The sequence below is a fragment of the Papaver somniferum genome, chromosome 2 (genome assembly GCF_003573695.1).
Source record: "Papaver somniferum cultivar HN1 chromosome 2, ASM357369v1, whole genome shotgun sequence".
In the NCBI taxonomy this organism is placed as follows: domain Eukaryota; kingdom Viridiplantae; phylum Streptophyta; class Magnoliopsida; order Ranunculales; family Papaveraceae; genus Papaver; species Papaver somniferum.
The window spans coordinates 51295044-51367132 of NC_039359.1; the positions used below are offsets into that span (position 1 = coordinate 51295044).

At 36.6% G+C, this 72089-nt stretch overlaps 4 protein-coding genes and 1 pseudogene across 4 annotated transcripts; all 5 read right to left on the reverse strand.

Annotated features, from left to right (window-relative positions):
• Nucleotides 1-6176: 6176 nt before the first annotated feature.
• On the reverse strand, nt 6177-7169 carry LOC113353252 (germin-like protein subfamily 1 member 13). The gene is made up of 2 exons (XM_026596916.1): nt 6979-7169; nt 6177-6880 (listed from the first exon to the last, which is right to left on the reverse strand). The coding sequence occupies exons 1-2, from the start codon at nt 7103-7105 to the stop codon at nt 6327-6329; spliced, it is 681 nt and encodes a 226-aa protein (XP_026452701.1). The 5' UTR covers nt 7106-7169; the 3' UTR covers nt 6177-6326.
• Nucleotides 7170-23128: 15959 nt separating this feature from the next.
• On the reverse strand, nt 23129-24316 carry LOC113347627 (putative germin-like protein 2-1). The gene is made up of 2 exons (XM_026591306.1): nt 24122-24316; nt 23129-23894 (listed from the first exon to the last, which is right to left on the reverse strand). Exons 1-2 carry the CDS (start codon nt 24246-24248, stop codon nt 23347-23349), a joined length of 675 nt encoding a protein of 224 aa, XP_026447091.1. The 5' UTR covers nt 24249-24316; the 3' UTR covers nt 23129-23346.
• Nucleotides 24317-28833: 4517 nt separating this feature from the next.
• On the reverse strand, nt 28834-43576 carry LOC113350990 (putative germin-like protein 2-1). The gene is made up of 3 exons (XM_026595078.1): nt 43453-43576; nt 40534-40626; nt 28834-29381 (listed from the first exon to the last, which is right to left on the reverse strand). The coding sequence occupies exons 1-3, from the start codon at nt 43574-43576 to the stop codon at nt 28834-28836; spliced, it is 765 nt and encodes a 254-aa protein (XP_026450863.1).
• A 13397-nt stretch (nt 43577-56973) lies between these two features.
• LOC113347628 (putative germin-like protein 2-1) lies at nt 56974-58058 on the reverse strand. The gene is made up of 2 exons (XM_026591307.1): nt 57825-58058; nt 56974-57695 (listed from the first exon to the last, which is right to left on the reverse strand). The coding sequence occupies exons 1-2, from the start codon at nt 57946-57948 to the stop codon at nt 57148-57150; spliced, it is 672 nt and encodes a 223-aa protein (XP_026447092.1). The 5' UTR covers nt 57949-58058; the 3' UTR covers nt 56974-57147.
• Nucleotides 58059-66336: 8278 nt separating this feature from the next.
• On the reverse strand, nt 66337-67091 carry LOC113350991 (annotated as a pseudogene).
• Between the last annotated feature and the right edge of the window lie 4998 nt (nt 67092-72089).

The window sequence follows — 72089 nt, forward strand, 5'->3', positions numbered from 1 at the left end:
CCTCTTTATTCATTATAGATTCACCACTGAGAATTACACAACTGATTGACTAAATCAGTCCATCGACTCACCACAACGTGACCGAACATAATAACTCTCACAAGCACCCTATAAGATCCAAAGTAGCATCTTCACCCATACGAGATAATGTTTACCACATTATCTACCACAACGAGACGATCTTCTCTGCACACCCTGATATAGATTATCATGGACGCCTTCAACTCAACACCAATAATCTAATCCAGCACCACCAAGATGATATTCTCCTCAACAAGATGTCTTACCAACATCTCCACATGAATACTCCATAACGACATATCTTCCAACATCGATAAGTATCCCATAAACACCATAATGATGTACTCATTCCACCATTAGGTCTCTCCCATAACCACCTCAATAGGTGGGATGAATCCCTCACATCTCTACGAGATTTACATTGAGGATTGCATGACTAAGACACTTAGCCTAGACCTCCTAATATAGGAGTCAAAAACTTGGTTCCCATGTATTAGCCTCATTAGTTTAGAAAACCAACTCATACTAGGAAACCATGGTCCATTAGGCAACCCATATTATATATGGAAGTTGACCCAATTTAGGAAACCCACTGTTTCCTTACAATTCTACACCTCGGATCATGCATTCATGCATGAGACGATCAACTGTTATCCCTCTATCTTCTGAACATCGATTGCACCATCACTGGTTTCCTACATATCCTCAATAGGAATCAAACCGAAATGTAGTTCATCCAAATTGTTCCATAGAACCTCCACCAGAAGAGAGCAAACCAAACTTGAACGTGACCAACTCAGACTTAACAATCCAACCTACCGGTGATTATACAAATGTCCACCACGGTGAGAAATCTGACCATCTCAACAACTATCATCATATGATCATCCTTTATGCAACATCTTGAGAAACACCTTACTCCTTTATGTTCACAACTCCACATTGATTGGCACCATTCTAGGTGTATTGCATGCCAACTCAATCAAACCATACACGATCGTTATCCATATGCTACCAATCGAACTTAGTTACAGTCATTATGAGCCTTTGAGCCTTCGCTACCTCTTGAAACTTTCTCCACCATGAGTGCATATCCATCTCGGCCTACCTTGCTCCACCTAAGTTAATGTTCCGCTCTTCTAATCCACTAACTCCAAGTTGCGCACCACATACATTAGGGTTGACATCCATAACTACTCGATTACTAAATAAAACTACCATAGTAACCTTCATGCGTCTGCCTAAGCATTACCTAGCAGAACCACAATGTTCAATTTTGTCTCTAAACTCCAGCCAAGTCAATTGCTTCTTCAAACAACTGATCACACACTTGCTCCTTTCCACGAGCATGTCCAAGAAAGCGAGTTAACGAGATACTTCAGGTTAGTTTATAATAAACCAGCCTCCATGTTAGCTTCCAAGAAACTAACTATCTTGTATGTACCAAAGCATATTGACCATTACTCTAACTGACACCAAATACAACCAATCCACGGATCATTGCCACTGCGTGCCAATTTCGATCTCATCTCTATGAATCTTGCTTTACAAGCCTATATACGATTGGATCATGATTCTACGACCATATTTCCCCAATTGAGTTTTACTCCTTTAATAAACTCATCATATCTTCAACCATTGCATACATACCAAACACGTGTTCAGCATCACAGAGACTTCAATAACTGACACACCATCATTTACTACATCACCTCAGCAACTTCAACGGGCTTTGACAACAATGTCCTTTTACATGCATAATTGTCGAGATAGTCTTTTATCAATTTCTTAAGAAAGCATGTAGTCTCGACTTCATGACAGTCAAACCACAACACAATCGGACTCGGATAGAACTGTGACCATCGTCGAAGAATTCACTGCTACCCTCGTAACAATGCATAAAGTCACACATTCTGTCATATGCATATCCCTTTACCAATCTTGCTCCAAAAACGTACACCAACGTTCAAAATCTGATAATCCGTCCTCACACAAAGACCAAATCACACCCAGCCATAATCTGAAACCTTCGGTAACTTCCTCAATATCCAAGAAATTCAAGACGCTGTTGTTTTATAACTTGACAAAACCTATATATCGTTGCTGAACAAAATTTCTCAATAGAAATTTCTACCTTCATCTCTACAGTCTCTGTCACTATTGAAATAAATTTCAATAACTATAGCAGATGAGAAAACCCCCAAATAATATCATTTCTATAATGTTGCTCTCTCAAACAGAAAGTCTCACACTTGAGAATAGGGAAATCAAATAGCCAATGCATAATAAAAGGTTGATGGAAAAACACGCCGAAATTGTAGCCCACTCGAATTTATGCACCGTGTTTTTTCCAAGTAGTATGCGCTATCTCCCGTAGCCACTCCACCATACACATTGTAGTATTGTATCTTTATTCTTTAAACTCCTGAAGTGTCCAAGCGATACCTTTTTAATTCCTCACAATGGGTCTTTACCAAAATAAGAATGTATCCGCAACACAAATAGACCAACCTGTTTCTCACAATGGTCTTGCACTTCAACTAGCTCCGATCGACTTCAAATGGTGTACAACCAAAAATAACTCTTCGACTGAACTTCATCGACAAGAATCAAAAGATCACAAACTATCTAGCTTCTCCATCGGAAACAGTACGAGAGAAACTCCAGAAAACATTGTTCAACCCGACATAATGTCAAACTTCAACACAGATAAACTAACCCTAACAAACTGTGTCGACAAACTTCTTCTTATATAATAATAAGAATCCATATATCCACCACAAAAAATATCACATCTCATCCGATGATCCATGTCCTGCAACTTATTTGTAGCCACATGCTTCAAATACTAAGACTGAAAATCAAACTCTTCACTTCTGGAACATATCAAATCCTGGCCAACTGTTAATACTTCCAAAACTAAAACTACTCCGAGATTTCTCCAAATCCTTATTGCAACAAACAACTAAGGCAGAACGAGTATGAATCCATGTTCACATTCTTCAACTTCAGGTTAAATACAAGCATCAACATAATCCTTAACCAAATTATTGTTTGCTTGGTTTGGAACAATAATGAGACTTTGACATGCTTATATTCCGTCTTTACTTCCACAAAAATACAAATCAATATTTGTATCCCAACTACAATATTCTTGCCTTCTTGTGTCTTGCCAAGTAAACACCGATTAATTGAAAACCAATCTAGCAGGTCTTTCAAACAGTTCCAAGAATAGTACAAACTATATAGAATAAATAAACTTACTTGAAGCCATGCATAGGGTTTACGCTCCAATAAGTATCAATGTCAAATCTCCATCGTAGAGCACCATAAACATCAAGACAACAATTCTTGACCATATCGAATGTAGATCACCTGATATAATCTCTTTCCTTTCGAAGTACACTTGACTTTGCTTTGTTCCCAAAACTGATGAAATCAAATCTCATATTAACTTGAAAACATCAAACTCTGCATCTTCGAAAGCTAGAACATCAAATCCTCACATACTTGATGAAACCAAATCCTTCGTCTTCAAAATTTTCTTCCAACCAAAAAATCCAAAACTTTCTCTTCAAATCTTCTACCCAACCTATAGCTCTGATATCAATTGTTAGGGCAATTGGTATCTAACCTTATGCTCTGATACCAATAATAGCTCGGTACTATGTAGGTAGATTCCACACCTTAATAGCCTCTACCTAGAACTCCACTTATCCCATGTGGGACTAATTTTATGGGCTTGGGTCGAGCCAAATCCCCAACAATCTCCACCTTGGAGAGATCCAAGCTATCTCACCAACTATAGTCGTACAATCACCGTTATGCAACGTCTTGCTCCTTCATGTCCACAACTCCACATTGATTGGCACCACTTAGGTGTACTGCATGCAAACTCAATCTACCGTACACGATCGTCATCTGTATACTACTGCCGAACCTGGTTACAGTCAACATGCACCCATGAGCCTTGGCCGTCACTTCGAGCTTGCTCCAACTGAGTTAGAAAGGGAGAAGATCTAACTCCACCATGAGTCCTAGCTTCGAATTGCCATACTCCACCCGAGTTAAAGTGTTCCGCACCACCTCCACCTTGCTTAGGGTTGACATCCATAACCATTCGATCTCTTAGTAGCCCTAGCTCTGATACCAATTGTTGGGGTAATTGGATCGCTCTGATACCAATTGTTAGGGTTCAGAGCCATCTACCTCCTAATCTTGCGGAAACATATTAGCTAACAAGAAACACTTAATCTCTCGTATTTCTCCATGAACCTTACTATGATATAGGATAAGAAGAAGAGAAAGAGAACCACATAGATGCAAGCCATAAACAAAGCAACAAGAAGTAAAGTACTCACGGATTTAACGTGGTTCAACAATATACACAATGTGTGTAATATTGTCTACATCCACCAAACGGCTACGACCTCTTTATTCATTATAGAATCACCACCGAGAATTACACAGCTGATTGACTAAATCAATCCATCGACTCACCACAACATGACCGAATATAAGAACTCTCACAAGAACTCTATAAGATCCAAAGTAGCATCTTCACCCATACGAGATAATGTTTACCACATTATCTACCACAACGAGACGATCTTCTCCGCACACCCTGATATAGATTATCATGGACGCCTTCATCTCAACACTAAGATGATCTTTTCCTCAACAAGATGTCTTACTAACATCTCCACATGAATACTCCATTACGACATATCTTCCAACATCGATAAGTATCCCATAAACACCATAATGATGTACTCCTTCCACCATTAGGTCTCTCACATAACCACCTCAATAGGTGGGATGAATCCCTCACATCTCTACGAGATTTACATTGAGGATTGCATGACTAAAACACTTAGCCTAGACCTCCTTATATAGGAGTCACAAACTTGATTCCCAAGTATTCGCCTCCTTGATTTAGAAAACCAACTCACAGTAGGAAACCATGGTCCATTAGGCAACCCATATTATATATGGAAGTTGACCCAATTTAGGAAACTCATTGTTTCCTTATAGTTATGTAGTCCTATTTATAGCTAGAGAGATAAAAATTGTCATTGAAATTTTCTTACCTATGTGCATGGTGAGATAAGCAAAAATATATTTAATGTGTGTTTGAAATAATCCGCAACACTTTTGAGAAAAGTTTTTTTTGTCTTTTGAGGTGGTTGTGTTGTAGCTTCATATACAAAAAAATTATCTATATTTCTGCTTGAATAATTAATTATTCCAAGTGGAAAAGAATTGCAATTTTTAGCTGTTCTTAGTGGTTGATTAGTGTTCATTGACGTTAAACAGTAATCAGCTTGATCAAGTAAGCGCTAGCTCATGGATTCACACGTACATTTCTTACAAATTACTATAAACTAATAGTATCATTTGCATAAATATGGCCAAGTCAAAAAATATGGAGAAGATAATTTGGAGACATGGTCATGAGATATTTTGAACTCAGTAACTCCTCGTATTCTAATCCATATCAACCTGCCAATCATCTTCATTTTTAAATTTCTAACCATAATGGTTTACATTACATTTTCGGTGTGAACATGCATGTTATCAAACATGTTTCAAATACAACTACATACTAGTGTGTACCAGTATTGTCTCCACTTGATCACGATGCTGACTTATTAACAACCTCCTAATCGGGTTTCAAAATCACAAAGATAAGTATTATTACTGCAAGGACTGAATAGATGCAGTACCAGGTATGGTCAACCGGTTCTGTTTATCAAGATTTTCACAAAACAACACCAAAAAACTGGTCCTTTTATCACTGTTGGTTGCCCGTATTTTATTTTTTTGCCCATTCCTACTTGTGTGTTACATGTAGGGAAAACAAGTTGACCATTCGACCGTTGGGTACTAGTTTTCTCTTTTAGCATGAGTAGTGAGTAATTACAGTTTCAATCATACATTGGCAATCAAATTTTAGACACTTTCATTCTCTACAATTAGTCAAAATTTTGTTGCCGAAGTTGCCGACTTTTTTTTCCCCATTATATATGTATTAGAAAACTGGGATATTAACTGATTTATGAACGAACATGTTAGAAAAATTGTGGGATGAAATTGGACGGTGTAGATATATCGCCGAAGGTCGCAAATTGTTCATTCAGGACTGTCCCGTTTCATTTAAGAAGAAAATGTATCGCAATATTATTAACTCCAGTACAGTATCAATGACAATTACAGCAGTATTTATGTCTAGTTACATCTCTCATCACTGAGTTTATTATTCTAATAAAAACAATCTTAATAATACTTAATCGTTCATATTTAGTCTAGTTGTCCATCCAAAACTGAGACTGAAGATAATCAACCACTTTCTTGTCAACTTGGAAAGCTTTGGCAAGAATATCATCATTAATTGGTGCTTTTGATCCGAAAACTGCATTAGCAATTGTGATCACGCCAGGGTTTTGGCTGCTTAAAGCAGCAATAGCAACTGCTGGGGTTTTCCCAACATTATATTGAAAATGAATGAGTCCGATGGGGAATACAAACACATCTCCCTTATAAAGCAACTTTTTGAAGAGTTTGTTGCCGTCCGGAGTGTTAGAAGTGACAAATCCGACCTCAAGAGTACCTTCCAAAACGACTAGAATCTCAGTGGCTCTTGGGTGTGTATGCGGTGGGTTAAGGCCATATAGTGCATAATCGATACGGACCATGGAGATACCAAGAGTATTAAGTCCAGCAATTTGAGCAACATTAGCCGGTGTGACAAGGGACCCTACTGGACTCTCAATTTCACCGCGTTTATTAAATCCTTCAAGGTAGAAGTCTTCTGGCACAGCAAGTTTTGGATCTTTGCAGAATAATCCGTTCACAAACACTGCAATTAAAACATATTAGCACATCTGAGTTAATTATCAATTTACGCTTACCTTTTACATGAAGCTAGGGGTCAGTTTTCAGGTTACGTATACATACCAGCTGCGTTGGGATTTTTAGCAGCAACACAAAAGTCTTGTAGGGATCCTGGATCAGTAGCATTGGCAAGGGAACAAACCAAAGCAAAGAGTAAGACTACAAGGAGAGAACCCATTGAGCTTTTCATTTTCCTTTCACTGAGACGAATAGAGATATTGATTCAAGTTTTTGCAATTCTTGTTACTAAGAACTTGAAGTTAAGTTGATATGAATTATAACTAGCTATGTACTCTTATTTATATACAGACAATGTTGTCATTGAAATGGTCTTTGCTTAGTTTTTATAAAAATTAGTTTAATCTATTTGCTTGTTTGAATTATTCCGCAGGATATTTGAGAAAAGTTCTTTGTAGTTTGAGGTGACTTCCCAGCTCCAGCCTCATCCAAACAATAATTTATTTGCATTTAGCCAATGAGAAGTATTTTTTTGCTTGCGTAATTAATTGAAATTGGAACTTAATATATGATTTTCAAGTAATCAGGCTGATGAAGATGAATCGAGCCAAGTCAAGTAATAAGAACGACAAATATTATCATGCACAGGGCCATGGCTAAGTCAAAGATTCATAAAATAAAATAAAAATAAAGATGGCCATGGGAAGTTCAGTTGTGTTTATGCTGGTGCTAAGTATTTGGTGAACCGTAACATTGCTAAAGCAAGCTGTCGCCAAATTGGTCACATTTAATCAGCCAGCGTGGTTAAAGATTTCAGCTGCTAGTAGTGAAAAGCGTTATAAATTATCATTCTAGTTACAAGGAATGGAAAAGTAATAGGAATCGAGAATTCAGCACCAAATCTACTTACAAGACACAAACCAAAATATAACAAGACTGACTGTAAATGACTTTTAGACAGGACCAAGTGATGAATGTCCGTTAACAGAGTTACAAGTGATAGAATTAATCTCTAGACTCTAGCAACTAATAACATAATTTCTAGTAATAGTAATATGAACTTTACTTACCAATTTATTTTTTAAAAACATATTAGGAACTCTGATTTTTCCCTAAGCTCACGAGACTTCATTAGCCTAACCAAACAAATTGCCAATTACATTCCAATTGCTTTATCTTAGTCTATCCGTCTATCCAGGCTCAACAACTAAAGCCCAGTTTAGTTTTGTGCTCCAATCTGCTCAAAAGATTTTTGAGACAACAACTAAGGACAGCGAAATATCGGAGTCGGACAAACTGATCACGACTTGATAAATTTGTGTCATTCACATCATATTGTTTTCTTTTCATTGTTATTGTATGTTACATTGTCAATAAATGAACTAATAATGAAAACAACGTGATCAGCTATTAAGTTTTGTATATATTTATTAATTTTTCCATGAATTATTGGAGTGCATTTTACCCTTTTAACACTACTAGAAACTTAATATATTGCAGCAACCAATCGTTATGGCAAAAATCCCTACTAGTGTCGCGATAATCTATGTAGCAAAACGTGTATTGCTGCACCCAATCTTTATTGCTGCAACCAGAGATTATATCTTTTTCCACACTTTTTTCATATTGTTGCTACAGTTGTGTGGTAAAAAATTTCATTTTACAACATTAAATTATAGCCTTTAGTTGCAGCTGAAAAGTACTGTGACTAGAAATTTACTTTTGCAACACCTATATTGAAGGTGTGGCATACGGTGTAGGAATAGCTATTTTCTTGTAGTCAGGGGCGGAACTACCTTGTGACTAGGGCTAGCTTAAGCCAGCCCTAACAAGAGAAAAAGTCATTTTTTTCAAAGCCTTTTTTAAGTTGGGCCACAATTGGTCTATGAGTTTTATTCTTAAGCAAACCCTGAAAAAAGCTCCAGCCATCCCTATATCCAATGTCTAGTTCCGCCACTGCTTGTAGTATAAGAAACATAAACACTTCAGACTTTTCATCGAGCAATTTTAGTCAATCAAACCAAAACTGCAAGACTAGGATGTTGGTGGAAATTGAATTGCTGCTGTTTTTCACATCTACATTTTCTCTCCAAATCAAATCATCATTAAAATATGCAAAAGAGTGTCAAATTTTTTTTATTTCAATTTGATGAAACATTTTACTTTTAATCCAATGAAAGACTAGGTGATGAGTGCTTTTTGGAGCATGGGAAAGTGAGAGTATGAGATTAAGAGGCCGGTCATCAACATCTTGAGAAGAGAATTTGAACCAAGCGATGATGATCATTCTTCTCTGTATAATTGTATCTATTATTTATTTATTTTTGAGAATTTGAACTATAGTTCTATCACTTATTTTGTTTGGGATCTGCATTAAGATGTTTTAAATTATAAATAAAAAAATGCTTAAGACGGATAATCAGTCTCCCAATGTTTTAAATTGTCACTTAAAAAATGCTTAAGATGTTAATGGGGTACCATTTTGTTTGGGAATGTACCAATTTTTTAATAAAATGTGTTTTGTTTTATATACAATTTGGTACATCCCCAAACAAAATGGTACCCAAGATTGTGAAATCGTAAATCGCAACACGAATCGTTTTTTATTTTCATAAATTGAATCCTATGTATGTTGGATCGCGAATCGAAGATTCATAGTCTTTTTTTGTTGTTGAACTAAGAAAAAAATTACACATTTATAAATACACCAATAACCACATAAATGCTATATTTATACTAATTTGGACTCGTTCGTTATCTAAAAATATCGTTTTAAACATTTTATAGGTGCTGCCAGTAAGTCCGATCCCCCGAAGGATAAACAACTAAAAACGACACCAAAAAGGAAGAGCTAATTTATTAGAACTAATAGGGAAAAATCAGTTTTTCTAGAGGGAAAGCTGATCCGGTCTAGGTTGTGTGACTTTTAGTCAATATTGGGTGGCTTTGATAATAAGCTTTCCCCACATCAATTTCTTTTTTTCAAGTTCAGATTCCCATATCGCCCTTTAAGATATCCCCTTTAAACGTGCGGATGGCATGAGAACTTCATTAAGTGATCTGTGGAAAGTTGTATACAAACTGGACGTACGGGAGGAGGGCGCTGATTTTACGATATAGATGCAGCAATGAAACTGGTACCGGACGGACAAATCAGAGAGATTTATCAAAAATAAAAGCTAACAAACCTATTATGTCAGCTTCAATGGTAATTTGCAGATTGCTGCTACTAGTGCTGCTACTTGTTAACTGAAACTTCTATAGAATGTCAAGGTCGTGCATCTGATCTTATGAAAAGACAAGAAGCTTTGGATAGTGGAATTATAACTGGAAGACATAACTACAGGTCAAAGGACGTTTGGGAAGGGCATATACCCAAGTAAGACAATGTAAATGTTATATAAATTGCACAACCAAGACTAACTGCCAACTATCTAACTTAGAAACATTAGCAATGGGTATCAATCTAAACTAACTCTAACTGCCAACGATAAGGAGACTGCACGCATATTGTAATCAGTCCAATGATATGAAAAATGAACAAGCAGATAAAAAATGAAAGAGACTGCACACTGTGCTTGCGAACTTTAAAATTCTACAGTACTAAACTTATTTCATTTCAACCAAAGAAAGCATTAAATAAAACAGACTTGATCTGAGAACAGCAACACAACAAATGTGGCGTCTTCATGTAATCAGTACCACTGAAATACTTCCTAACTAACTGAAATGCTTGACTGATTCAGTCTGCAAAACACTAGAACACCTGCAATACAACTGCAATGATGGGACTGCATTTCCAGGATGCAATCCGACTTCGAAAATGAACAAGCAGATAAAAAATGAAAGAGACTGCACACTGTGATTGACAATATTTTAGAGTTCAGTTTGTAATACTACCCAACATACCTTATTGGTTGTAAAAAATTCAGTTAAGTCTAAATTGGAAGAAGCAGGACGAGTTGCATAGTCAAGTCCAAATTCATCGCCTCCAACATTCACAACTAGAACCTTATTTTCATGATCAAGAAACTTAAAAAATACATAAAATAATGTTAGTTGCATCTAAGGTGCACAGGAACCGAGCCGGACCGATGGACCGTTCCGAAACTGGTGGAACCGTACTCCTTTTTGTACCGAACCGAGGAAGGGGGTACAAGTACCGGTCCAAAAATAGGAACCGGGGCTAAGGAGGTACAGGTACACGGTCTTATATAGGTCTCGTAACGTCCGGACCGAATGTACCGAAAACCTTACTGTTACGTGGATTAGAGATGCAATTAAGAACGTCCAGCAACGTCCTAGATGAGCATCAACAATATATGCACCTATCTTTGGTGCCAACCAAATTGTGCCGTTCCAATTGGTTACATTGTTTGCTGCGGTAACAGTCCCCTCATGAAGCTTCTTTGTCAAGTACAAGATAAGATTGGACGATATGCCATAGAAGGCAAAACGTTCAAACACCTCATAAACTACAAGAACAAGAACCAAGAAGTATCCAAAAGAGATTAGAAACAAAGATCATTATCGCAAACCAGAACAAGCTCTATTCAATAGGATTGTGTGAGAGAGAGACCGACAAGAAACGAGCAATCTTTGCATACACCTCGCTTGAATCAAAGTATGGGATTTCCTTTAAGATCAACAGAACCATCTTGTGTGTGCAACTCAGTAAGAGTTTCTTCAGCTACAACACATCTTACAAGACCTTGGCGGTGATGTCAAGCTAGTGAAATGGAATAGTTCTCTCCACAGCAACTTCATGTAAAAGTTTCCGACGAGTTGCTATTGATCCTAGTGACCACTTCTTCCTACCAAGCTCGGGATTTTTTTTTCTGGAACCGAGACCAGTACCGGAATCGTACCTGGTACCGCACGTGTACCGAATGGTACCGGAACCGAGATACAGGGTACAAGTACTAGTTCAAAATTTTGGAACCGACGTTAGGGAGATACAGGTACTCGGCCTCAGTAAGAACCGAGCCGAACCGTACCGTGTGCACCCTTAATTGCATCTCTAATTTGTAAACTAATATCTAACATATCCTAATTAACCCCATGGACAAAGGAAAAGGAGCAGATTGTATGCAAAAGTTAAATACCTCAGTCAATTGATTTTCTTCTAATATTTTTTCATCGTGTTGCTTTTCTTCTGCTTCCACGTCAATAACCGGATATGATAGTTTTCTTTCATTTTAGCACTTCACTCGGGATGAAATTAATAATCAAAGCATTTTGATATTATTTAGGGTTTGTTAATACTAACTAATAAAAAAACAAAATTAGGATTAAATAGGATATGTATGTACGGTTAGTTCGGGAAGACTAAACTGTGGCATAAGAAACTAAACTACAAAAGGTATTTTTTGATAGGGGAAAAGCTTATTTTAATTACAACCAATGATGACCGGGAGACAAATAACCAAGACTAAAGTTAGCTTTCCCTCTAATAAAAGTAGCTTTCCCTTTTATAAGCACTTCATTTACCATAGCACCACTTGGTGAAGTGACGGCCACAATGAATATTCCTTGTAATTCAAGCACCTTGAGTCCATCAGTAGTGTTAAAAATTAAATGAAAAAGGATTAACATGTGGTTTGACGTGTCTAACTCCACGGCTTACACAGCATTTCTCTATGGAGTTATGAATATCAGAGTCTTCTGTGATAGGTAGAATTTTCAATTCCCTTTACATTTGCTTTTGATTTTATTCATTGTATGCATGAGTACCGAACCGTGAGTGGTGCTCAGAGATTGAGATTCAGAGAGAATAAAAAATGGTGTTTCACTACAGTAGCTGCGCTTTGGGATGGATTTTAACATCAACATGTTTGGGGAGTCTTGATTTGAACTGCAATAGTGTTAATTTCGATGGAGTCTGGAGATTGAATCAGAATCAATTGGTTGGAATTGAAACCAGAGGAAGAAGAATAAAAGATACATATGGTAAAATAAAACGGACGGCCGGACGGGTGATTCTCGAGTTCTTAACAGCAACACCTGTGGAAATAAGAAGTTAGATTAAGGGTTCTTAGAGAGTGGATATTTTTGAAATCCTAGAGTGATGGAGGACGGGAGGAGTGAAGAAGAAATTGTACTGGGGTACCAATCAACCCTTCTTTTAGCTCTTCAGATTGAGTCTTATTATCAAGAAAGGGAAAGAAACAAAATCGCGAATCGCACATTTGAGAACATACGGTTTTAAATCTAAATCGTACGCTTTTAAGAAAAACCGATTCACTGATGCGCTTTGAATCGTTTTAAAGTTTTTTCAATCGAATCGTATGCTTTGAATCGTAAATCGTACGATTTTTTAAACCATGCCCATTAGCAGCATTGAATTTTTCTAAGCGGTTGAATTTCAGCATCTTTGTTTTAAATGTGACACGCTCATTCATATGAAGAAGTGTACCAAGGAGTTTGGATGAAAATGGTCCTTTTTAATACTTGATTTGGTCATTTTTTTTATCACACTCTTTCATTTTGTAAGAGTGCTTTCCATTCCATAGTCATTGCTCTTAAAGCTAATTCCCCATCCTTCCACTCTAATTGTGTAAATAAGTGTTTTTATAAAAAAGAATACACCAAAAAGTTTCCATATTTTCCTTAAAATTTTCATGATTATTAAGAACTAATAGCTAGAAAGTAAGTACTGGTATATTAAACAAGTAATCTGGGAGACCGAGGGTTCATGTATAAATGATGCCAATTCACAAGTGATGTAGTGCAAGATATGGTAGAATCCTACTTGGAAGGAAGGGATCGACGAAAGAATATCCATTAGTCATGTATGAATATTTTCCTATTTGTTATTTTGTTAGGAAATAAGAGATATCTTGCAAGTATTTGCATGATATCATATTTATTAGGATTTCCTCTTTATTAGCATTAATCATAAAAGATATTGGCATATTCCATAAGGCCTATATATGGCCACGTTTGTAAGGAAGAAAAGCAGATTTTAAAGAAAAGAAAACTCTTCCTTTGAGAAGTTTTATACATTGTGTGATTTCTAGTACTAATATTCTACACCATTTGGTATTCAGAAACTGGGTATCGATCCTTCCAACATGGTTCGTGGTAGAGGTCAGGGTGGTCCTCGCGAAGCTTTGGTTGAGGAGGTAATGGAGAGAACGAGATACGATGAACTATCACGCACGGTTGAGCAGCTCGCCGGTCAGGTAGCAACCCTGTTACAACGACATGAGCGCCGTCATCCTCCTACTGATGAGTCCAATTCATCTGATGAAGATGACGATAATGATACTGATAACCCTTTTGCTGGGCGTGAGCGTGAATCTAGGAGTTGGGAATCATCATTCCGCATCGAAATTCCTGATTTTCATGGTAGCGGGTTGACACCAGAGGATTGTATCGACTGGTTTTCTACTGTGGAGGAAGTTCTGGAATTTAAGAGGGTTCCTGATGATCGAGTGGTTCCGCTTGTGGCTACACGCTTTCGGGGTAGGGCTGCTGTTTGGTGGCGTCAACTGAAAGCTTCCCGGATTCAAAAAGGTAAAACTCCTATTTCTTCCTGGGCAAGGCTTGAAAAGTGTATGCGTTCAGCCTTTTTGCCATTTAACTATACCCGAGAACTGTATATTCGTTTACAAAACCTTCGTCAGGGTTTTCGATCCATTGATGAATATACGAAAGAGTTCTATGATTTGGTCACTCGGTCAGGTATTGCAGACACCGATGATCAGCTTGTCTCCCGCTATATAGGTGGTCTGCGTGAGACTTTCCAGGACACACTAAATATGTTTGATTATTTTTCTGTGTCTGAGGTTCACCAACGAGCTCTGTGTTTGGAAAAACAATTATCCCGTAAGTCAATTTGAGCAGCTGTTGGCCGTCCTACTATTACTCCTTCACAGATTGCTTCCGCTCAACAGAATGTTAGTACGTCTCAGAGGCCTGGTCCTAAATGCTACCGATGTGGTGATCCTGGTCACTTGGCGAACGATTGTCGTAAGGCTGGTCGACTTGGCAAAGCTTTACTTGTAGAGACTACTGCTGCTGATGATGTCTTTGCTGATGCGGAGGAGACATCAACTGAGTTCGATGAAGTATTTCTGCCAGGGGACCAAGGTGACTGCTTGATGATTTCTCGACCATCGTTCCTGACGCCGAAGGTTGACACTGATGAGTCATGGCTCAGAAAGAACATCTTCCAGACAACGTGCACCATAGAAGGCAAAGTCTGTCGAATGATCATTGACTCAGGAAGCTGTGAGAACGTGGTGTCTGAAGAAGCTGTGAGAAAGCTCAAGTTATCAACAGAGAAACATCCTAGTCCGTACTCTCTTCACTGGCTAAGTAAAGGTTCGGAGGTAACTATTTCCAAACGTTGTCTTGTGAAGTTTTCCATTGGTTCTGTATACGAAGATGCTTTGTGGTGTGATGTCGTGGTTATGGATGCTTGTCATCTGCTATTGGGACGACCTTGGCAATATGACAGGGAGGTAATTCACGATGGTAAGATAAACACATATTCATTCTTGTTCAAATCGACTCGCATCACGTTAGTACCTGCCAAGGAGACTGTGCACAAACCACTCTCTAATCTGGCTTCCAATTTTCTGTCTTGGCGTACGTTTGAGACCGAGATGATAGATGAGGGTATTGTGTTCATCTTGTGTGGTCTTTCTCTTGCATCTGCGACGGCTGTGGAGGTTCCGTCATGTATCCAGGGAGTATTATCGGACTTTGCGGACATTTTTCCTGTTGACCTTCCGGAGGGGTTGCCTCCATCTCGAGCTATTCAGCACCGGATAGACTTAGTACCAGGATCGGTTCTACCTAATCGAGCTCATTACCGTATGAGCTCAAGAGAACACGAGGAACTACAACGTCAGGTAGGGGAGTTATTAGCCAAGGGTCTCATCAGGGAGAGTCTTAGTCCTTGTGCAGTTCCGGCGTTGCTCATTCCTAAGAAGGACGGTTCATGGCGCATGTGTGTGGACAGTCGTGCTATTAATAAGATTACGGTGAAGTATCGTTTTCCCATCCCTCGTCTGGATGATATCCTGGACCAGCTTCATGGTGCTACGATTTTTAGCAAATTGGATTTGCGTAGTGGCTACCATCAGATTCGTATACGGCCTGGAGATGAGTGGAAGACCGCTTTTAAAACTAGGGAAGGAATTTATGAATGGTTGGTGATGCCGTTTGGTCTCTCCAATGCTCCAAGTACGTTTATGCGTGTCATGAATGAAGTATTAAAACCATTCTTGGGTAAGTTTGTGGTCGTTTATTTCGATGACATTTTGGTTTATAGTACTAACTTGGATATGCACTTGCGTCATCTTCGTGAGGTCTTAGTAGTCTTACGCCAGCAAAGTTTCTTTGCCGCTACAAAGAAGTGTGTCTTCGGTACAGATCGCATTTTGTTTCTTGGATACGTCATATCCAAGGATGGTATTTCCGTGGATGAATCGAAGGTTGATGCTGTGCGTACTTGGCCTTTTCCGCAAACAATCCATGAGGCCAGGAGTTTTCATGGGTTCGCGTCCTTTTATAGAAGGTTTATTCCCTACTTTAGCACTATTGCAGCAGCAATCACCGACTGCATGAAGAATGACAAGTTTTCTTGGACAGACGCAGCTACAACAAGCTTCATCTTGCTGAAGGAGAAGCTTTGTTCTGCCCCTATATTGTCTTTACCAAATTTTTCTTTACCATTTGAGGTTCATACAGACGCCTCTAAGGTTGGTATAGGTGCAGTCCTCAGCCAAACCAGTAAACCGATCGCATTTTTTAGTGAGAAATTAAATGGAGCTAAGCGAAATTACAGCACGTATGAACTAGAGTTTTATGCCATCATCCAAACCCTAAAGCACTGGCGTCATTATTTGATTCATTCTGAATTTGTATTGTTTACTGACCATGATGCTCTCAAGCACATCGGCAATCAAGACAAGATGAATGCACGACAAGTTAAATGGGCTAATTATCTACAGGATTTCACATTTGTCCTCAAACACAAGGCCGGCACTCAGAACCGTGTGGCTGATGGTCTTAGTCGTCGACGAAGTCTGCTAACGTCACTACGGACGGAGGTCTTAGGTTTGGAGTCGTTTGCTGATTTGTACAAGACTGACCCCTATTTTGGCTCAATTCTGGACGCTGTGCATGCTGGCAACAGTGCCCAGTTCACGCTGTTGGATGGTTTTCTCTTCAAGGGAACTCGACTTTGCATTCCAGACTATAGCTGGCGTTTACGTATCGTTCAAGAACTGCATAACGAGGGTCACTTTGGTCGTGACAAGACCTTCCAGTTGGTTTCAACATCATACTTTTGGCCGCGCTTGTTTAAAGAGGTACAACGTTTCGTTTCTCGTTGTCATATCTGTCAGGTATCTAAAGGTTCTTCGACAAATGCTGGTCTTTATATGCCATTACCAATTCCGTCTAAGCCTTGGACTGATATTAGTATGGACTTTGTTGTGGGTTTGCCTCGCACTCAACATGGAATGGATTCTGTTTTTGTCGTAGTTGACAGATTTTCCAAAATGGCGCACTTTATAGCTTGCAAAAAAACTACGGATGCGGTTCATGTGGCATTTTTGTTTTTCCAACACGTGTATCGTCTTCATGGTCTCCCAGAATCCATTGTATCGGACCATGATTCTAAATTTCTTAGTCATTTCTGGAGGTCTCTTTGGAAATTATTGCGTACGGAGTTGAAATTCAGCAGTGCTTATCACCCTCAAACGGATGGGCAGACAGAGGTTGTTAACCGATCTCTTGGGAACATACTTCGCATCCTGGTGGGTTCTCACACTAAACAATGGGACAGGCATTTGTTTCAAGCAGAATTTGCCTTCAACAGAGCCATTCATAAGAGTACCGGGTTTAGCCCTTTCCAAGTGGTCTGTGGATTTAATCCGCGTTCACCCCTTGATCTTGCGCCTGTGCCAGATTTACAACGAGTGCATGCCACTGCTGATGAGTTGGTGCATCACTTACAACAGATACATGCCGATGCTGCTCAAAACTTGGTGGCGTCCTCTACGAAGTACAAAACGGACGCCGATAAGCATCGTCGTCACGTTGAATTTGAGGTAGGTGATTTCGTTTGGGCTGTACTTATTAAGGAACGTTTCTCTACGGGCACATATAACAAATTGGGTCCTCGCAAGATTGGTCCTTTTGAAATTATTGAGAAGATCAATCCTAATGCTTACCGTCTGCGACTTCCCAGTCATATTCATACTGCTGATGTGTTCAATGTACGTCATCTCATTCCCTACCACGGCGACTTGTCTGATGATGATTTTTCTACCCTGCCTAATTCGGGGGCGAATTTCCTCTTTCCCGGGGAGACTGATGTAGTGCAAGATATGGCAGAATCCTACTTGGAAGGAAGGGATCGACGAAAGAATATCCATTAGCCATGTATGAATATTTTCCTATTTGTTATTTTGTTAGGAAATAAGAGATATCTTGCAAGTATTTGCATGATATCATATTTATTAGGATTTCCTCTTTATTAGCATTAATCATAAAAGATATTGGCATATTCCATAAGGCCTATATATGGCCACGTTTGTAAGGAAGAAAAGCAGATTTTAAAGAAAAGAAAACTCTTCCTTTGAGAAGTTTTATACATTGTGTGATTTCTAGTACTAACATTCTACACCAACAAGTAATCTGGGAGACCGAGGGTTCATGTGTAAATGATGCCAATTCCTTTACATTTTTGCAAAACCTTAATTAAGGAGGGACGGATGGTGTAGAAGTTATTATTTTTAAAAATTCATAGAACTTGAGTCCCAAGTAGGGCTGCACAACGGGTAGGGTGGATAGGATATGGCCTATACCCACCCTACCCGTTTACCGGCGGTTAAGAAAATCTTTATCCGCGCCTATCCACCAAATAATGGATAGGGTAGGATACGGTTAAAAAACTGGCGGGTAGGGTAGGGTTGGCGTGTAGGAGTAGGGGATGTGCACTTCTAGGTAGGATGGGTAGGATATGTCCTATACCCGCCACCCTACCCGTTTACTGGCGGTTAAGAAAATCTTTACCCGCCACCCTACCCACCAAATAGTGGATAGGATAGGATACGGTTAAAAAACTGGCGGGTAGGGTAGGGTTGGCGGGTATGGGTAGGGTATGTGCACCCCTAGTCCCAAGTATCCTTGCATGCTTTATCTAAAGGACGTATTTCTATGACGAATTTGGAAATTAAGCAGGGTTAGTTGTTTTTTTACTAATTTTTTTTACTCAATAAAGAAAAGATTTATTAGAATAAAGAGCGCATACTAGGAAAAGAACCCAGTAGCAAAACTCAACAAAAACAGATCTTAAGACTGACAGAGACAACCAGAAAAAAAAAAGACCCCTGATTACCAAGGCAACAATAAAAGACAAGACCCCAAAATAAAAGAAAAAGACAACTAAGAGAGGTCAAAGAACAATTCCTTCCATTTAGGAATGACATCCGCAACCACTATACCAGGGAGAGTTTTTTTTTTACTTAGTCACTGGTTGTGTTAGCATTAGCACATACTCGATCAAATTCAAGGGAGAGTTGGTGACAATTTATCTTTTTTGAATTTTTGAACACCCCTTATCCAATTTCCCTTAACCATATCAGCCCCCAGCTAATATTGACAGATGCCCAATCAAGGGTTTATTAAATAAAAAAAAATCGAGACAACAACTAAGGCGAGTGAAATGTACGACAAACCAACCATGACTTTATGATGTTGTGTCTTTCCTGTTATGCTGTCTTCCTGTCATCGTTATTGCATGTTAATATATGAATAGTGAGAAGAAATTGATTTGATTAAGTTTTGTATAAATTTGTTATTACCATGCATGGATTTGGAGTGCATTTTCCCGTTCGTTTAAAGATCCCAAACTTTTGATCGAGTAATTTTAGAGAAACAAACCAAAACTGCAAGACTATGATGTTGGTGGAAATTGAACTGGCGGTGTTTTCCACCTCCTATTTTCACTGTCAAGTCACTTTGTGCGAAGCTTGTTGAAGAAGATAGTGCGATATTCATTCACTTTCTTAGCGTGCGAGTACGTAGCAAGGGATCCGAAAATATGGGAAAATATTAGCTGTATCCCACTACATTTTAGGTGTCATCCACTATGTAAACATTTATATAAAGAGAAAGGCAGGAGAGAGAAAGGGGGACACACTTTAGAAGAGGACACATTTGTAGAGAGAGAAAACATAATTTATGTTATTATTATCTCATTCTTCTTCCTTCACCCACCTAGAGCTCCAAATACTCATCAATGGAGTCTCAATGTAATCCAAATGTAATTTCAATAATCATAGTGAACCTAACCCCCTGGATGTAGATCACATTGATCGAACCACTTAAATCTTGTGTCTTATTTTACATTTCCATCATTTTTATCTTCATTTTCATGTTAAATAAGTTTAGATCTATAAATTGTTAATGGGGTGTTGGTTGTAGGATTTCCTGCAATTACATTTTGACGCTAGAAACAGGGAGAGAATAAAGGATTTTATCCTACCTGCAACAAATCTTACCAGATCTGTAAAATCCAGAGGCAAAAATGAAATTTCAGTGGAAGAAATTCATCTTCAGAAGACAAATGATGTTGAAGTTCGCAGAAATCCAATAACAACAGGAAAAAGAGGGAAATGTGGAAGAAGTGAAGGAAGTCGAAGATAAGGATAAGAAGTTGTCGCTGTGATTTCTGTCACAAATAGAAAATCGCACAGATGGTTCAAGGTTGAGCGAACAAGCAATAGGTCACGGGTTTGAATTCGCACACATATGTATTTTTCATTTTCTTCTCATTTCCAGAGGCGTATAAAAGATAAGGAGAAAACATAGTAGTTTCCTTCGCACACATGAAGTCAATACACATGGTCACGAGCGAAGATAAGGAGTTGAGCATCGCGTGTTCGAATCCTCCCACCTTACTCATATTTTTTACCAGAGTTGCTCCCAGTGCGAATAATAGAATAAGAAAAAGATGTTATACGTTTATTTCCCACGAAGGTGCTTGAACAGTTGGTTAAGGCAGCAGCGTGTGCGTTCGTGGTCGCGTGATCGAATCCTAACACACACATCGCACACTTGGTCTAGTTGTTCGCATGAGAGGGCTCGCACACTTGGTCTTTGATTAGTTCGCACAATCTTTGATTATTTCGCATGAGACGGTTAGCACAGTTGGTATGGTGCGATAAAATGCCAGAGGTAGGTCAAGGGTTCAAGTCTCACTTCTCACACTTCTTTTTGTTGTGCGACGTTCATACATTTCAACAACAACAAATCACATGAAATCTAAGTACCACTTTCCTAGAACATTTTACTTTTACAGAAAATAAAAGATTTTTGATTTGATTTACTACAACGCGATACAATCGCACAATTACAAAAAATCGAGAAAAATCTCGCAGATTTCAATTATTTAGATCTTCTCTTGATATTTGCTTTGCTTCAAATGATATGGTATTTAACATGGAGAGAAGTAGGGGGAAAAATAAGACCACACAGACAGGCTAGTAAGACCTTTACAAAGGCTGCATAAGACCTCATTAGGATCATTTCCATGGAAGATATTTGTCAAATGAGACGAAACAAGTCATTCAAAGGAAATCAAAACAAACAAAAACGATTTGAACTTGCACATAAATGAAATTTTTTGAAAAAAGAAATGTTAAATACTAATCTACATTCTTATTTTCATTACAGCACAACATGAGGCAGAGAACATGGAGTGATAATTTCGCATAATTAGTTCGCAATACTTCCTATTCGCATTCAAGGACCGATACTTCTTATATTTCGAGGATTAGTACTTCTTATACTTCTTCAAGGATACTTCATACTTCGCATACTTCAAGGATACTTCATACTTCGCATACTTCAAGGAAGGATACTTTATATATACTTCTCAATGCTTCGGAACTTCACAAAAGAATAGAGGCAAGTACGTACTTTTCAGGAAAAATATTCCTTCGCGTAGTTCCTTCATCAACAAAGATTAAAGACTACTCCAACAACTACAACAAGGTGGATTTTTCCTTGAAGATCGCTCTTCAAGCAATATTCAAGAAAAAAGAGGCAAAATGTATGGACAGAATATCGCACAACACATTTTGTTAGATCGCTCTTAATAGGGGGAAATATTAGTTGTATCCCACTACATCTTAGCTGTCATCCACTATGTAAACAACTGTATAAAGAGAAAGGAAGGAGAGAGAAAGGGGGACACACTTTAGAAGAGGACACATTTGTATAGAGAGAAAAAACAGAATATGTATTATTATTATCTCCTTCTTCTTCCTTCACCCACCTAGAGCTCCAAATACTCATTAATGGAATCTCAATGTAATCCAAATGTAATTTCAACAATCATAGTGAACCCTAACCCCGTGGATGTAGATCACATTGATCGAACCACGTAAATCTTGTGTCTTATTTTACATTTCCATCATTTTTATCTTCATTTTCATGTTAAATAAGTTCAGATCTAGAAATTGTTAATGGGGTGTTGGTTGTTGGATTTCCTGCAACTACATCCACCTCCTAATTTTTTCTCCAAATCGAATCACCATTGCATTGCACAAAAGAGTAACAGAACTTTTGGGTTCTCGATGGTAGATGTGAGGAATACTGCTACACAATTTTGCAATGGATGATTCTTATTAGAGTAATAATAAAGGGTTAATGTTTTGAGTGTATAACAAGAACCAAAATTGGAGATAAAATTGGCTTTCATTTTAACCATAATTGGTTTTGGATGGATTGATATTTAAACAGTTTACATTAGAAAGCCATGTTAGCAGTGTTTCATGTGAATAATGTTTGAGTACTTAGACCAACCACTACAGTGAGCATGTTTACTCAGTTCTTGCTGCAATCTAGCATGTCTCCTCACCTGTTTGCTCAGCAAATAGTTTTTAATCCGAAGACCTCTTTGATTACTAATCAATTTGGAGAATCTTGGCGTGAATATATGATTGACATGCATCTAAGTTTGAAATAAAATTGACATGAATTTGTTGATAATCAATATAGCTATGACTATCACCAATTCGCAAAACTTTTCAGTTACTCGGAAATTTGACAGCCAGCATTAGCTATTCGTGAAATACCAGAGACTGCCAGAATCGTGAAGTACAATACAAATGTTTGCCGACACCATTTATTTTTCTTCCTGACCGTTTAGTTTTTATTCTTGAAGTCATTGTATGATTAAAATGACAAGATTGAATATTGAGAAAAACAACAACATAGGAAGCTATAATTGAATAATGAAGTTTATTATTCTATAAGAAATCAGTAGCAAAAAACAACATGGAACATACAGGTGGAAACTATAAGAAGCTTCTTTTATTCTATTAGCCTATTAGGAATTGCAAAACGTCATCAAGTGCAAATATAAGGTTACATGAGCATCATAATAAATCAGGTTTATTCTTAAATCGGAACAATCGTAATTTGAATTCATTGATTTTCAGTCTAGTTGTCCATCCAAAACTGAGATTGAAGATAATCGACCACTTTCTTGTCAACTTGGAAAGCCTTGGAGAGAACATCATCACTAATGGGTGCTTTTGATCCGAAAACGGCATTAGCAATAGTGATCACGCCAGGGTTCTGGCTACTTAATGCGGCAAGAGCAACGGCTGGAGTTTTTCCCACATTCGCTTGAAAATGAGTTAGTCCGACAGGGAATACAAATACATCTCCCTTGTGAAGCACCTTCGTGAAGAGTTTGTTTTCCGGATTTGATGTCACGAATCCGACATGAAGAGTACCTTCCAAAACAACTAAAATCTCGGTGGCTCTTGGATGCATATGTGGTGGGTTAAGGCCATATGGTGCATAATCAATACGAGCCATGGAGATACCCTGAGTATTAAGTCCAGCAATTTGAGCAACATTAGCCTGTGTGACAACGGACCCAACTGGGCTCTTAATTATTCCTGGTTTATTAAATCGTGGAAGAAAGAAATCTTCCGGCACAGCAAGAGCTGGGTCTTTACAAAATAATCCGTTCACAAACACTGTAATCAAAACATATTATCAGAGTTAGTTATCAATTTATGCACAACATAACACAATAACATGACATAGATCGAGGGGGAAATGGGGGTATATAGGTGACTTAGAGCTCCATCTCTGGTTCACCATGTAAAGCATTCATCATTCGGTAACCTCAGCGTGATGCCTATGTTTAATTTACATGAAAATCTAGGTAATTTAAATGCATATACAAGTAAAGTGTACATACCAGCTGCATTGGGATTTTTAGCAGCCACACAAAAGTCTTGTAGGGATCCTGGATCAGTAGCAATTGCGAAGGAACAAACCAAAGCAAAAAATAAGACTACAAAGAGAGAACCCATGGAGCTTTTCATTTTCTTGTCTGTTTTAGTGGAACAAGAAGAATTTTATTCATGTTTTTGCAGCTCTTGTTACTGAGAGATTGAAGTTAAGTAGATGAGATTTCTAACTAGGGATGTACTCCTATTTATATAGAGTGAAAAAATAGATTTTCCTTGAAATGGTCTTAGCTCCGTATGTTTAATATATTTGGTTGTTTGAATTTGTCCGCGACACTTTTGAGAAATGTTCTTGGTCGTTTGAGTGAGAAGACTTCCCATCCTCAGACAAACAATTTAATCTAGATACACTTAAGAAAATGGGAAGTAATTTATTTTCTGACTGCTTATGTACTCCAAGTTGAAATTCATATAGAAATACAAACGCGTATCAGTTTTTATCAGTTGACTCGGCTCGTTCATCTTAATCAACTTTATTAGGTATAGGTTTACTCACTCTTCGCACTTAGTCATAAACACGTCTAGGGCCAAGTCATAGATTCATTAAAAATATGGAAAGAAAATAAAAAGATGGCCAGGAGGAGTTAATTTTAGGCATGAAGGTCAGATTTTCGATTTTATTTGTTATTGAGAAGTTTAAGTATTTGGTGAAAGAAACGATATCTAGCACAAGCTATCTTCATATATTGGTCGCATACATTTAGATAGTAGTTCAACTTAAAACCTAACTACTACTAAAGAAGGCAGCATTGTGACAGAACCGGGATTGAAAGCAGAAAGGAGTAAAATTGAAAATCTCACCATGCGGGGACAAATAATGAACAACATGAAAAATTTAGCAGGGGTTAGTAAATTGTCCATAAAAAAACAGTCCCAGTTGATAAGTGAGTAGGACTGTGAATGCCGAAATCCGATAGCCGTTATCGATAATCCGAAATCCGATAGGATATTTCCGTTATAATGCTTATCAGATATCAAAAACGGAATTTTAACAGAACTTTTTGGCTTTACGGAACGGAACTGACTGAGCCTTCCCTTACAATAAGTTCTGATATCGTTAATCTTTATGTGTACATTCTGAAATCCTATATACCCTTACGCTTTAGCCTTTCACATTTCTTCTCAGCCCTACACAAACTAAGAAAGAAAGGGGAAGAAACTTACCTCTCCTGCTCCTCTGCATGATTCCATCTTCTGCTTCTTCTTAATCTTTTTCTACTTCTGAATCATTTCCTTTCCTATTTCTTGTTGGCTATTTTCAACATTATCAATAAGTTACCCAGTCTGGTTGGACCTTATTACTTTTTACCGGGCAGTTTCTTTTATAACAAGGCCAGAACTTTTTACCCGACAGTTTCTTTTATAAAATGGCTGCACCTGATTTGAGTTCAAAACATTATGATTTTTCTTTAACTTAATTTGTATTTAATTTCCAACACTTCTTTACCCAATTTCCAACATTTTTTGCACTGCCAATTAACACATTTCAGTTTCTTTGAAATGCAGATGTACATATACTTTGAAGTTCGAATATGTAAAGAGTAGGGAAGGAGGAATGCATGGTACAGGCTGCTTACAAGTTACAAAACACACATTTCAGTCCAAGAATCTTACTCTTTTTGATATTTTTTTGTGTTATTCTTTTGCATGAATATGTAATCTACAAATTTGGAATATTTTTACGGGTTAACTTTGTGTTTGGCATGAGTTTTGAACTGAAAACTTGATATTTTGAACTAAAAACAGTTCTTTATGATTTTTGTCAGATAACAAAAATTATAGGAAAATTATCCAATATCTGATAACTCTAATGTAACGAAATCGGATTTGATTTTCAGATTTCCGTCTGAAGTTATCGGATATCGGGTATCCAATAACTATTATCATAACAGAAGCGGCTGAACCATTATCCGCTTTGATAAGTTCCATTGACCGCCCTATAAGTGAGGGAAGCTTCCCTGGTCTTCTGATCTGATTGACCTGCAGTTAACTTTGATTAATTGATCAACTGGATACATTGTGCGCCACTAAAATCATGTAAAACTGATTAAATATATAGTTGTTTCTTCTCATTATTCATTAAAAAAATAAATCATTAAATTTTTCTTGAGGGAAGACCCGCTATATGTTTATTCTCACACATTGTACATCATTTTTTTGTACGAAAACCAACCAATAACAGGTTAGAAACTAATATTTTAGGGATATGTTTTTTTCACGAAGGTCTATGTTCCTACCAAAAATGAGCGTATTTTGAAATACTAAACCTCGCCATCTACCAATGGTTAAAAATCCGTCAACTTTCAAATGCTCATGTTCAAAGTAGTAGATGATGGTATGTATATATCTCAGAATGCACTCATTTTTGGTAGACATATAGTCCTCTGCAAGAGGAATATAACCAAAAATATTAGCTTTTATTCATAAAAAAGACGCCTATTGATGAAGGGAGATTTATTTATAGTCGGGTTCATCACGAGGTCTAAATAATCATCATATCCATAGTTGTGATTCTTTGGAATTACGAGGTATGGGTTATCTCTTTTCACAGTCATTGTTTGTAAGGATAATTCGAGGTAATACATTGGTTACTTTTTCTATTTTCATTCCGCTGCACAATATTAATCTTTATAACGCTTATGATCTGCAACCTATAGTGTGAGAATAAAAGTGTAAAGGTATCCTCCTCATTTTTCTTATCTCGGTCTTTTTATACTTATTGGTAGATAATTAAATGATGGTGAGGCCAACGGAAACTCAGCGCCGTGTCTGACAATACCATAATGGTGTAACTGACATAGAACCATGATGTAAATGTTTCCCTTGGACATCAGTTTAACCTTCTTTCTTACCATTTTACTAATTTTGATTCTTGAGCTACTATTTACTTTAAGGTTGTGCTTGATAACATAGAGAGGAAACAATGCCAACAATGCCATAGAGATCGTGTTCCATGAAATCATTTTCCTAGGAAGGTAAAGAAATACTTTTCACGGAATTCCATGGAATTAAGTTTCAACATACTTAAGATCATACGTTTTCTATAATTGCATGGAAGTAGATTTTTCAGCAAACGATGAAAAACACATGATTTCCATGGAAAGATGGTGTTGCAGCTGTAACAATAAAACTCAAAGAAAAATGTTATAACATAAATTTCTGGAAAGCTAAAAGAAACACTCAAACGAAAGCAAACTGAAGACAGAGTCACGTGTTCAACACGCTGTCCTTAACACAATAGTTGACCGGTACGTCTCAAGAATGAGTGATGCCTATACCCTGTGATCAAGTTGTATCCAGGATAAAACTTCCTGTTGCTAGTACAGTTAGCACTACAGTACTTTCCCATTCTTACGAACCCAACAACAATTGCACAGAATAAAATAAAGGACCACACATAGGGAGAGAGACGGAAAGAAGAGGATGGTAGTTCTTCTGGAAACAAAAAGAAATGAAGAAGAAGAGTTCTTTTTATAGGCAAACAGAGTAGGTGAAATTAATGCATATTAATGTGCGAAATAATTCTGTCATCAAACAGTCAGAAAAACGGTAAGAAATGTCGACATCCATGCAAATAAATCCGTTAGAAAAAAAATTTCATTAAGAGAATAAATTTGCCCGGGTCACACGCTCGGGAAAATTTAATTTTTTTTCATTAAGAAAGAATTTAATTTGATTTGGAAAAATGTTTAGGAAATAAATCACAAGAAATTTTTCCGAAAAATAAGTCTTGGTTGACCCGCACCCGACTCGCCCGACGGACGGACGGCGGCGTGCGTGCTTCGGTACGAAGCACCGCGCGTGTGTGAAACGTGTGGTTCCACCAACTAGCCCATTTCCTAAGTCCTCTCCCTCACACAAAAGTGTGTATGACCCAAGGGCCACTTTAAGATCAAAAACGTGTGGGCCATTCAATACTTATGGAGAGGTATCATCTTTAATTTCCCCTATGTGGGATTAAAGGCTCATTCACTAATAGTGATAATGAGCTAGTATCCTTAGTGACCAATAGGTCCCAAGTTCCAATCCCACCAAGACCAAAAAACCAAATATACATAATCTCATTTTCTCCAACGGATGGTTAAGTCCATGGAATTAATTCCTATCAAACACCGCCTAAAGGTTTACTGAACAACGAATAGAAGATTCAGAAATATAGCAATGTAGCTAGCCTAAATCCCAATGCACATATTTTAAACACATGGAAATAGAAGTACTGCTTCTTTATTTACAAAATTGGTTTAAAAGACCAAAACCAATAATTCCTGGGTGAAAAGGACACTTAGATTTTGATACTGTTTAAATGGACAAAAATGTAAAAATAACCATGATGTAAACAGTTTCATCTTGCCAATTTTCAAATACTTTTTCTTATTTTTTAATTTACACAGGATGCATCCAGTTTCATCCTAGCTATTTTTTAAGTTTAAGCAAGGATTAATCCAATTTCATCCTTGCTAATTTTTTTTTGTCCATTTCACCCATACTAATTTTTACTCGTCTATTTGAACCATGTTTTAAAAATATTTGGACAACTGACCTATTTTCCGTTCTTTATTAGTATTTATTATAGGAATTGAAAACATAAGGTTACATCAAGATTATAATAGATATAAAGTACGAGCAATCGATTCAATCGTAAAATTCTTTGGTTTTCAGTTTAGTTTTCCATCCAAAACTGAGACCGGAGATAATCAACCACTTTCTTGTCAACTTGAAAAGCCTTTGCGAAAACATCATCATTAATGGATTCTTTTGATCCATAAACGGCATTGGCGATAGTAATTACGCCAGGGTTTTGGCTACTTAGTGCGGCAATAGCAACAGCTGGGGTTTTTCCCACATTCGCTTGAAAATGAATCAGTCCGACAGGGAATACAAATACATCTCCCTTGTAAAGCACCTTTGTGAAGAGCTTGTTCTCTGGATTTGATGTGACGAATCCGACATGAAGAGTACCTTCCAAAACGACTAAAATCTCGGTAGCTCTTGGGTGCGTGTGTGGTGGGTTAAGGCCCATAGGTGCATAATCGATACGGGCCATGGAGATGCCGAGCGTGTTTAGGCCAGGAATTTGAGCAACATTAACTTGTGTTACATTTGAACCAACCGGGCTCTTAATAACTCCAGGTTTATTAAAATTTGCTAGGTAAAAATCTTCGGCAACAGCAAGCTTTGGGTCTTTGCGGAATAACCCATTCACAAACACTGCAATGATTTAAAGAAATGCAAATATCATAGTTAATTGAAGATTAATGCGACAACACTACAAGAAAAGGGATCTATTGCTACACCATTTTGCCACACATAGATAAATAATGAGGCAATCGATAGGTTTTAGCCTCACTACGGAATAGGTGTGGCATTAAGTAAGACCTATTACCACATGCGTGATTAGATGAGGCCAAACATAAGCTTTTTCCTCATATATTTTGGTGAGGCAGCAATAGTCTTATTTCTTGCCACATAGAAGTGGCAACAAGTCATTATAATTAAATAATTCTCTTTTTGATTTATATCGATTGAATTATTGGATATTTTTAATAATTATCCATTAAATTAGCCTAGTTTAATTGGGGGCCATAACTTTTAATTGGGGACCATGGAATTTTGTTTGCCCACCAAAATTTTCAGGGGTGTAAATATCGCAATATGAATATACTATTTTACCCTTCGCTAATTGAAAATCAGTTTCACTAATTAACTAACCTAATTAAGGCCCCTAATCTATATATCCTAATTAAATTAAAGAGAAAATCAGTTACTTTTTTTAATCCTCGTCTTCCTCTCTTCCCTTTCTCTTCTCCACCTCCAATTAGAGGGTACGTGAACTTAAACCCGCCTCCTATTCGATGTTTTGGTTGTTTTTTTATTGTGTAATCGAGATTGGTAACTGAAAAATAGAAGTTACAGAGTGAGAGTTGTTAGTATCGAAGAAATAATACCCCAACTACTCTTACATTGCATGCTTTTTCTATGAAAAATCGTTAATTTGTTAGTGTAAATATTAGGTTGAAGATGATGACTGTAGTTTGACGACCCCAAATCGTTAACCTGTTAGAATAGAGTCGTCGTCATGTTAGGTTGAAGATGCCGACTGTAGTTTGACAACCCCAAATTAGTGCGTAACGACTCTGGGTTGAACTTGAACTGCCTTCTGTTGGAGAAAACGATAGAGTGCTCAGCAGTATATAATCCCTAGACTAGAGTCGGCAACATTAAAAGAAAAAAATACTAACGACTCTGTGTGACCTAGCTGAAAGAGTCGTCAATGTTCATCAAACAACGTTAACGATTTTTCATAACATGTAAAAGTTGCAGGTGAAAGTCGTCAAAATAATCTCAAACAGGCTGACGACTACAGAGAGTCGTTAGTTTATCCTACACCCGACTATAACGACCCTAACACTGGATGTTTCAATGGTGGCCTTCCTCTGTCAACATCTCCTCATCAAACATCCAACCCATATCATTAGTTGAGACAATCTTACCATCAACACAATCATTGTTGTTATTTGAAGCTTCACCAATCTCATTCCCTCCACTTGAATCACTCATTTGTAAAAACCCTAGGTTTTCCTCTCAAAACTCCTCCTCTTCTTCTCAACACATAAAACACATTTTCGACAATTTTTTTTCCTAAAATCAGATTTTAATCTAAATACACTTACCACACTAATCAAACTAATTAATTCCTAATACTAATCATATAAGGGCAGTTTTGCCATTTAAAAAATATTTCTTTAAGGGGTGACCCAAATTAGGATTGGGTGATCTTTTTTTGTCCCGTAGTGCATGGCCGCCGATTAGTAGTTATGGCCCCCAATTAAGCTAGGTAAATTAGACGTCATAATCTCCCCTCTAATTTTCGTCGAAACCAAATTTCCCCCCTACAATCAAATTTTCCACAAAAAATACACGATACAAAACAGTTTTATCTCTCTCAAAAACCAGTAAATGAAAGAGAAAGAGAGATAAAATCTCTCAGAACCCTAGAAGACGACTCCCATGTGGAAATTATCTTCATCAAACCAATCAAAAAACCCTTCACTCGCGCGCAATGAATTTCCAGTTTCTTCACTTTCACCAACTTACTAACCAAGCAGCCGAGATACTGTCAATCACAAACAAAGAGATTCACTCAGTCGAATTGAAATCCCTAATTTCATCTCTCGAACATCTATAAGTATAAACCCTTAGTTACCTATGTTTGCTTATCACTGAAATCCCTAATTATTTTTTGCCATAATTTTTGTCTACAGATCTACGCAATACCTCTGATAATTTTGGTGGTTTTTGTTCTCGTCACTCTCCATAGTTAGAGCAGGTAATTTTCCCTCTTATCTCTCCAAACTTTTAATACCAAAACTGGTTTTCTTCAATTTGTGTTTTTGATTGATATTTTTTTGTAGGTTTCTTTCATATGATGCAATTGGTGTTAGAGAAAATGAGTTTATAAAATAGTTTTGTTTTTGGTCTTGGTGGGATTGGAACCTAGGATCTATTGGTCACTAAAGACACTAGCTCATTTTCACTATTTGTGAATGAACCTTTAGTCCCACATAGGGAAAACTAAAGATGGTACCTCTCCATAAGTATTGAAAATTTTGATATTAGAGTGGCCCTTGGGTCATTAGCACTTTTGTGCGAGGGAGAGGACTTAGGCAATGGGCTAGTTGGTGCAATCACACATTTTCACACACGCGCGGTGCTTCGCACCGAAGCACGCCGTCGTCCGTCCGTGCGGGCGGGCCGGGCTCGGGCACGGGTTCGGGTGTGGGTGTGGGTGTGGGTGTGGGTCAAGACTTATCTTTTTTGGCAAAACTTCTTTTGAATTTTTGAATTAATACTTAAAAGATTTCAAACAAAATAAATCTTTGGGCGACATTATGTCTATGCATGAACGTTATATCAACATTATGATGCATGAACGTTTTATATTTATTATGCATGAACGTTACATCAACATAATGATGCATGAACGTTTTATATTTATGAACGTTACATCAACATTATGATGCATGAACGTTTTATATTTAAACCGTTTGGAAATTAATTCTAATTGTTTTAATGCGCGTTATTGAGACCTCTCTCACTTCTACCATATATAAAGCGATCACTTTCTCTCATTTCGTTTCGTGTCCAGAAGAGCTACTATCCTCTTCTTTTCGTCTTCTCCCCCTGTGTGGTCCTTTATTTTTCATACCGTGCGCAATTGTTGTTGAGGTCGTAAGAGTGGGCAAGTACTGTAGTGCTAACAGTGCTTGCAACGGGCAGTTTTATCCTGGATACGAACTTGACCACAGGGTATAGGCATCACTCATTCTTGAGGCGTACCGGTCAAATATCGTGTTAAGGACAGCGTGTTGAACACGTGACTCTGTCCTCTGTTTGAAGTCCAATTGAGTGTTGATTTACTTTCCAGAAATTAATCATTTTTATTCTAACATCTTTCTTGAGTGTTTTATTGTTACACACAACAATCTTAACACGATATTTCTGTTTTCTATCTGTAACAATGGGTAAGAACGATGTTGAAAGGCCTGCAAAGTTTTCTGGAAAAGACTTTAAGAGGTGGCAGTCAAAAATGTTATTCTTTTTAAGTTACCATGAGTTGGATTCCTATGTTCTGAAACCTTTTGATGAATCGCTGAATGATGCTGGTCGTGAGTCTTCTTTAGAAGAATGGAAGAGGAACAATTACATGTCTAAAAATCATATTCTGAATTGCTCAGAGGATGCTTTGTATGATTTTTACAATGCTAAAGAAAACATTTCTGCTTTTGATTATGGGCTGCTTTGGAGCCGAAATACCAAGCTGAAACTGCCGGAAGTAAGAAATTCTTAGTAGCTAGGCTTTATGAGAATAAAATGGTGAATGACAAATCTTTGGTTGATCAATTCCTTGAACTCCAGCAAATTATGAATGAAATTCTTGCGGAAGGTATGGTGATTGATGAAACTTTTCAAGTGTCTACTGCTATCGAGAAATTGCCTACTTCCTGGTCCGAGTACAAGAAGAAACTGAGACATGAAACTGCTGAAGTTACTATGGTTGAACTGGGTAAGAAAATTCAAGTTGAAGAATTGTTGTACTCCAAGGACAAAAATGTATCTTCTTCAAGGGACATGTCTTACAAAGCTCATGTGACTGAACACAAAGGTTCCAATGTTGATAAGAACCGAAACAACTCCAAGAAACCTCCAGGCAAGAATGGTATGTTTCAGAAACCTAAATCTAGCATTAATAAAATTAAGGGTGATTGCTATGCTTGCGGAAATCCTGGCCATATGACGGTTCACTGTAGAAACCGTAAGGACCTTAAAAAGAAAAATAATGCTAATTTGGTTGAAAACAACAAAGATGAATTTTCTGGCACGGTGTCTGAAGTAAATTTGGTAACAAATGTGAGAGACTGGTGGGTAGACTCTGGGCTACCAAACATGTCTGTGGGAACAAAGAAATGTTCACCTCCTACAATAAGGTAGGGGAAGGAGAGAAATTCTATATGGGTAACTCATCTGCAGCTGCGGTTGTAGGAAAAGGCAAAGTTGGGCTCAAACTCACTTCTGGCAAGACTCTCACTTTGAATGAAGTTCTTCATGTTCCGGACATCTGCAAAAATCTTGTTTCTTGTGCTGTTTTAGATGATAAGGGTTTTAAAATTGTAATAGAATATGGGAAATGTGTTGTAACTAAGGGTAAGGATTATGTGGGGCAGGGTTACAAGACTGAGGGTCTGTATAAGCTTAATGTAAACTCTGCTGTAATGAATAATAATGATTCTTCTGCTTATGTTTGTGAGTCTTTGAATGTTTGGCATGGTAGACTTGGACATGTAAATTATAAATCAATGCTTAAACTAGCCAATGTGGGCTGCATACCCAAATTTAGTTTGGAAAAGGAACACAAATGTGAAATGTGCGTAGAATCAAAGTATGCTAGAAAACCTTTTAGAAAAAATGTTCTTAGAAATTATAAACCCTTAGAATTAATCCACTCAGACCTAGTTGACATGAAATCAGTTCAAACTAGAGGCGGTAAGAAATGGTTTGTTACTTTTATAGACGACTGTACTAGGTACTGTCATATTTATTTGCTTAGAGGTAAGGATGATGCCTTAGAAGCATTTAAGAGGTATAAACTAGAAGTTGAAAACCAGTTGAATACTACCATTAAAACCATTAGGTCTCACCGTGGTGGTGAGTACATAACTCCTATAGGAGATTTCTGTGTAGAACATGGCATAATACACGAGGTTACCCCTCCTTATTCACCTCAGTCGAATGGAGTAGATGAACGTAAGAACCTCACCCTTAAGGAGATGATGAATGCCATGTTAATTAGTTCAGGATTACCTTCGAACTTGTGGAGGGAAGCTGTCCTCTCAGCATGTTATATCCTGAACAGAGTACCTTTTAAAGGATCATATAAAACTCCATACGAATTGTGGAAAGGTAGACAACCTTCTTTAGGATCCAAAACTGTTGACTGTGTCTTCATAGGGTATCCTGAGCATACACCTGCATATAGATTTATGGTTGTGAATTCTGATGTTTCTGAAATTGGTGTAAATACTATTATGGAGTCTAGGGATGCTGTGTTTTTTGAAAATGTTTTTCCTTTAAAATCTGACTCTCGTAAGAGAGGTGTTGATCCCCTAGATGTCCCTTCAACCAGTCAGACTTTACCTTTAGAGGAAGATGAAGTAGAATTTGATCTTAGGAGGAATAAAAGGGCTAGAACCAAAACCTCCTTTGGACCTGACTTCATAACACTAGCAGAGTCTGATCCTCAGACTTATAGAGAAGCCATGACTTCTTCTGAAACTCCGTGGTGGAAAGAGTCTTCTATTAGTGAAATGGAATCCATCAAAGAAAATGATACATGGGAGATAGTAGATTTACCTCCAGGGTGTAAGGCCATAGGATGTAAATGGATCTTCAGGAGGAAACGTAACATAGATGGAACTATTCAAAAATAAAAGGCTAGGTTAGTAGTCAAAGGATACAAACAAAAGGAAGGTGTAGATTTATTTGATACTTACTCACCTGTTACGAGAATTACTTCCATTAGGATGTTAATTCCTATAGACGCGGTTCATAACCTAGAAATACGTCAAATGGATGTAAAGACAACTTTTCTACATGGTGAATTAGATGACGAAATTTACATGGAACAACCTGAGGGCTTTGTAGTGAAAGGTTGTGAGAACAAAGTTTGTAAACTTAAAAAATCTTTGTATAGATTGAAACAAGCACCTAAACAATGGCATGAAAAATTTGATCATGTAATGTTTTCTAGTGGATTTAGAATCAATGAATCTGACAAGTGTGTATATACTAAGCTTGTAAATGATGTCTGTGTGATTGTGTGCTTGTATGTTGATGATATGCTTATACTTGGTACAAACATGGATGTAATTAATTCCACTAAGAACATGCTGAATGAGAACTTTGACATGAAAGACTTAGGCCCTGCAGATGTAATCTTAGGGATGAAAATTAGGAGAAATTATAACGGTTATAGTCTTAGTCAATCTCATTATGTTGAATCTGTGCTTAGAAAATTCAATCATTTTGATTGTAAACCTGCTTAGACTCCGTATGATCCTTGTTGTAAACTCAAAAAGAACAGAGGTAATGGAGTATCACAACTTGAATACTCACGAGTTATAGGAAGTCTGATGTATTTGATGAACTGTACTAGGCCATACATTGCTTATGCTGTGAGTAGGTTAAGTAGGTATACTTGTAATCCAGGGCAGGAACACTGGGATGCACTTTTTAGAGTGTTGAGGTATTTGAAATACACATTGACCTTTTGTTTGAATTATGAAAGGTATCCTGCCGTCCTTGAGGGATTTTGTGATGCAAACTGGATATCAGACTCAGAGGAGTCTAAGTCTACGAGTGGATATGTTTTCACTCTTGCATGTGGGGCTGTTTCTTGGAAGAGTTCCAAACAGACCTGCATAGCTCGACCCACTATGGAATCTGAGTTTATTGCGCTAGATAAAGCAGGAGAGGAAGCCGCTTGGCTAAGATGCTTTTTAGAAGACATTCCTCTCTGGCATAGGCCTGTGCCGGCTATATCTATACATTGTGATAATCAAGCTGCCATAGCTAAAGCTAAAAACAACTACTATAATGGGAAGTCTATACATATAAAAAGAAGACACGATACCCTAAAACAACTAATCTCAAAAGGCGTTATTTCCATTGATTGGGTTAAGTCCAAGGAGAATATCGCGGACCCTTTGATGAAAGGTTTGTCCAAGGAGATAGTTAGTAATGCATCTAAGGGGATGGGGATTAGGCTCATTAAATAAACTTGCCATGAAGGATACTCAACCTTGATGACTGGAGATCCCAAGATCAAGGTTTCGAATGAGAAACTAATTTGTGGCGGGTCAAGGAAAACACTATCAGAGAATTCATTCTCTGCCTCTTCCTTATGGTGTAGACGTGATAGTGTGACTGCATGTGAGGATGACTTTCTATTAAGTCTCAATGAGTTCTATAGTTTTAATTTTAGATTGAAATGGGGTGTAGCAGTAAACACTCTTGATAGAACTCACCTATATGAATGTGGAAGTGGGTCGCTTCCTATGAGAAGAGAGCTGATTCTCTAGAGCATTCGGAGAAACGGGATTTGTCCAGGGCCAAAAAGAACACAACGGCACGAACTCGACAACACCTAGAGAGATATCACGCGTGGTTATTATCGCGGATTACACCAAACGATGGTAGTTCAAGACATCACGTTCACTGTCCATCAAGTAGTTCCAGCAATTTCTCACTAAGCAAAGGTTCAAGACCTCATGGACACCTCTTGCCTAAGTGGTATTTCTCGCTTTCCGTTTTCTGATTTTTTATCGGTATTTCATTCATGTGGGGGATTGTTAGAGAAAATGAGTTTATTAAATAGTTTGATTTTTGGTCTTGGTGGGATTGGAACCTAGGATCTATTGGTCACTAAAGACACTAGCTCATTTTCACTATTTGTGAATGAACCTTTAGTCCCACATAGGGAAAACTAAAGATGATACCTCTCCATAAGTATTGAAAATTTTGATATTAGAGTGACCCTTGGGTCATTAATACTTTTGTGCGAGGGAGAGGACTTAGTCAATGGGCTAGTTGGTGCAATCATACATTTTCACACACGCGCAGTGCTTCGCACCGAAGCACGCCGCCGCCGTCCGTCCGTGCGGGCGGGCCGGGCTTGGGTTCGGGTTCGGGTGTGGGTCAAGACTTATCTTTTTTGGCAAAACTTCTTTTGAATTTTTGAATTAATACTTAAAAGATTTCAAACAAAATAAATCTTTGGGCGACATTATGTCTATGCATGAACGTTATATCAACATTATGATGCATGAACGTTTTATATTTATTATGCATGAACGTTACATCAACATTATGATGCATGAACGTTTTATATTTATGATGCATGAACGTTTTATATCGACATTATGATGCATGAACCGTTTGGAAATTAATTCTAATTGTTTTAATGCGCGTTAATGAGACCTCTCTCACTTCTACCCTATATAAAGCGATCACTTTCTCTCATTTCGTTTCGTGTCCAGAAGAGCTACTATCCTCTTCTTTTCGTCTTCTCCCCCTGTGTGGTCCTTTATTTTTCATTCCGTGCGCAATTGCTGTTGAAGTCGTAAGAGTGGGAAAGTACTGTAGTGCTAACAGTGCTTGCAATGGGCAGTTTTATCCTGGATACGAACTTGACCACAGGGTATAGGCATCACTCATTCTTGAGGCGTACCGGTCAAATATCGTGTTAAGGACAGCATGTTGAACACGTGACTCTGTCCTCTGTTTGCAGTCCAATTGAGTGTTGATTTACTTTCCAGAAATTAATCATTTTTATTCTAACATCTTTCTTGAGTGTTTTATTGTTACAAACGCAACAATTGGTAGATGAGTAAGTTTTCAGTCCCCTTTTCTTTTCTCTAATTTTTTTTTTTTTTTGGTGTGGTTTGTATGTTAAAGTGAAACAGTTCCATGTGAAGACTTGTGTCTATCTGCAGTAGATCTAGCTAAAGTTTCATTTTATTGTTAGTAAACTTTCATTTGTAGCATTTTTATACATGTTCTGTGTTTACTGATTCAATTGCTGGATTGGGTATCTACTCTATCTGGGAACAAATTAGAAAGAAAATGGGTGAAATTTTTTCAAAAGGTGTTTCCGTTTAAAAAAATTTTGAACTTCGTATTTTGTTTTTCACTTTTGATTTTCTTTAATGTTAGTGTGTTTTCCTCATTTATCTTGATTTAGCGTTAAGTCATGCTCCTATATTGGTTCCTGTTTTGGTAGAACTCATTTTGTAGTTTTTTTATCATTTTGAGGTGAGCCTAGGTGCAAATTTTGCTGTTCAACTTCTATATGTTGTTTCTTTACTTTTCTAGAACCAAATTGAACAGGTATGCTTGTGTTTATTGCCTATGTTTAAAAGTCAACCAATCTTACATGGTCGGTGATAGACTGATGGTATATGTAAGAAAGTTACAGAAATTAAACACATTAGACTGATGCAATTCATACTTGCTAAATGATTGATTTTGACATTTCCTAGATCTTTTATGATACAGTAGGTTGTATCCAATACTTTTCGTGATTGTTCTTTGGTATACATATACTTCTCAGATCTATGGTTCAAGGAGAAAAACCTGTTTTAAATTGTAAAAGTAGAAAGTGCAGCTATATACTGATGCCAAAATTTAGAGTCGTTGTCCGAATTTGACGAAGATTGTACATAGGCTGCCCCTATAGGCTACATGATTCTTCTTTTGCAACCAAAGTTTACACCATTGTGTCGCTTCATGTCCTTAGACTCCTATCATGGAGGATATATGGTTTAATAAGAACTACTATTACCCCTAATTTTCTTCCAGATATACAACTTCTGTTTTGCCTGTGGTACATATTTTTATTTGTGAGAATGATTCAAGCAAGAATTATTACTATGCATAATTTGTATGCATATTCTGTTTGGCTGTTGTCTAGTTTTCTCGTGACCGGTTAGTGATCTTATTGAAGGAACTTCGTTGTTTTATACAGGATGTAAAATTAGCTCTCCAATTCCTAGGTACTGGTAGAACATTGAATTATTTTATTAATACTGTCGTGTTTAGATGTCTTTTTAGTTGACACTTTACAAGATGCTAACATTTTCTCTTTAAGCAGTTGCTGTCCCCAAAGATAGAAAGGTCCGAGGTGATACCACTCTTGCATTTTTGTAACAACTCATTTGATCGCGGCCTTACAGACATGCATGGGCAACAACTATTTGCATCTCGGGAGCATCCTTACAGACCTTTGAATCAGCTCAATAAATATGGGGGCTTGAGGAGAAACTTGTTAGACCTGTGGAGCAGCTGTACAGATTCCTAACAGATTCTTAAACAAACACGTGAAATAACTGCAATTTCTTGATATTCTTTTTCCTTGGTGGTACATATCTTATAATTGCTCGTATGCAAGTGTGATTCTCTCTGCATGTTTGTATGATATTTCTGTTACAGCTCAAGCTTCTGTCAGACATGATAATTATATGTCATTTTTTGATGTTCTTTTTACTTCAATGGTGTTTATTTTGATATGCTTAGCAGGATTGCAGGGCCGAGGAATAGAAGTCTGTGATGGATTAAGCATAGTATAGGTCTTGCGTGAAGTATAAAGTTTCTTTACCATGTCGAAGTATGAAATTGTGTAAATTAATTTTTTTTTCTTGCATTAAAACGTGAACTTGGATTCATCACCATCATTTGTAATACACATTATATTGTAGTTTTAAAGAAATTTGAATTTTTGTTTTAAAACAGTTTCTCTGAAAGAAATTTTACTATGTATACATGATTACGTATGCCTGATTATCGTAACACGTTTTTGCCATATACTAGATGTTTTCTTGGCACTTAGGTGTGGCAAAAGAGTTTCAAACGAAATAAAATTGGAAATTAAATAGAAATTAAAAAAAACTTTATTGCCTCATTATTCGGTGTGGCAAGAGATTTTTCAAATAAATAAAATCATAAATTAAAAGAATAACTAAATTAAAAAATCTTTTTGCGAATTGTTATTGACTCACCATTTGGTGGAGCAAAACCCTAGTTATTACTACGGTGCATTAAAGGCGTGGCAATAACTTCTTGCCACCCAGGCTGTTGCCACAGGTGTGGCAAAAGTTTTTTATGGCAAAATGTTATTGCCACACGAAACATGGGTTCTTACCACATAGACGAGGTAGCAATACACTAATTTTCTTGTAGTGCAACTAGAACAAAGAATGAACCTGTATACAAATGAAATAGAGCGGAGGGCCTTAAGCTAAGTGCATACCAGCATTATTAGGATTTTTAGCGGCGACACAAAAATCTTGCAGAGACCCTGGATCCGTCGCAGAGACGTACAAGGAAAACAAAGCCAAGAACACTACGACAACACCACTTTGAGTTCTTCATTTTCTTCTATTTTCTCAATCAAAAACTAGAACTAGGATTTTGAAGTGTTCGATGATAGTCAGCAAATTAAGTGAATAAAGTTGATGAGAATTACTTTAGCAAGTTATGTGTTCTTATTTATAGAGAGAAATCAAAATTGTCATTGAAGTGGTTAGTTAGGTTATTTGTATTTTAGTTAGTGGCTTGGATTCATTCACCAACTCTATTTGGAATTTGATAGTCCACAAGGACCATGACCAAGTAAATAAACAACCGAACCCAGCTTAATTTTGATTTGCTTCTAGATATCGGTCTTGTAGTCAAAGCACGCGAAGATAATCGGGGACTCAAGTTTTATGAATCTGTCAAAAGTTCAAATTTCTCTGATTATATCTGCTCATGGTACTAGCATTAGCTCTAACCTTTAAGCACTAAAACAAGAAGAATAAGAAGTGTGATCAATGCAGTGATTAACAAATCAAGTAACTTTAAGCACTAAAACAAGAAGAATAAGAAGTGTGATCAATACAGTGATTTACAAAACAAGTAATTCTAAAAATCTGCTTACTTAAAATCTCCACTAATCACGTTTTCACGTGTAAGTTTTTCCTGTGGGTCTCATGACTTTCGTGTGGACCTACTATTCACAAAAAAGTTCAAAGTTAATTATGGATCACACAATCGAGTATACAATGAGCATACACTAGTTGTAAGCCATCTTGATTTAGCGTTAAGTCATGCTCCTATATTGGTTCCTGTTTTGGTAGAACTCATTTTGTAGTTTTTTTATCATTTTGAGGTGAGCCTAGGTGCAAATTTTGCTGTTCAACTTCTATATGTTGTTTCTTTACTTTTCTAGAACCAAATTGAACAGGTATGCTTGTGTTTATTGCCTATGTTTAAAAGTCAACCAATCTTACATGGTCGGTGATAGACTGATGGTATATGTAAGAAAGTTACAGAAATTAAACACATTAGACTGATGCAATTCATACTTGCTAAATGATTGATTTTGACATTTCCTAGATCTTTTATGATATAGTAGGTTGTATCCAATACTTTTCGTGATTGTTCTTTGGTATACATATACTTCTCAGATCTATGGTTCAAGGAGAAAAACCTGTTTTAAATTGTAAAAGTAGAAAGTGCAGCTTATACTGATGCCAAAATTTAGAGTCGTTGTCCGAATTTGACGAAGATTGTACATAGGCTGCCCCTATAGGCTACATGATTCTTCTTTTGCAACCAAAGTTTACACCATTGTGTCGCTTCATGTCCTTAGACTCCTATCATGGAGGATATATGGTTTAATAAGAACTACTATTACCCCTAATTTTCTTCCAGATATACAACTTCTGTTTTGCCTGTGGTACATATTTTTATTTGTGAGAATGATTCAAGCAAGAATTATTACTATGCATAATTTGTATGCATATTCTGTTTGGCTGTTGTCTAGTTTTCTCGTGACCGGTTAGTGATCTTATTGAAGGAACTTCGTTGTTTTATACAGGATGTAAAATTAGCTCTCCAATTCCTAGGTACTGGTAGAACATTGAATTATTTTATTTAATACTGTCGTGTTTAGATGTCTTTTTAGTTGACACTTTACAAGATGCTAACATTTTCTCTTTAAGCAGTTGCTGTCCCCAAAGATAGAAAGGTCCGAGGTGATACCACTCTTGCATTTTTGTAACAACTCATTTGATCGCGGCCTTACAGACATGCATGGGCAACAACTATTTGCATCTCGGGAGCATCCTTACAGACCTTTGAATCAGCTCAATAAATATGGGGGCTTGAGGAGAAACTTGTTAGACCTGTGGAGCAGCTGTACAGATTCCTAACAGATTCTTAAACAAACACGTGAAATAACTGCAATTTCTTGATATTCTTTTTCCTTGGTGGTACATATCTTATAATTGCTCGTATGCAAGTGTGATTCTTCTCTGCATGTTTGTATGATATTTCTGTTACAGCTCAAGCTTCTGTCAGACATGATAATTATATGTCATTTTTTGATGTTCTTTTTACTTCAATGGTGTTTATTTTGATATGCTTAGCAGGATTGCAGGGCCGAGGAATAGAAGTCTGTGATGGATTAAGCATAGTATAGGTCTTGCGTGAAGTATAAAGTTTCTTTACCATGTCGAAGTATGAAATTGTGTAAATTAATTTTTTTTTCTTGCATTAAAACGTGAACTTGGATTCATCACCATCATTTGTAATACACATTATATTGTAGTTTTAAAGAAATTTGAATTCTTTGTTTTAAAACAGTTTCTCTGAAAGAAATTTTACTATGTATAAATTGTACATGATTACGGTGATGCCTGAAAATTCTAACACGTTTTTGCCATATACTAGATGTTTTCTTGGCACTTAGGTGGTGTGGCAAAAGAGTTTCAAACGAAAATAAAATTGGAAATTAAATAGAAAATTAAATAAAAAAATACTTTATTGCCTCATTATTCGGTGTGGCAAGAGATTTTTCAAATAAATAAAATCATAAATTAAAAGAATAACTAAATTAAAAAATCTTTTTGCGAATTGTTATTGACTCACCATTTGGTGGAGCAAAACCCTAGTTATTACTACGGTGCATTAAAGGCGTGGCAATAACTTCTTGCCACCCAGGCTGTTGCCACAGGTGTGGCAAAAGTTTTTTATGTGGCAAAATGTTATTGCCACACGAAACATGGGTTCTTACCACATAGACGAGGGTGTAGCAATACACTAATTTTCTTGTAGTGCAACTAGAACAAAGAATGAACCTGTATACAAATGAAATAGAGCGGAGGGCCTTAAGCTAAGTGCATACCAGCATTATTAGGATTTTTAGCGGCGACACAAAAATCTTGCAGAGACCCTGGATCCGTCGCAGAGACGTACAAGGAAAACAAAGCCAAGAACACTACGACAACACAACACTTTGAGTTCTTCATTTTCTTCTATTTTCTCAATCAAAAACTAGAACTAGGATTTGAAGTGTTCGATGATAGTCAGCAAATTAAGTGAATAAAGTTGATGAGAATTACTTTAGCAAGTTATGTGTTCTTATTTATAGAGAGAAATCAAAATATTGTCATTGAAGTGGTTAGTTAGGTTATTTGTATTTTAGTTAGTGGCTTGGATTCATTCACCAACTCTATTTGGAATTTGATAGTCCACAAGGACCATGACCAAGTAAATAAACAACCGAACCCAGCTTAATTTTGATTTGCTTCTAGATATCGGTCTTGTAGTCAAAGCACGCGAAGATAATCGGGGACTCAAGTTTTATGAATCTGTCAAAAGTTCAAATTTCTCTGATTATATCTGCTCATGGTACTAGCATTAGCTCTAACCTTTAAGCACTAAAACAAGAAGAATAAGAAGTGTGATCAATGCAGTGATTAACAAATCAAGTAACTTTAAGCACTAAAACAAGAAGAATAAGAAGTGTGATCAATACAGTGATTTACAAAACAAGTAATTCTAAAAATACTGCTTACTTAAAATCTCCACTAATCACGTTTTCACGTGTAAGTTTTTCCTGTGGGTCTCATGACTTTCGTGTGGACCTACTATTCACAAAAAAGTTCAAAGTTCATTATGGATCACACAATCGAGTATACAATGAGCATACACTAGTTGTAAGCCATCTTGATTTAGCGTTAAGTCATGCTCCTATTTGGTTCCTGTTTTGGTAGAACTCATTTTGTAGTTTTTTTATCATTTTGAGGTGAGCCTAGGTGCAAATTTTGCTGTTCAACTTCTATATGTTGTTTCTTTACTTTTCTAGAACCAAATTGAACAGGTATGCTTGTGTTTATTGCCTATGTTTAAAAGTCAACCAATCTTACATGGTCGGTGATAGACTGATGGTATATGTAAGAAAGTTACAGAAATTAAACACATTAGACTGATGCAATTCATACTTGCTAAATGATTGATTTTGACATTTCCTAGATCTTTTATGATATAGTAGGTTGTATCCAATACTTTTCGTGATTGTTCTTTGGTATACATATACTTCTCAGATCTATGGTTCAAGGAGAAAAACCTGTTTTAAATTGTAAAAGTAGAAAGTGCAGCTATATACTGATGCCAAAATTTAGAGTCGTTGTCCGAATTTGACGAAGATTGTACATAGGCTGCCCCTATAGGCTACATGATTCTTCTTTTGCAACCAAAGTTTACACCATTGTGTCGCTTCATGTCCTTAGACTCCTATCATGGAGGATATATGGTTTAATAAGAACTACTATTACCCCTAATTTTCTTCCAGATATACAACTTCTGTTTTGCCTGTGGTACATATTTTTATTTGTGAGAATGATTCAAGCAAGAATTATTACTATGCATAATTTGTATGCATATTCTGTTTGGCTGTTGTCTAGTTTTCTCGTGACCGGTTAGTGATCTTATTGAAGGAACTTCGTTGTTTTATACAGGATGTAAAATTAGCTCTCCAATTCCTAGGTACTGGTAGAACATTGAATTATTTTATTTAATACTGTCGTGTTTAGATGTCTTTTTAGTTGACACTTTACAAGATGCTAACATTTTCTCTTTAAGCAGTTGCTGTCCCCAAAGATAGAAAGGTCCGAGGTGATACCACTCTTGCATTTTTGTAACAACTCATTTGATCGCGGCCTTACAGACATGCATGGGCAACAACTATTTGCATCTCGGGAGCATCCTTACAGACCTTTGAATCAGCTCAATAAATATGGGGGCTTGAGGAGAAACTTGTTAGACCTGTGGAGCAGCTGTACAGATTCCTAACAGATTCTTAAACAAACACGTGAAATAACTGCAATTTCTTGATATTCTTTTTCCTTGGTGGTACATATCTTATAATTGCTCGTATGCAAGTGTGATTCTTCTCTGCATGTTTGTATGATATTTCTGTTACAGCTCAAGCTTCTGTCAGACATGATAATTATATGTCATTTTTGATGTTCTTTTTACTTCAATGGTGTTTATTTTGATATGCTTAGCAGGATTGCAGGGCCGAGGAATAGAAGTCTGTGATGGATTAAGCATAGTATAGGTCTTGCGTGAAGTATAAAGTTTCTTTACCATGTCGAAGTATGAAATTGTGTAAATTAATTTTTTTTTCTTGCATTAAAACGTGAACTTGGATTCATCACCATCATTTGTAATACACATTATATTGTAGTTTTAAAGAAATTTGAATTCTTTGTTTTAAAACAGTTTCTCTGAAAGAAATTTTACTATGTATAAATTGTACATGATTACGGTGATGCCTGAAAATTCTAACACGTTTTTGCCATATACTAGATGTTTTCTTGGCACTTAGGTGGTGTGGCAAAAGAGTTTCAAACGAAAATAAAATTGGAAATTAAATAGAAAATTAAATAAAAAAATACTTTATTGCCTCATTATTCGGTGTGGCAAGAGATTTTTCAAATAAATAAAATCATAAATTAAAAGAATAACTAAATTAAAAAATCTTTTTGCGAATTGTTATTGACTCACCATTTGGTGGAGCAAAACCCTAGTTATTACTACGGTGCATTAAAGGCGTGGCAATAACTTCTTGCCACCCAGGCTGTTGCCACAGGTGTGGCAAAAGTTTTTTATGTGGCAAAATGTTATTGCCACACGAAACATGGGTTCTTACCACATAGACGAGGTGTAGAATACACTAATTTTCTTGTAGTGCAACTAGAACAAAGAATGAACCTGTATACAAATGAAATAGAGCGGAGGGCCTTAAGCTAAGTGCATACCAGCATTATTAGGATTTTTAGCGGCGACACAAAAATCTTGCAGAGACCCTGGATCCGTCGCAGAGACGTACAAGGAAAACAAAGCCAAGAACACTACGACAACACAACACTTTGAGTTCTTCATTTTCTTCTATTTTCTCAATCAAAAACTAGAACTAGGATTTTGAAGTGTTCGATGATAGTCAGCAAATTAAGTGAATAAAGTTGATGAGAATTACTTTAGCAAGTTATGTGTTCTTATTTATAGAGAGAAATCAAAATATTGTCATTGAAGTGGTTAGTTAGGTTATTTGTATTTTAGTTAGTGGCTTGGATTCATTCACCAACTCTATTTGGAATTTGATAGTCCACAAGGACCATGACCAAGTAAATAAACAACCGAACCCAGCTTAATTTTGATTTGCTTCTAGATATCGGTCTTGTAGTCAAAGCACGCGAAGATAATCGGGGACTCAAGTTTTATGAATCTGTCAAAAGTTCAAATTTCTCTGATTATATCTGCTCATGGTACTAGCATTAGCTCTAACCTTTAAGCACTAAAACAAGAAGAATAAGAAGTGTGATCAATGCAGTGATTAACAAATCAAGTAACTTTAAGCACTAAAACAAGAAGAATAAGAAGTGTGATCAATACAGTGATTTACAAAACAAGTAATTCTAAAAATACTGCTTACTTAAAATCTCCACTAATCACGTTTTCACGTGTAAGTTTTTCCTGTGGGTCTCATGACTTTCGTGTGGACCTACTATTCACAAAAAAGTTCAAAGTTCATTATGGATCACACAATCGAGTATACAATAAGCATACACTAGTTGTAAGCCATCTTGATTTAGCGTTAAGTCATGCTCCTATATTGGTTCCTGTTTTGGTAGAACTCATTTTGTAGTTTTTTTTATCATTTTGAGGTGAGCCTAGGTGCAAATTTTGCTGTTCAACTTCTATATGTTGTTTCTTTACTTTTCTAGAACCAAATTGAACAGGTATGCTTGTGTTTATTGCCTATGTTTAAAAGTCAACCAATCTTACATGGTCGGTGATAGACTGATGGTATATGTAAGAAAGTTACAGAAATTAAACACATTAGACTGATGCAATTCATACTTGCTAAATGATTGATTTTGACATTTCCTAGATCTTTTATGATATAGTAGGTTGTATCCAATACTTTTCGTGATTGTTCTTTGGTATACATATACTTCTCAGATCTATGGTTCAAGGAGAAAAACCTGTTTTAAATTGTAAAAGTAGAAAGTGCAGCTATATACTGATGCCAAAATTTAGAGTCGTTGTCCGAATTTGACGAAGATTGTACATAGGCTGCCCCTATAGGCTACATGATTCTTCTTTTGCAACCAAAGTTTACACCATTGTGTCGCTTCATGTCCTTAGACTCCTATCATGGAGGATATATGGTTTAATAAGAACTACTATTACCCCTAATTTTCTTCCAGATATACAACTTCTGTTTTGCCTGTGGTACATATTTTTATTTGTGAGAATGATTCAAGCAAGAATTATTACTATGCATAATTTGTATGCATATTCTGTTTGGCTGTTGTCTAGTTTTCTCGTGACCGGTTAGTGATCTTATTGAAGGAACTTCGTTGTTTTATACAGGATGTAAAATTAGCTCTCCAATTCCTAGGTACTGGTAGAACATTGAATTATTTTATTTAATACTGTCGTGTTTAGATGTCTTTTTAGTTGACACTTTACAAGATGCTAACATTTTCTCTTTAAGCAGTTGCTGTCCCCAAAGATAGAAAGGTCCGAGGTGATACCACTCTTGCATTTTTGTAACAACTCATTTGATCGCGGCCTTACAGACATGCATGGGCAACAACTATTTGCATCTCGGGAGCATCCTTACAGACCTTTGAATCAGCTCAATAAATATGGGGGCTTGAGGAGAAACTTGTTAGACCTGTGGAGCAGCTGTACAGATTCCTAACAGATTCTTAAACAAACACGTGAAATAACTGCAATTTCTTGATATTCTTTTTCCTTGGTGGTACATATCTTATAATTGCTCGTATGCAAGTGTGATTCTTCTCTGCATGTTTGTATGATATTTCTGTTACAGCTCAAGCTTCTGTCAGACATGATAATTATATGTCATTTTTTGATGTTCTTTTTACTTCAATGGTGTTTATTTTGATATGCTTAGCAGGATTGCAGGGCCGAGGAATAGAAGTCTGTGATGGATTAAGCATAGTATAGGTCTTGCGTGAAGTATAAAGTTTCTTTACCATGTCGAAGTATGAAATTGTGTAAATTAATTTTTTTTTCTTGCATTAAAACGTGAACTTGGATTCATCACCATCATTTGTAATACACATTATATTGTAGTTTTAAAGAAATTTGAATTCTTTGTTTTAAAACAGTTTCTCTGAAAGAAATTTTACTATGTATAAATTGTACATGATTACGGTGATGCCTGAAAATTCTAACACGTTTTTGCCATATACTAGATGTTTTCTTGGCACTTAGGTGGCGTGGCAAAAGAGTTTCAAACGAAAATAAAATTGGAAATTAAATAGAAAATTAAATAAAAAAATACTTTATTGCCTCATTATTCGGTGTGGCAAGAGATTTTTCAAATAAATAAAATCATAAATTAAAAGAATAACTAAATTAAAAAATCTTTTTGCGAATTGTTATTGACTCACCATTTGGTGGAGCAAAACCCTAGTTATTACTACGGTGCATTAAAGGCGTGGCAATAACTTCTTGCCACCCAGGCTGTTGCCACAGGTGTGGCAAAAGTTTTTTATGTGGCAAAATGTTATTGCCACACGAAACATGGGTTCTTACCACATAGACGAGGTGTAGCAATACACTAATTTTCTTGTAGTGCAACTAGAACAAAGAATGAACCTGTATACAAATGAAATAGAGCGGAGGGCCTTAAGCTAAGTGCATACCAGCATTATTAGGATTTTTAGCGGCGACACAAAAATCTTGCAGAGACCCTGGATCCGTCGCAGAGACGTACAAGGAAAACAAAGCCAAGAACACTACGACAACACAACACTTTGAGTTCTTCATTTTCTTCTATTTTCTCAATCAAAAACTAGAACTAGGATTTTGAAGTGTTCGATGATAGTCAGCAAATTAAGTGAATAAAGTTGATGAGAATTACTTTAGCAAGTTATGTGTTCTTATTTATAGAGAGAAATCAAAATATTGTCATTGAAGTGGTTAGTTAGGTTATTTGTATTTTAGTTAGTGGCTTGGATTCATTCACCAACTCTATTTGGAATTTGATAGTCCACAAGGACCATGACCAAGTAAATAAACAACCGAACCCAGCTTAATTTTGATTTGCTTCTAGATATCGGTCTTGTAGTCAAAGCACGCGAAGATAATCGGGGACTCAAGTTTTATGAATCTGTCAAAAGTTCAAATTTCTCTGATTATATCTGCTCATGGTACTAGCATTAGCTCTAACCTTTAAGCACTAAAACAAGAAGAATAAGAAGTGTGATCAATGCAGTGATTAACAAATCAAGTAACTTTAAGCACTAAAACAAGAAGAATAAGAAGTGTGATCAATACAGTGATTTACAAAACAAGTAATTCTAAAAATACTGCTTACTTAAAATCTCCACTAATCACGTTTTCACGTGTAAGTTTTTCCTGTGGGTCTCATGACTTTCGTGTGGACCTACTATTCACAAAAAAGTTCAAAGTTCATTATGGATCACACAATCGAGTATACAATGAGCATACACTAGTTGTAAGCCATCTTGATTTAGCGTTAAGTCATGCTCCTATATTGGTTCCTGTTTTGGTAGAACTCATTTTGTAGTTTTTTTATCATTTTGAGGTGAGCCTAGGTGCAAATTTTGCTGTTCAACTTCTATATGTTGTTTCTTTACTTTTCTAGAACCAAATTGAACAGGTATGCTTGTGTTTATTGCCTATGTTTAAAAGTCAACCAATCTTACATGGTCGGTGATAGACTGATGGTATATGTAAGAAAGTTACAGAAATTAAACACATTAGACTGATGCAATTCATACTTGCTAAATGGATTTTGACATTTCCTAGATCTTTTATGATATAGTAGGTTGTATCCAATACTTTTCGTGATTGTTCTTTGGTATACATATACTTCTCAGATCTATGGTTCAAGGAGAAAAACCTGTTTTAAATTGTAAAAGTAGAAAGTGCAGCTATATACTGATGCCAAAATTTAGAGTCGTTGTCCGAATTTGACGAAGATTGTACATAGGCTGCCCCTATAGGCTACATGATTCTTCTTTTGCAACCAAAGTTTACACCATTGTGTCGCTTCATGTCCTTAGACTCCTATCATGGAGGATATATGGTTTAATAAGAACTACTATTACCCCTAATTTTCTTCCAGATATACAACTTCTGTTTTGCCTGTGGTACATATTTTTATTTGTGAGAATGATTCAAGCAAGAATTATTACTATGCATAATTTGTATGCATATTCTGTTTGGCTGTTGTCTAGTTTTCTCGTGACCGGTTAGTGATCTTATTGAAGGAACTTCGTTGTTTTATACAGGATGTAAAATTAGCTCTCCAATTCCTAGGTACTGGTAGAACATTGAATTATTTTATTTAATACTGTCGTGTTTAGATGTCTTTTTAGTTGACACTTTACAAGATGCTAACATTTTCTCTTTAAGCAGTTGCTGTCCCCAAAGATAGAAAGGTCCGAGGTGATACCACTCTTGCATTTTTGTAACAACTCATTTGATCGCGGCCTTACAGACATGCATGGGCAACAACTATTTGCATCTCGGGAGCATCCTTACAGACCTTTGAATCAGCTCAATAAATATGGGGGCTTGAGGAGAAACTTGTTAGACCTGTGGAGCAGCTGTACAGATTCCTAACAGATTCTTAAACAAACACGTGAAATAACTGCAATTTCTTGATATTCTTTTTCCTTGGTGGTACATATCTTATAATTGCTCGTATGCAAGTGTGATTCTTCTCTGCATGTTTGTATGATATTTCTGTTACAGCTCAAGCTTCTGTCAGACATGATAATTATATGTCATTTTTTGATGTTCTTTTTACTTCAATGGTGTTTATTTTGATATGCTTAGCAGGATTGCAGGGCCGAGGAATAGAAGTCTGTGATGGATTAAGCATAGTATAGGTCTTGCGTGAAGTATAAAGTTTCTTTACCATGTCGAAGTATGAAATTGTGTAAATTTTTTTTTTCTTGCATTAAAACGTGAACTTGGATTCATCACCATCATTTGTAATACACATTATATTGTAGTTTTAAAGAAATTTGAATTCTTTGTTTTAAAACAGTTTCTCTGAAAGAAATTTTACTATGTATAAATTGTACATGATTACGGTGATGCCTGAAAATTCTAACACGTTTTTGCCATATACTAGATGTTTTCTTGGCACTTAGGTGGCGTGGCAAAAGAGTTTCAAACGAAAATAAAATTGGAAACTAAATAGAAAATTAAATAAAAAAAATACTTTATTGCCTCATTATTCGGTGTGGCAAGAGATTTTTCAAATAAATAAAATCATAAATTAAAAGAATAACTAAATTAAAAAATCTTTTTGCGAATTGTTATTGACTCACCATTTGGTGGAGCAAAACCCTAGTTATTACTACGGTGCATTAAAGGCGTGGCAATAACTTCTTGCCACCCAGGCTGTTGCCACAGGTGTGGCAAAAGTTTTTTATGTGGCAAAATGTTATTGCCACACGAAACATGGGTTCTTACCACATAGACGAGGTGTAGCAATACACTAATTTTCTTGTAGTGCAACTAGAACAAAGAATGAACCTGTATACAAATGAAATAGAGCGGAGGGCCTTAAGCTAAGTGCATACCAGCATTATTAGGATTTTTAGCGGCGACACAAAAATCTTGCAGAGACCCTGGATCCGTCGCAGAGACGTACAAGGAAAACAAAGCCAAGAACACTACGACAACACAACACTTTGAGTTCTTCATTTTCTTCTATTTTCTCAATCAAAAACTAGAACTAGGATTTTGAAGTGTTCGATGATAGTCAGCAAATTAAGTGAATAAAGTTGATGAGAATTACTTTAGCAAGTTATGTGTTCTTATTTATAGAGAGAAATCAAAATATTGTCATTGAAGTGGTTAGTTAGGTTATTTGTATTTTAGTTAGTGGCTTGGATTCATTCACCAACTCTATTTGGAATTTGATAGTCCACAAGGACCATGACCAAGTAAATAAACAACCGAACCCAGCTTAATTTTGATTTGCTTCTAGATATCGGTCTTGTAGTCAAAGCACGCGAAGATAATCGGGGACTCAAGTTTTATGAATCTGTCAAAAGTTCAAATTTCTCTGATTATATCTGCTCATGGTACTAGCATTAGCTCTAACCTTTAAGCACTAAAACAAGAAGAATAAGAAGTGTGATCAATGCAGTGATTAACAAATCAAGTAACTTTAAGCACTAAAACAAGAAGAATAAGAAGTGTGATCAATACAGTGATTTACAAAACAAGTAATTCTAAAAATACTGCTTACTTAAAATCTCCACTAATCACGTTTTCACGTGTAAGTTTTTCCTGTGGGTCTCATGACTTTCGTGTGGACCTACTATTCACAAAAAAGTTCAAAGTTCATTATGGATCACACAATCGAGTATACAATGAGCATACACTAGTTGTAAGCCATCTTGATTTAGCGTTAAGTCATGCTCCTATATTGGTTCCTGTTTTGGTAGAACTCATTTTGTAGTTTTTTTATCATTTTGAGGTGAGCCTAGGTGCAAATTTTGCTGTTCAACTTCTATATGTTGTTTCTTTACTTTTCTAGAACCAAATGGAACAGGTATGCTTGTGTTTATTGCCTATGTTTAAAAGTCAACCAATCTTACATGGTCGGTGATAGACTGATGGTATATGTAAGAAAGTTACAGAAATTAAACACATTAGACTGATGCAATTCATACTTGCTAAATGATTGATTTTGACATTTCCTAGATCTTTTATGATATAGTAGGTTGTATCCAATACTTTTCGTGATTGTTCTTTTTGGTATACATATACTTCTCAGATCTATGGTTCAAGGAGAAAAACCTGTTTTAAATTGTAAAAGTAGAAAGTGCAGCTATATACTGATGCCAAAATTTAGAGTCGTTGTCCGAATTTGACGAAGATTGTACATAGGCTGCCCCTATAGGCTACATGATTCTTCTTTTGCAACCAAAGTTTACACCATTGTGTCGCTTCATGTCCTTAGACTCCTATCATGGAGGATATATGGTTTAATAAGAACTACTATTACCCCTAATTTTCTTCCAGATATACAACTTCTGTTTTGCCTGTGGTACATATTTTATTTGTGAGAATGATTCAAGCAAGAATTATTACTATGCATAATTTGTATGCATATTCTGTTTGGCTGTTGTCTAGTTTTCTCGTGACCGGTTAGTGATCTTATTGAAGGAACTTCGTTGTTTTATACAGGATGTAAAATTAGCTCTCCAATTCCTAGGTACTGGTAGAACATTGAATTATTTTATTTAATACTGTCGTGTTTAGATGTCTTTTTAGTTGACACTTTACAAGATGCTAACATTTTCTCTTTAAGCAGTTGCTGTCCCCAAAGATAGAAAGGTCCGAGGTGATACCACTCTTGCATTTTTGTAACAACTCATTTGATCGCGGCCTTACAGACATGCATGGGCAACAACTATTTGCATCTCGGGAGCATCCTTACAGACCTTTGAATCAGCTCAATAAATATGGGGGCTTGAGGAGAAACTTGTTAGACCTGTGGAGCAGCTGTACAGATTCCTAACAGATTCTTAAACAAACACGTGAAATAACTGCAATTTCTTGATATTCTTTTTCCTTGGTGGTACATATCTTATAATTGCTCGTATGCAAGTGTGATTCTTCTCTGCATGTTTGTATGATATTTCTGTTACAGCTCAAGCTTCTGTCAGACATGATAATTATATGTCATTTTTTGATGTTCTTTTTACTTCAATGGTGTTTATTTTGATATGCTTAGCAGGATTGCAGGGCCGAGGAATAGAAGTCTGTGATGGATTAAGCATAGTATAGGTCTTGCGTGAAGTATAAAGTTTCTTTACCATGTCGAAGTATGAAATTGTGTAAATTAATTTTTTTTTTCTTGCATTAAAACGTGAACTTGGATTCATCACCATCATTTGTAATACACATTATATTGTAGTTTTAAAGAAATTTGAATTCTTTGTTTTAAAACAGTTTCTCTGAAAGAAATTTTACTATGTATAAATTGTACATGATTACGGTGATGCCTGAAAATTCTAACACGTTTTTGCCATATACTAGATGTTTTCTTGGCACTTAGGTGGCGTGTCAAAAGAGTTTCAAACGAAAATAAAATTGGAAACTAAATAGAAAATTAAATAAAAAAAATACTTTATTGCCTCATTATTCGGTGTGGCAAGAGATTTTTCAAATAAATAAAATCATAAATTAAAAGAATAACTAAATTAAAAAATCTTTTTGCGAATTGTTATTGACTCACCATTTGGTGGAGCAAAACCCTAGTTATTACTACGGTGCATTAAAGGCGTGGCAATAACTTCTTGCCACCCAGGCTGTTGCCACAGGTGTGGCAAAAGTTTTTTATGTGGCAAAATGTTATTGCCACACGAAACATGGGTTCTTACCACATAGACGAGGTGTAGCAATACACTAATTTTCTTGTAGTGCAACTAGAACAAAGAATGAACCTGTATACAAATGAAATAGAGCGGAGGGCCTTAAGCTAAGTGCATACCAGCATTATTAGGATTTTTAGCGGCGACACAAAAATCTTGCAGAGACCCTGGATCCGTCGCAGAGACGTACAAGGAAAACAAAGCCAAGAACACTACGACAACACAACACTTTGAGTTCTTCATTTTCTTCTATTTTCTCAATCAAAAACTAGAACTAGGATTTTGAAGTGTTCGATGATAGTCAGCAAATTAAGTGAATAAAGTTGATGAGAATTACTTTAGCAAGTTATGTGTTCTTATTTATAGAGAGAAATCAAAATATTGTCATTGAAGTGGTTAGTTAGGTTATTTGTATTTTAGTCAGTGGCTTGGATTCATTCACCAACTCTATTTGGAATTTGATAGTCCACAAGGACCATGACCAAGTAAACAAACAACCGAACCCAGCTTAATTTTGATTTGCTTCTAGATATCGGTCTTGTAGTCAAAGCACGCGAAGATAATCGGGGACTCAAGTTTTATGAATCTGTCAAAAGTTCAAATTTCTCTGATTATATCTGCTCATGGTACTAGCATTAGCTCTAACCTTTAAGCACTAAAACAAGAAGAATAAGAAGTGTGATCAATGCAGTGATTAACAAATCAAGTAACTTTAAGCACTAAAACAAGAAGAATAAGAAGTGTGATCAATACAGTGATTTACAAAACAAGTAATTCTAAAAATACTGCTTACTTAAAATCTCCACTAATCACGTTTTCACGTGTAAGTTTTTCCTGTGGGTCTCATGACTTTCGTGTGGACCTACTATTCACAAAAAAGTTCAAAGTTCATTATGGATCACACAATCGAGTATACAATGAGCATACACTAGTTGTAAGCCATCTGATTACTTCTCTATCATAAAAATGTATGTAAATTATGAATGGATGTGAAATCTTACACTTCAGAAATGCATGCTGTAGAATTTGACGGCTGAGAAATGCGTTTCATCGTCTTGTTATGCAATCAAGTGTGTCATAGACTCATAGTCCAACTAAATTTGGATTTTGATGTTTTGGCTAAAAAACTCTTGACCTGGAAAGGGTTTACCTAATAAGAAAAATTATATTCTCTTAAATTGCAAAACAATTTTGTAGAGATAGTTTATTAGGTTGATCGCAAGAAACACAAAATATTTTCATTTAAAAACTTTGTAACGAAGAAAGAGGAATAACATTACTTAGTTGCTTAATTGCTCAGAATGGTGATGTTTTGACCAAAACACCTTAATTTGATGGAGCATTAAGGGGTAACTTTCTTCTCCTTTTATTTTTTTATTTTTTTTTATTTTTTTGCTGTTGTTAGGTTGTAAGATAATTAGGAACTGTTCAATTTGCGGCCTTCTTCCATTTCTTATTAGCAAGACTCAGAAGGACTCAAGCAAGTACTCAGAAGGACTCAAAACCTACTCGAGAATTGAAGAAGGATAATCCTTTATTTTCTTACCTTTTTCACATATAATAGGCTCTCATCTCTTTAGATGACTATTTATTGTTCACTACAGTTGACTTCCATACTTGCAAACATTTGTTAAAAGCACAAAGTGATATGGCTCCACATGAACTGCATTAGCTTTTATGCCAATGATCGTGAATGACCAGATGCTGCATAAAAAGGACGCAATCGGGTGGCTGGGCCTTAGGATCCCGCAAACTACATGGATGCTGCATAGCACTGATAATTAACTGTAGTTTTCTCACCAAATCTAGCAATTTCAATGCTAAAGTTTCACTATATATGATCACAATCTTTCTGTGAAATCCATTCAGTCTTTTCAGGTGCTCATATCATATAGTCATATGTACTAAATATAATCTTTGATAAAACAAGAAACTTAGAAGGCTAAAACTTAGTGAACATACGTGCCGAAACTATAAGAAGCTTCTTTATTATACCATGAAATGCAAAACATCATCAAGCGCAAACATGATGTTACATCACTATTATATTAATAATAAATAAAGTATATCTTCTAGTTTATTCTGAAGTACCAACAATCGTAATTCATTCATTGATTTTCAGTCTAGTTATCCATCCAAAACTGAGACTGAAGAAAATCAACCACTTTGTTATCAACTTGGAAAGCCTTGGCGAGAACATCATCATTGATGGGAGCTTTTGATCCGAAAACGGCATTCGCAATTGTGATAACCCCTGGATTTTGGCTACTTAGTGCCGCAATAGCAACAGCTGGGGTTTTCTCCAAGTTCATTTGAAAATGAATGAGTCCTTCAGGGAATACGAATACATCTCCCTTGTATAGCACCTTCGTGAATAACTTGTTATCTGGGTTTGATGTGACGAATCCGACATGAAGGGTACCTTCCAATACGACTAAAATCTCTGTTGCTCTTGGATGCGTGTGTGGTGGGTTAAGGCCTTTGGGTGCATAATCAATACGAGCCATGGAGATACCAAGAGTGTTAAGTCCAGCAATTTGAGCAACATTAGCCTGTGTGACTACAGACCCTACTGGACTCTTAATGACTCCAGGTTTGTTAAATCGTGGTAGAAAGAAATCTTCTGTCACAGCAAGTGCCGGGTCTTTGCAAAATAATCCATTCACAAATACTGCAGTTATAAATTATCAAAATTAGGTAAAAGATTAATGCTTAACTAACTTGATAATTACAAAAAAATAAAATAAATTGATCAATACTGATGAAATAGAGGCGAGGTTTTTAAGTTAAGTGCAAATACCAGCATCATTAGGATTTTTAGCAGCAACGCAAAAATCTTGCAAAGACCCTGGATCGGTAGCTGAAACACACAAGGAAAACAAAGCCAAAGCGACTCCAACTACATAACACATTGAGCTTTTCATCTTCTTCTATGTTTTTTCAAGCAAATAAAACTTGGATTTTCAAGTGGTTGGTGTTCTTGATCTTTAGCAAATTAAGTGAGTTAAGTTGATGATAACTTAAGCAAATTATGTATTCTTATTTATAGAGAGAATTAAAATACATTGTCATTGAAGTGGTCTAGCTTTACATTCAAAAAAGAAGAAGATCAATTATTTTAGTTATCGGTTAGAATTCATTCACCAACTCTCTTTTGAATTTGATTGAGTCTATGCTAATGCTCACACACAATCACACTAATTAAATTGTACTACTCGTCTGCTGCTAGGAGCCTAGGACTATGACAAGATAAAAAACAACGACTAAGTCAGCTTACTTTTAATTTTCTTCTAGATATAGGTCATGTAGTCAAAGCATGTGAAGAAAATTGGGACTCAAGTTTTATGAATCTTTCAAAAGTACTAACTTCTATGTTTTATCTTAAATAGTACTAGCTTAATTTAGCTCTAACTACAGGAAAACAAAAAGAATTAATAAGAAGTGTGAATATACTAATTAGTAAAATGAGTTTCATCTTAAATGTTTTTATGGGTTCTATTACAGGGTATTTGGGTATATTCCAGAAAATATTTTGTCGAAAAGCTAGAAGTTAACTTGGAAGCCCAGTTTTAAATGACTTATAAAAATAAGAAACTATTTTCTTTAAAACAAGCAAGAAACTATTTGTTGTGAAGCAAATTGTTTTTGTCTTTGACTTTTGGAAGTGACTATGCTTCTAGTATCAAACACCCTCTGAATCTCTAGATTGGATATGGATATACCTCTACCATTACTGCCATATTTTTATGATCACCATCAACAATGTAAACCAAAGTATGTTCAATTTTCTAATTTTACCCAAATATTCTAAAAATGGGCATAATAGTTAATTAATCAAATTTTAATTTTTATTGTATAGCGAAAAGCCCACCATTTTCCATCAATGATTAGTTATTAGTGGAAATTGTATAAATAGCCTTACTTCTATTGGACCTTCGTAACTTCCCTGGACCACAATAATAAAACCTCTCAATGTTTTAGAAAAAAAAATCCCCTTACTGATAATTCCACAAACACCCTCTTACATCAGTCGAAAATCGATATATCCCTTATTTCATTTTTAATTTCAAAGATAACTTTTTCTCTGTTTCCCTTTTCTTCCTTCAACCATCTCGACCGTCATCGTCATCATCCCCTTTGCAACTACCACCAACTTAGCCGCTGCCAACTAATTCAGGAATCAATCAGTAACTATCATCAACAAATGCGACCTTCTTCTTCTTTTTCTTCTTATCTTTCTTTTAAAGATTGAACTTTTAATATTAGATTCAAAGAGTCCTAGATCTGATTTTTGGGTTTGCTTTCTAGTATTTTTAGGGTTAAACTCACTCGAATTATTGAAGAGGGAAGTAATGATGATGACGATGTTGGTTGTTCTGCTGGCGACGGCGGTGGAGAAGGTATATTTTCTGTATTTCTTTCTTTTCTTTTTCTTTGGGATTTAGGCTTACATTAGATAGATTTTGTCTATTGTGACTCTCATGTTGGTGATGTGTGTCGTAACCACAATAAATTAATTAATATTTTTCCACCTAATTAACAAGTAATATAGTGTAGTCAAGTTCGTTCACACGAGGAACAAGAGATTTTTAGTTGTAAAGTTGTCATGAAAAGGGGGAGTTTTGGTTTTGAAATGAAAAAGAAAATAAACAAATCAATTAAAAGTGTATATTGAAACCAATAAGAGGGATTCTATCAAGAAATCCTTCTTCGTTGCAAAAAACTAATTCAGGTTATGTTCTTTTCTACTTGTTATTAACCATAGATTATCACCAACCGTAGGATAGCATCTAGCTCAGTGCTAACCCCTAAATCCCTTGTATCACCGGATACGGAAGTTCTCGCCTACCGGATTCTATTTACCAAACCACCTAGTAGTAGCTCACTCAAGATGTAATTTAGTTAAACGCATTAATATTTATGAATTTATTAGGTTGATATTAGTAGTTAGACTCTTAGCTCAAGGTCTACTTGCTAACGTTGTTTTCACACACAATTGCTCCACGGAATCTCTCCGCAAGGTCTCGTGTTTTCCACTTGTGTAAAGAGTCAAGAAACGATTACTTATCCCCTAACTTTCACTAGCTTTAGATCAATTAGCAAATCAAATTAGTTGGCCACCTAAAAGATCTATCAATCAAGCATAAAAATTCTTATTGGTAAAAGCAAACGATAATCATATGGAAAACTTCAAGATAGAATTGAAAACAAAACTCAAATCATGCTAAGAACTAGGAATTCATCCTCAATCAATAAGAAGATTAGCTATTCATGTTTTTGAAATTCACACAAATAATTAAAGGGAGAATTTTTAAAGTTCACACAAATAATTAAAAGAAGAATTTTGAAAAGCAAGCAAAAACACAAGTGTTGTTTGTGTAGAGGTGTGGAGGTGTGTGTAGAGAACTTCTCTATTTATATGCTTCAATCTACTCCAACTCCTCTTAGGAATAGAATCCCTTTCCCTTTGTAGCTCAACTTCCAAATCCAAGTCTTTCTCCAATTTTCCATCTTCTCTTTCCAAACTCAAACCAATTCCAAGTCCAAATCTTCACACCCTTGAGCCTAGAATACTCTTCACAAATTTTTGTTATTTTGGGTCGCCGGAAAACTGGTGCATCATCGGAAGTTAGCCGGAATACTACCGGAAAAGTCATCTTAGGTGACCAGAAAAGTTAAATCGGTTAACGGTCAAACAAGTCAACTTAGAATGTCTATTGAGTCAACATCGGGTCAGGTGAGTCAGAACCGAGTCAGCTAGTCAGGTGATCTAACTGAGATGACTTGTCTGAGTTGCCATGGTCTAGGTCATTCTTCACAGGCTATGACTAGTACTGCACAATCATTTCACATCACATCCTTAGTTGCAGCTATGATGGCTGTTCACAGCTTCAGTTAAGCTGCAACACATAATTCTCTCAACCATCAAACAACTCCACTGCATAATTCTCTGCTCAATCACAACCTGCGACATTCCTAGCATACCCTTGTAGACAACCCCAGCAACACATTCTGCACATTCTCAACTGTCATTGCCATTCATATACCACCTGAACCAACAACATATTTGTTATAGATTCTCCATCCTTGGACGTCTTCTACAAGTCCCTTAGGATATATGTTATACTTGGACGTTTTCTCCATCCTAAGAGGAGATACTAATGAAGGAAGAAATTGTTTGGAAATTGATATTGACAAGTGTGAAGAGCGGGAATGCAAACGAATAAATTGGAAGAAGTCTGCGAAGGATAATCAAAGAGGTGAAAGATTAATAGCAGATGTAGTCTCTACAATTGGAAAAGCAGATAAGGAGGGTACTTAGGAAGAACCTTTTGCGAATAATAATACTAAACGAACCAGAAAGAATAGTTCTAAAGAAGGAGAAAGAACACGGAGGCAGAAGTTATGTTCTCAATAAATGTGCGAAGCTTCTCGCATAGTGGAGATTAATGAAATTATGCGAAGTAATATTCTGAGAAGCATCTGCGAACTTAAAGATATGCAAAAGGAGAATGAAGAAAGTGAATAGTACGAAACGAGCAAATGTTTTTCTTCATGAGTAAGAAATTAATAAGAATTCTATGTACTAGAGTTGTATAACTCAAGAATAATAATGGAATGAAAAATTCTATTTTCATATGATGTTATCATATCAAGAGAAGGAAAATGTAATACCTTGAAGTAAGACCTTAATATAAGGCAATAAAAATAAAAACTCTAACTAAGGAGGCTAGGCATCCGAATGCGGCGTGCAACTTAGTTCGCATAAATGCAAGAGGCAAAAAGTAAGACCTATCGCACGTCATAGACGGGGAAAACCTAGTAAGCATGCTCAAGGGAAACCTACATCGATCCTGGAACTTGAGTCATGGAGATTTGGGGTGAGAAAAACGAAAATGCCATCCAGGAAAGACACCTAAATCGAAAGATTGGGGTAATAAGATCTTTCCTAAGGAGTGCAGAAAATCGATCAGGGCGCCGAGGTACACGGTTGAGTCAAGGGTGCCCGGGGTGTCTGGAGCGTACCTTGCCAGTCTTGACAAGTCCTGACTATGATGCACTCGGTCCGAAGATACCCCACTTAGGGTGCAGTCTCGTAACCATAAACCCTATCGGTGAAAGGAAAAGAGACTGCGAAATAAATTGGTTGTTATATTACCGGATGGGAGGATCCAACCTTAACCCGGTAGAGGTAAGCTTCATTGAAGGGGCAACCAGGGGGGAGATAAGGACGACACCCTCCATTAGGGAGCTGAATTGTGTCAAAAGACGTAAATGCCATGAGGATTTTTACTCACGGGAGTATTAAGGCTTGTCATATTTACGCACATGAGAAACCTGAAGAGGTAATAATACAAGAAAAAGATAAAGCGAGATCAATGGGTCGATACATTACAGTGTAAAGACTTCCTGCGATTTCGTCGCACAAAAGCAAAGAAAATTTTGGGGGCAAGATAAGACCTTTAATTAGGAAGGCAAAATAAGACTTCATGAGAGAAATAAAATATATGCTAACTTTGTTTTGCAGGTAAATAAGTGTGCTGTGAATAACTTCGCATAGTACATTAAGGCAGAGAATGACATTTTGTTCATCAGTCTATCAATATGTGTCATGTAACAGAGGCAACAATGAGAATGCAAGCATAAAAAGAATGTTATTTTCCCCATTTTATTGTCTCATGAATATGCGAGAAAGATGTACAAAGAAAATATATATTAAAGGAGAAAAAATTAATATTTAAAAGGTGTACATTGAGGTAGAAATTCTAAAAAGTGAGAAGATATACAAGGGACAGAAAAAGAATTTACAACAAGGAGAAAATGATTAATTTTTGCCTGAATTATCATTATCATTTCGCTCAGCCTCGGAGTCACTTACTTCTTCTTCATATTCTTCATATTATTCCTCACTATCCTCAATATCAGGAACATCTTCATTTGGGGGAACGTCTGCGAATATATACTTTGAGAGAGGAATATCATTATCAATGCAGAATTTCTTAACAGCATCATCACGAGCACGAGTGGCATCCTTGCCATTATTTGAAACAGTGACCATATAGTTCTTCTTTAACAGCTGATACTTGACATTGCGAGCAGATAATTATGTCTTTAATTCTTCAATCTCCCCAAGATAATTCTTCTCTTTATTTGCGAAGAAAAAAAAAGCAAGTTAGAGTTAAAAAAGATATCATCCTCAGGAAATGACAAGTATGACAGAGCAACAAATGACCTTCATGGTTGGAAATAATGTCTTTAACCAGTACAGAATGTTCAGATTCAAGGCTCACATTTACGGCTAGATCCTTCCTAGCATCATTCAGAACCCTAGAATCCCACCTAAACTCAACTTCACTTTCTATAAGAAGTTGAGAACGAATTAAATTTCTTTCTTCAACTAGTATGTTCTTTTCGCTCAAAGCTAAGTCACGTTCAAATTGAACTTTAATGATAGATTCTTGGAATTTTTCTAGTGCCTTCGCACCCTTGAGAGCAACCTTATATTTTTCACTAATGAGTTTGTTCTTCCTTGCCTCCAAAATCTGAATTGTTTCTTTATTCTCATGAAGAAGACGTCTGAAGTTATTGAGTGTAGTCAATAGAGGTATGTGATCCATTATAAGAGCTGTGTACTTCAGACTTAATTCTTCCAAACTAAGATTCTCAATTCTTTTGGTGGGGTAATTGTTTAAAGAAGACTAGAGGTTTTCTAAAAGAATTTCCTCGTCGCGAAAATTAGATGCCTCATCAAAAAGATTATAAATGTCTGCGAACATCGAAAAATAAGAAGTGCGAATTATCATATAAGGTAAAGAAAATGGAAATAATAGTTATGTACCAATGAGTTCATCATTTTTTCCTCGGATTTCGCGAATACGTTCAGAGTTGTAAGTATTGGCAGCTTTAAGTTTGGTATCTTCTCCCTTCAAATTGAGAAGTTTCCTTTGGTAATCTGAGGAAACCACATAGGATAAGCGAGATACCTGTGAAAATATAAGGAAAGCATTATATAGCGCAGAAAAAGAATATAAATAATATTTAAGAAAGTGCGAAGATGAGAACATTACCATAGAACCAAGTGCATATTGGAAACTTGGGTTTATTACAGAAGCAGCTCCGCGAAGAGATGGGTCATCCAATATGGGAGCATCGCAGACTTTAGAAACCATTTCGAAGGTGCGTTGTAATTCATCATTATTAATAGATGATATGGTATTAGAGAAAAGACTGGATAAATCTTTCATAGACGAGGAGGTCGATGGATCTTCAGAAACAAGAAAATCATCATCTTCGGATTCAGGACTTGAAGAAGGGTCAATTTATTTACGCTTCCTGGATAAATATTTAGACACGGTTTCTTGGGTTGATTCTTAGCTTTACCCATAGTTTTAACACCCGAAGTTTCAACCTGCGCGAATAATCAAGATAAGGAACAGAGGCAACAATATTTTTAAACTAGAGAAAGAATGTTCCTTACTTCAATATTCTGCGAAGATGAACCATCGTGCGAAGTTCTGGCCTTCTTAGCCATGGTCTTTGACCTAACAACCTAGAATTGAAGGGGAAGGAAAATGAGAGATAAAGAAAATAAAGTTATGCGAAGTTTAGAATACTTCTGCGAAGATTTCATACCGCTTTCTTATTCTCATCCTCGGACAGAAACAATTTCCAAGGCTGAAAAGCAGAACAATTCTCAGGCAGAGGAAGATCGCAGCCATCAGAAGCTTTGCCCGACACATAAGGACCTTCTAAGACAACATGACAATTGAGCCAGCATGTGTCATTAGACCTGCGAGCAGTGTTATTGGATTTTTCATTCCAATCTACGTCTCGTATAATTTTCTCATCTTCAGCAATGCCATCTTTTCTTCTTCAGCGAATGGCCCACTTGGCTGACTCGTTCTTCATGATCGCAATGTTGTGATGTTTGAAGAAATTCTCAAGAGTATAATCAGCAGGGTTGATAGCTTTGTCACGAAACAATTCATTTCGCACTTCATAAGCATAAGAAGTTCCTAATCCTACTACGCGACGCGAATACTCCAAAACTATTCTAATAACATCACCACTTAATTGAAATATTCCCCGTGCGAACTGATCATCAGCCAAAATTTCATAAAACAAGGAAATTTCTGGGTTATACAGTGGGACAGGAAGATTATTCAGAAGTTGTCCTAGTGATACGATAACCTTCTGATTAATCCATTGTTCGGAATTAATTAACTCAAGGTTGAGTTTGGATGAATAATTAGAATCAGAAGGGAGAGAAAGCGAATAACCTCTAGTATCGAATTCTTTCTTGAGTCTGGTGAATTCTATTTCCATATTTTTTCCAGCAGGAGCCATTATAAGAATGGGAATGGTTAGTTTAAAAGTAAAAAATTCTTGATCAAGATCAAGTCAGTAAAATTATGATAAAATCGGTGAAATTGAGATTAAGTTATAAGGATAAGAGGGGAAAAAGCGGAGAATGATAAAAAAAAATGGGGAAGAGACGATGGACTGTAAAATGAAGAAAATTGCAGTAAGAGGTGAAAAAGAAAGAAGAAATAAAAAGAAGAAAGAAGAAGATGGAGGAAGATATATAAAGGATTACAAAGAAGATTTACTCTCGTTTTTCGAGGTTTATCTCATTTAATGCGAAGAATAAACGGATAGGAAGAAGTTGTTATAAGGACGTGTCAGATAATGAATGGTCAAGGAAACACGCGTAAATCATGAAAAATCAAATTCCAGAAGAATAACGGCAAAGCAATATGAAAAGTTGAACATGTGCGATACTTTAGGATGGAGATTTCTCATATCGCTCACTCTATGAAGAGAACGAAATGAGAAGAGGCAGAATGTAGGAGTGAAATATCGCATATTCATTATGTATGCGAAGTAAAGGTCATGAAATATAAGCGAAGATCATCGCACATAGTAAAATGGAGATGACGTATTTGATGATGTCAGCATAATTACGAGTAAAGTGTGAAGATCTGTGCAAAGTGTAGAGTGTGTGAATCTGAGTGAATGTACATGAGTGATTGTAACGCACAGTGATTCCGAACATAAAGGATCTATTAGCTGTCATCCACTATGTAAATATCCTATATAAAGGGAAGGGCTTTCATGTAATGAGGGATCTCTCTTGGTGTGTGTTAGACAAGATATTAGGAGAAAAAAAATTTATTTGGGGAGCAAGTAAAATCTTTGTATTATCCTGTATCAAATTTAAGAATTGAATGAGTAAACGAATGATCTTCATTATGATTTCTTAGTATATTGCTCCGATTCTTATACAAGTGTGGTTGTAGAATTTCCTGCAACTACATCTGCTTTGGAAACTGAGCCTGGAGATGGTCAATAATGTTAGTGTCAACTTGGAAAGCCTTGGCGAGGATGTCAGTAGGGATGAATGGTTTAGAACCAAAAACAGCATTAGCAATCGTGATCACACCAGGATTCTGACTGCTTAGAGCAGCAATTGCAACAACTGGGGTATTTCCATGATTAACCTGAGCATGAATTAGCCCAACGGGGAACACAAACACATCTCCCTTTTTAAGTGTCTTTGAGATGAGTTTGTTTTCTGGATTAGATGTGACAAATCCAACATGAAGGGTACCTTCCAAGACGACTAAAATTTCAGTGGCTCTTGGGTGGATATGTGGAGGATTCACACTTCCTCTAGGAGCATAGTCAATACGGACCATAGAGATACCAAGAGTGTTAAGTCCGGGAATTTGAGCAACATTAGCTGGTTTCTCAAGAGAACCTTGTGGGCTGGTAATTACTCCAGGCTTGTTGAATGCTGCAAGAAAAAAATCTTCGGCCACTGCAAGCTTTGGATCTTTGCAAAATTGTCCGTTTTATTTTATGTCTTCAATAAGAAAAAGAAGTTTAAAAGAACATGTATAGAAAGGAAACAACTTTATGGCAATCTAAAAGTACCAGCCGCATTTGGGTTTCCAGCAGCAACACAGAAGTCTTGCACGGAGCCTGGATCGTTAGCATTGACAATGGAAGAAACTGATGCCAAAAAGACTGCACCTACAATTACATAAACCACAGAGCTTTTCATTTCCTTGATTTTTCTTTGACAAAAACTCTTAACACAAATCTCGCTCTTTTTGGAATGAGCAAATTTTGTTATCTGCTTAGGTGATGATAAGAAATTTAACAAGTTATGTGCTGCTACTTATAGACAAACAAAATGTCATTTACTTGGCCAGGAAATATACAAAAGATATCAACACATGATATATAATAATGATTATTGAAGGTTTCAAATTTATTTGTTGGTTGAATTCATCCCCCAAGAACAAATAGAAGAACAGTTCTTCATCTTATGATTGTTTCCGCTCAAATAATTTTAATTTTGTGTAAAAATTTCCTCACCACTAAGCAGTTGGGCGACTAACTCAAAATGAAGCCATTTATATGTTTCCGCTCGAATAATCTTAATTTTCTGCGAAAATTTCCTCAATTGGGCGACTAACTCAAACTGAAGCCATTTATATATAATGTTTGTATTCTGGAATTTTTCTTAGTTTACTATTTACTCCACTTGCGAACATGATAAAGTATTCAGATCAAGTACAGACATAACAAGTGCACGCCTTATCCTATTGTTAGTTATGCAAATTAGTGGGAGAGCACTTCTCTATGGGAAGAATTAGCAAGTTTATGGAAGTAAGAGCTTCTCCAACAGTTTATTTTTTCTAGCTTCTCCATCAGTTTATTTTTTCTGGCGCGTTTGGGTACAAATTTGCTTCCAATTTCTGCTTCTTTATAAGTCAAAATCAGAAGCAAAACTATTTTGTTTCACAAAAAGTTATTTCTTTTGCTTTTAAAAATCATTTTGAAGTCTGATTTCTGACTTTTCGATTTTTGCGAGTGAAAAGCTACTTCTAACGTGCAATCCAAACATGGGTACATGTTTTCCGTGTATGCTAAGAAATGTGAAGGTTAAATTTGTTAAAGCTATATGATATATTTCAAAGGTTTAGATTAAACAGTCTTTAACGGTCTGAATATGGACTAATCGAAACATGGTTGTCCTTGGCAAATTTACATCTCGCGGCGATTCTTGAGTCACATGGCAGTTCTTGGATCATGAGGTGGTTTGTTTCACGCAACATATTTTTAGTCAGAGTGATAAATCTTGAGTTACTATGTATGTTTTGGATCATGAGACTGAAATTTATTCCAAGTTATGATGCAATAATTTGTTTATTTACGTAGTAGATTTTGGAGATTTTCGGACCATGAAGCAAATTTTGATACACGAAACTTTCTCTATGAACTCTGAAGTTTTTGAAATCTTACTGCATAATCTTACGCAATTTCAAACTCGGTTTCTCAATGTCAAGCATATCACTTCTGTACTTGGTGAGCTTGTTTTTCGTTTTCCACCTTTTCATTAGAGTAATGGTTTCAGCAGCATGTCAATTAGGTTAAGAATCAACTTATCTCAACCCCTCATCTTTAGTACTTCAGCACCAAATGAATTCAATAATGTTAACTGGATTGATTTCTAGTTCTTGGATCTCCCTAGACTCTTTTGCAGTTTTTGTAAATGATTAGGCCATGTAGCTGAGGATTGCATTGAACTATTTATTATCACACACCCTGGCATGCATATACCTCAGCCTCTCCAACTTGCCCAACTGGAGTATATGTCTGATCCTGATGATAACTACACCGAAGAAGAGAGATACAATGTGGATCAAGATGGACCAGATCCTGACTGGAGCGATTGGAGTTTAGAAGTGTTCCCCCCTACACGAAGGCCATCGCCTATCTCCTCGGATCAAGATCAGTCGGGTCTTTCTTTTTCTGGGGAGAACAGGCCTTTGAGGGATACAATCAGAGTGGCTTTAATTCATATATGTCTCTGGACTCTGATAGAACTCAATCAAATGAATGTAGCAGTGGGCACAGTGCAAACAACCACAGTTCTAATGGTATTGAGGCAGAACATCAAAATTCACATGGCTCTTGGCAAGTTCAAGATCAGGCATCTCCATTGTCTCATATTAGTCCCAGAAGCCCTGCTAACTTCATCATTTCTGACATAGATCCAGATTTTGAGTTAGTGTCGGATTCAGAATCAAGCTCCTCCAATGATCTTTCAGGCCCTGGTCATAAAAGATTGAACGCAGAGCAACAGAACCATCTCCATGTCTCTGGTATTGGCTCCTCATCTGCAACACACAACTCAAGGAGAATTTCAAATGAAGAATTAGAGCAATGGAGATCTCAGTATAAGCCAAGCAAAAGAATCAAATTTGCATCGAGCAGTATTCCTTCTACCAGCAAGGCAGGCAATTCGAAACCCAACTGCAGCAGCAACAACAGCTACAAGAACAGCAGCAGCATCAACAGTAGCAACAACTACCAGTAATGGCCATTATCGCACAACTGAGCTCAACCATGATAAATCTTGGGGCCGGTAGATAATCAACTTTTTGTCTACAATATCCTGTTATTTATTGTTACTTTCTTTCTAGTGTGTGTCTGTTTGTTATCTAACTGTTTCTACTTTCCACGCTTAGTATGTATGTTCAGGTTGTCTCTATATGTAGAGTGTTTTACCCTCTCCTCTGGTGAGAGTGCTTTTGTAGTGATAGAGTGTATTAGAATTTGCATAGGTTAGTGTCGCTTCGAAGTTAATCTGCTTCCAGAGTTTTTTTCTTACAACCCAGATTATCTTGTTTTTTTGTATGTAGTAGCTTCTGAAGGTTCAGTGTGTCTGGTCAGTTTTTGATATAGTGTACCCTACTTGCACTCTTTTTCTAGTTCTGTTTTTTCGCTGTTTTTTCTTCCATGTTCAGTTCAACTCAGCTCAATCTCAGTCTTAGACACCTGGATTTCTTTTACTTGGTAATTCCGTCTGTTGTTTGTGTTTAGTGTTCTGTTACTTAAAGATTTAATCCTTACTCTTTGTGTACTCTGGCTCACTGTCCCTGGTTAATGGACTGCATTTGCTTCGTGCCTCATACAAGTTTCCGATATTTCTTCCCTGAGTTTTTCTCCATATAACCCTATACACACACAACTGTTATTTCCACAATCTGTTTACCTCTAAAAACCCAATTTCAATTCCAAATTCGGTTTCCTTTCAAGTAATGCGTTAAAGCCCAATAACATACAATCCTACTCGGGCTTATAAAAATCTCACCCTACCACTAAATTTCACCCAAGAAACTCAATCAAGCCCAAAGTCCTGCTAGGCCCAAGATGAACATTCTAGCGTGGAACTGCCAAGGCATCAACAATCAAACCTCTATTCAACACTTACGAGATCTAGTATCTTTGCATAAACCCAATATCCTTTTCCTTTCAAAAACTTTAAAAAATGACCGACATATGTTACATCTTGCTCGATCGCTTCAATCCCAAAACCTTATCTCAGTTTTTAAAGTAGGTTGTATTGATGGCCTATGTCTTATGTGGAATAACCTAAACATTTGGGTTCTTCTCCAGTCACAAAATTACATTCACGTCATCATTACTCCACCTAGCCCGGCACAACCGTGACTGTGTATTGACATCTACGGCCCTCCTCATCCAGATGCAAGAATAGATTTATGGCAAGATTTCCCAACAATCTTCCCAAATTCCAACATCTCAACTCCGTGGCTCCTAATAGGGGACTTTAATGACATCATGGATCTATCGGAGAAAAAAGGTGGCAGACAAGTCACTTATAGTCAGATTCACTGTTCCTAACAATGATCGACCAGATGGGTTTTATCGATCTTGGATTTTGGAAGAGATCCATTCACTTGGACAAACAACCAACAAGGTCAAGACTAGGGCCGATCCTGGTCATTTAGGATGCCCAAAGTAGATACAAAAAATCTTGCCCCTCTCACCATTTGACCAGGTCAACTCATTTTGACCATAAGTGAAGAAATGCTACTTATACTATTATTTCAAGTATAAATCTATTTTACATGTCTTTTTTAAATAAAACTAACAGTTAGTTGTTATATATATATATGTTACAGGAATGTATTGGTAGTGGAGTTGAGTTGTGATAGAAAGCAAATAGTGAAGTCTGTGTATGTGACCATATCGCATCTAATTAACAAAAGGTGGGCCTACATCACAACACCGGCAAACAAACAAAAAAAAGGTTGATTGATCTAATCTCTGTCTTTGTACGAAATCTTGGACAGTAACAAACCTTTTTATTAGTGCCCTCTTTGGGATGCTGCCCAAAGCTGTGCTTTGGGTGCTTTGCACCAAGGTCGGGCCTGGTCAAGAAAACATCATGGCAAGACTAGATAGAACAATTGCAATCCAACACTGGCGAATAACGAACCCTCATGCAGGAGTCATCCACCTTCCAAAAATTGCATCGGATCACGCACCCATCCTGCTACACACCAAAGCAATAGACTGGCAAGGACAAAAGAACTACAAGTTTGAGCATCTATGGCTGACACATCCACATCTCAAGCAAATCGTCGAAACCTACTGGACACAACAAAGCGACTCAGATTCTACCTTGGATATTCAACCGAGGTTAATCACAACAAGGCAAACACTAATGGACTGGAACACAGACACTTTTGGTCATCTTCCAAATTAATTCGAAAATCAACATCACAGCTAAAAATGGCTCAACACCAATGTGTAATTCACAATGGTGAAGAACTAAATTTTCGGATTCATCGCGAGAAGGAACTACGCGATCATCACCTAACCTTACTTCAATGCCATGCAACATATTGGCAGCAAAGGTCCATAATTCAATGGCTCCAATCAGGAGAAAATAATACCACCTTCTTCCATACTAAGGCAACCATCCACCGAAGCCGCAACAATAGGATCATCACAACAACTGGGTCGCTGATAAAGATGAAGTGATCCAAATCATCCTTGATCATTTCACCACTCAATATACGACCCCAAATACAACTTTGGACGAAGAACTATTTGAAGCTGTAGCTCCACGATTGACTCCATCAAAATGTGACCGGCTCTCGGCGACAGTATCGATAAAGGAAATCAAGCAAGCATTGTTCTCCATCAACTCTGAAAATGCTCCTGGTCCATATGGATACAC

Coding starts and splice junctions, on each gene's coding strand:
- LOC113350990 (XM_026595078.1), bottom strand. CDS start 43,576: ATGAAGAACTCAAAGTGTTGTGTTGTCGTAGTGTTCTTGGCTTTGTTT. Junction 40,627..43,452: donor TAAAAATCCTAATAATGCTG/GTATGCACTTAG, acceptor GTGTTGTCGTAG/TGTTCTTGGCTTTGTTTTCC. Junction 29,382..40,533: donor TAAAAATCCTAATAATGCTG/GTATGCACTTAG, acceptor AAATCATTGCAG/TGTTTGTGAATGGGTTATTC.
- LOC113347628 (XM_026591307.1), bottom strand. CDS start 57,948: ATGAAAAGCTCAATGTGTTATGTAGTTGGAGTCGCTTTGGCTTTGTTT. Junction 57,696..57,824: donor TAAAAATCCTAATGATGCTG/GTATTTGCACTT, acceptor TTATAACTGCAG/TATTTGTGAATGGATTATTT.
- LOC113347627 (XM_026591306.1), bottom strand. CDS start 24,248: ATGAAAAGCTCCATGGGTTCTCTCTTTGTAGTCTTATTTTTTGCTTTG. Junction 23,895..24,121: donor TAAAAATCCCAATGCAGCTG/GTATGTACACTT, acceptor TTTTGATTACAG/TGTTTGTGAACGGATTATTT.
- LOC113353252 (XM_026596916.1), bottom strand. CDS start 7,105: ATGAAAAGCTCAATGGGTTCTCTCCTTGTAGTCTTACTCTTTGCTTTG. Junction 6,881..6,978: donor TAAAAATCCCAACGCAGCTG/GTATGTATACGT, acceptor TTTTAATTGCAG/TGTTTGTGAACGGATTATTC.